Genomic DNA, 72,089 nt, shown 5'->3' on the forward strand with positions numbered 1-72,089 from the left:
ATCCTAGGGCTGTGCAATTGATTTTTACACTTTTGTGTGGTAGATGGATCCACAGTGCAGCTTAACCAATACAGCTGGATCAGACTGATGGCCACCTGAGCCTTTGCAAGTAATTTGTCTTTACCACAGCATCAAACCTTTGACTCTTTAACAACCAGGAACATAGTTCCTTGTTAAGGCTTTAAGCTTTGGTGACTGAATAAAACCCCAATGAATTTTTGCTGGAAAAAGTGATAATTTGTCCTCCAGCTTCCCCGAGTTCTCTGGTAAAATTAAGTTTCTCTACAGAGGCATGTTAGGATTTATCTCACCTTAGGTGTTTCTAGGATAGACAGCTACTGCTGGGCTAGTCTAGACAGACCTTGCACTGGTCATTAATAGAGAGAAATGAACACTTCTGGGGCATGATTCATCTGACCCTGCCTTTGACATCCAGATGAGATCTATCTCTTTACAGAGCTCATTCCTCTTCTGTCATAACTGACATCAGGTGCTGAATTTACTTTATTGACTTTGCAAATGCAGTCAAGCATAGAAAAGAATGAAAACCTACCACAAAGAAATTAATAGGTTCATTTCCTGACAAATTTGGCATTTAATAAGAAATAGTATTATCTCACATGCCCATAGATATGGCCATTTTTTCCACATATCAGTAGTTGGTATTCCAACATTTTGTATGTATTTGCTCTTGACAGGGCCGATAACTCTACAGATTTCATCTTGTAGGAATATCAACCTGGAAAACTTTGGTGGCAAGAATTTCCAGGGCCTGAATGCATCTGGCCAGTTACAAAGAAGCACAATGCCAGACTGTGGGTTGTCAGGACTTTGGGGAGCCAAGCAAGCCTCTTGTGGTTCCTCAGCCTCCTTGATGAGGAGTCCACTCCAAAAAAAAGCTGCTCTCTTTGAGGCGTTTGCTTCCCAAGGGAGTGTGGTCATACCTTGAGACGATGGGGCAGTAAAAAGAGGCTGGTTTGTTTTGCTTCTTTGGCCAGTAGTGTTGCAAATAGCTGCAATAAAAAATAATGTTTGGGACAGGACACCTTCACCTTCATGAGGTTTTTCTGTTTATTAAAATGGAAAAGAGATGGTGTCTGTGGCACTTGGCATTTGTGTAACAGAGGGAAGGTTGGGACATGGGGGAGCATTGTGAACCAGGGAGATGCTTAAGGGATTAGAGAGAGAAATATAGCAGAAAGCTGGGTGAAAGACTCCAGAGAGGTGAAGGAAACTTCTGAGTGACTTCTTCACACCCTCAGGAGCACTCCAAGAAGATTCTGGCAGTAGCTTGGTAGACATGTGAGAGCTTTCTGTCCAGCTGGCAGGTGGTGGTGGGATGGCGTCTAAAGGGGAACTACTGCTGGAGTAGAAATGCAGCCTGGAGCAGCAGGATGGGGTGTCCGGCCATGGGGCCCAAACACGTGTCCCACACTCACCACTTGCACTGCTACAAGTGCATCGTTACCCAAAGACACCCTTACCTGATAAACTCAGAATCACCCAAGCCTGAACTAAAAGAGACATGTCCATAAGGCACAAAAATCTTCCCTGCGGCTAAGTGAAGGCAGGTCCAGTTTGACTCCTGCTGAAGCCTAGATATGGAATGACCCCAACCCCTGCATCTGTGGGGACACAGGGAGGACTGGAGGAAAGCCAGAGGCCCCCAAATCTTGCCACAGCACCTTTTGCTTAGCCTATTTGATTGATAAAAGCCAGTCAGCAGCAAGCGGCTGTCCAGAATAGTGGGCTTGTGGTGGAGAGTGGTGGGAACTCTGTGGGGACTTACCAGCTCTGTCTCTTGGCAAAAGGTGGGATAAGCTGGATGGGTGGATGGACGAAGATAGATAGATGGATAGACAGGTAGACAGATGGAACATTTGTGGCTGCTTGGATGAGATAAAAGCAGTTTTGTGGGTTGGATGTGTTTGAATGTTAGACCTGGGCACCTCCCTCCTCGTTCCAGCCTCAGCCTCCTTCCATTCCTTGGGAGAGCACCAAGTTCCTGGGGGCAGGCCATGGTTATAGCAGCGGGGTGGGCTTGTGTTGCTGCTTTGCTTTGGCTTTTTAGTAGGCATTAAAGTGTATGTAGGTGGTGGGTGTACTGGGAAGTCTGCAACAAGGAAAGGGGTCACGAGGTCCTGTCTCGTTCACAGCAGGAGGCATGTGCCTGGGGACACTGGGCATGGAGGCAAAGTCCTTGTCCCCATGAATTCTAATTTTTTTTAAGTGAAGCAAGTCACCATGAAGGGTCAAAGATCAGAACAGAAATGTACGGCCTGTTAGTGGAGAGCTTGAGCCCAATTATCAGTTAATTAAGGTGCTTTAAGACACACAGAACACCCACATTACAGCTTCTAAACCAAACACAGCTTTTGTTGCCACTTTTCTTTCACTGAAGCAGCTTTAGGGTAGAGATGGTTTTGTTAGCTCTGGTATAAATTAAAGCTTGTGCACACGCATGAACTTACAGCTGTTTCCTCCCAGAACCCTCCCAAATCCCACAACACATTGCTATCAGTCCCGGAGGTGTATCACATGCTCCTCTGAGCGAGATACCACTATTGGTGTCTGCACATCTGGATACAGCAGGGAAGGGACAGGGGCCAGCTCCATATGGCAAAGGCATTAACCTTATGCTCCACATTACTCCCTGTCTGTCCAGCCAGATAACCCTGCATATCCCAAAGCCTCAACCCACACTCCTGGGAAGGTCATGGCCCCCAGGGCCCCTGCTGGGGGTGCTGCCTGGTGATCTCCAGAGCCAGGTTGCCAGTGGGGTCTTGCCTGGGTGCCCATGAGCTGCTGGTGGCAGGACACTCCTGCAGCATTTGTGTCTCCAGAAACTACTTTTCATGAACAGGCAGCTCCAGAGGCCATTTCAGCAGTAAACAGTTTATTCCAACTGTATCTAATTGGACTGAAGGCTGGAGCCCCATTTCCCCTCCCCAAACAGAAGGCCAGAGATTCCCTCCCTCACAGAGATGCTCCAGTTCGTCAGAAAGAGCCTCATGCAGGTCTCACACATGGTGGGGAACAGCCCATTTGTGCTGGTTTTTAACCTAAGTTATGCACAGGTGCAGGTAGGGAAATGGAAGGGGCTTGATGTGGCTCAGGGAACCCTCCCCACGTGCATCTCCACTACAAAGTATCCTCCTCAATAATGGTGTTTTTTTGAACTCTGCTTCAATGGGATGTTCCTCAGAGCTATCTCAGATCGCAGTGGGATTTTGGGTGATTGCTCAACCAGCACATGGAGGCCTATGCCTGGTGCCAGGGCCAGGCAGGGTCCCAAGGCAGGGCAGTGCCAGCACCCAGGGCTGGCTCCACAGTTACTGTATGGAGCTCCAAGAACATTTACACTTCTGGATGTGATAGTAGCTGGAATAGCAAGGAAATACAATCCAAGGACATGCATGAAACAAACAAAGATATCCCTATTTATCAATGGAAGCAGGAATGAGGGGTGTTATGCTGGAGGGAGAGCCGAAAAAGATGCAGGCACCATCTGCACTGCAGTGTCAGTAACTTGACAACAATACAGTTTAGGAAAAAACTGACATAAGTTTTAGATTTTATTCATTCGTACATTATTTACAGCAGTTGCTTTCATATTACAATTCTCTTTCATCTTTTCAGTTTTCACTTATAAAAAATTAACCAAATAAACCTTATATAACCAAATTTATCACAGCAGGTCTGGTTAATTTTCACAGTTACAGCGGCCATCAGAAACAGAACTTAAGTACCTACAAGTCATTTGTCCAGAGCACCTCGCCTGCCCCTGCCTGAGGACACCCTGCTGTCCCTCGAGAGCTGGCTGGCTCCCAGGGCTCTGCCACTGCCGATGGAGACACCACACCCCGCCAGGGGAAAGCTTTGTAAGCTGGAGCTCAAATGCCTAAAGCACATCAAGGGATAACGTGGACACATCTTAATGTGTCCTGCCACACCAGAGGAACAGGTTTGTATCGATACCTTGACAGTATGCAAACAGCTTTCCAACAGAGCTGACTTCTGCTTCCCTCCATAGAAAAAAACCTAATTTATTCTATTTTCTGCCATTGTTGAGCCCCAGTTGTGCAGTAGCAAAGTACACTGGGGTAAAAGACTGCAGCAATGAGCATTTACCTTCCTCTGTGTGACTGACAGCTCTTCCTTGTGTCTGTCTCTCCCACCAGGAACAGTATTTGCAATAACCCACCCTTAAAACTTTGGTGAAAAACCTGTGCTGCATCAGGACTCAAAGTGACTCAGGTGGAGGGACCCCACATGGGCAAGTTTGTGGCCAAGGTGACATCCCATCCCAGGATGGCCTTCCCTAGTACTTAATCCTGCTCCCCAGGTGCAATAGCAGCACTGATGCCAGTGCGTCCCAATGGTTTCACCTTCATTAACTGTCTCCCTGGGCTCTCCCCCACGTGCTCATTTGCTTTACAATGGTAATTATTGCTGTTTTAGAATATGTTCATTTTTCTTTGAGGACTTGTAGCCACTTCCCATTACAAAGTACAGTACATACTATGCTGAACATAGAAAACACAAGACTCATTTCACATCAGTCTTGTACAATGGTGAAGAGATGCAGAGTAAGAGGCTGTTTGGGGGAATCCAAGTTTCTATTTAGGCGTGAGTGAATAAGCCACTGCCTTAAACATGAGCAGTTCTGGTAAGCAATTTAGCATGTTTTGTTTGGTTTGGTTTTTTTCAACTGACACTGGACATTTTCCAAATGCATACCACACATCTGCTTAACACTACCAAAAAATATTTTTTTTTCCTTTACCACTTTTGTCTCAAGAAGACTTTTGCTTTAATAAAATAACCCAAGCACACAAACTGCTTAAAGCTAACGGCCCAGCACAATCATAAGTACAACTTACAAAGCAACAGATGCTTTGTTAAACCTAATTACATTTAAAAAATCAAATATACATAATAAAAGGCAAAAGGATTAAGCTTTGGAGGAAAACAAAAACAATGTTAGCTATAAATATAGCAGTAGCTGCTTCTGCATTCAAATGTGTTACTCGTAAATAAATTTACAGTTGCATCATGTATTTGTTATGCTCTTGGTCTCACTAAGTCTGTCTTCTACTATTTAGATGTTAAAAGCATATTCTCTCCCACAGGTGACCATTGTGCAATACAAAGACAGCACTGAACAGGAATTTTTAACAGTGATCAAACTCCAAATGCTGACTTAGAGCTTTTTATTTTAAACAACACTGTGTTTTGACTAAACTTTCTCTTGTTCAAATTAACCTCTTGTTTTATTTTCAATGAAAGGTACTCCCAATCACCACTCAGGTAGCAGATTTTGGAGGGAAATAAGCATAAGCTCTGTTGCATAGTCTCTAGGACTGAGGGATGCAAGAGCATACAATTTTTTTTCCTCCTCAAGACTCTATGTTGATGTATTTTGAGGGAGAAAAAAAAAGAAAATTATCCTTTTGCATTTTAAAGCTTATTTAACACTCAGCATTCCTTTGTTTTCTTTACGTGGTACAGTATATTCCACTGCAAGACTCCAGTTATTGTGGAATTAAAATGCCTTTATTAAGCTTTAAATAGAGTGCATACCAACAGTATTATACTAGGACTAATGAAACACAGGCCCCAGCAAACCGAAAATGAGACTGTTAATTGAGAGGTAACTGGAGCTCGTTCCTGACTTTGTGTGTTTGGCAATTCAGAATTCCCTGCAGTCAGTCTCTATCCATTTGCACCTCAGCCAGCAAATCTGGCAAATTAGAAGGCAGCAGACCTGCATCACGGATGGGCATGGATCACTGAGCAACAGCAGCAGCAAGGATCGTGACAAGGTTTTGCAAAGCCACAGTTCCCTTGGGAATTCTGACCGTGAGACTTTCTGTTCTTGCAGCTGGCCACAGCAAGGACAGGGCCTGAGCCCCGCCCAGGCACCAAACACCTTCTGCTTCCACTGCAGGTGTGCAGCACCAGGACCACACCAGGCATATCCAGACCTCAACAGTCACCTGCTGACCCTTAGTCCTGCCTCTCCTACACAGCGACCATTAAATTCCAACAAAGCATCATCATAACCCAAAGCATCATCCTCATTTCCCATGGGGATAAACTAAACACTGGGTGGGAGGGGAGGTGACTCTTCAGATCCCAGTTCAAGGGACAGATGTTCCCAGGGTCATTTGCCCCCTGCATTTGCTGAAAGGCAATGCTGAAACAAGTCAAGATGCAGAGCTGGCCCTTGGGATTTTAAAAATTGAGATGCATCCATCTTGAATGCAGCAGCAGAACGGCTTGTGCCCTGTGAGCTGTGACACAGGTTTTGAGAGTGCAACTGCCTGTACAGCAAATGCCAGTCCTGGCTCTGTGCCCTACACCACCCTCACTGCACACAACCAGCTCAGCCCTGCAGTTGCACCTCTGACCTGAAGGGCAGAGCATCCACACCGTCTCCTTTTTAACACTTAAACTCATCCTGCTTCTGACAAACTGCTTATAAAACAAGCATCTTTCTCCCTAACAGGGTCACTGCTGGCTGTTTTCTTTCCCCCTGAAAATCCCTGCAGTCAAGGCACCCCTCTCTCCTCCTCGAGCAGACAGTGCCCTGCAGCAGCCCCCACTTCCTTGCCTGTTCCCCAAACCACAGGGACAGGAGCAGATGGACTGTGCAGGGAAGAGCCCAGATCCTGCCACTGGGTCCTGTGCATGGGTAGAGCCTGCAGCACATCTGCAGAGGTAAAGGCTTGCTCAGAAACACTGTCCCACATCACACATGGGGACAGAGAGGTGAGGGGAAAGAGCGGCTTTCAACTGATGGCAATGACCCAACAGCAACGCCCTGAACTTCTCTGCAACTCCCAGCAGAGACACATTACAGTTGCCATTCCCAAACATCTTGCAGGTGCTGTCTGATTCACAGAGGGAAAACACTGCGTGAATTTATAACAAATATGAATTTCTGGTTTTCAAGGTAGATTAGAAACCATGTTGTTGTTTTGATTGCTTAGCATTATTGGCCTGGATCTGCTCGGGGCCAAACTTCCTGGAGAGCTTATTGCCAAATATAATATGTACTGGAGATGCCAGTTTGCTCAGGATGTGTAGGTAGTTCCTACTCACTCCACAGGGAATGGGCCAGGCTGTGCCAGAGGGCTGGGGCAGCCCTGAGACCATGGACCTCTGCCATGGGAATGCAGTTTTCCCATTTCTTCTCTTTTTTTTTTTTTTAACTTTTGGACATTACACTGGGTTCTTTCCTCAGGGAGCAAAGGCTTCATCCCAGGCTTCTCCAAAGAGTGCACTTGAGCAGTGTCTACTGCCCAAGGATTAGCAGAAAGTGCCCCATGCTAAGGAGGGAGAAGCCAGGTGAGGAAACTGCAGGCACTGTGCCACCACCTGGCACACAGCACAGGGCAGGGGGCTGTGACAGCCCACCTGCACTGCAAAGTAAGCGCAGGCACCTGGCACAGCGGGGGGAAAATGCCTTCACAGCTCCAACACATCCTCCACTTAAATCTGAAGTGGTCTTACTATCCACCACATTTACCAACTGAGGCTCAGACCCAAGAGACACTCCACTCTTTCTCACAGTTCACAGAATTGTCCTTGGACAGACAAATCTCCAAAATAAATCAGGAATGTCCTCTCCCATCTCACCTTGATGTGAGTCCCTGTGGGAATCAAGTCTGAAGAACTGGTAATCGGATCACAAAGGGTTTTCTGGCAATAAAACCAAATGCAAACTGGGCTCTGCACACACTCAGCCACTGCTCAAGTCCAGAGAAAGCCACAGTACGCACAGCCCTATCTGGGGCAGGAGAAGCAAGAAAAATTCCCAAGAGGGGCTGCAAAGCCAGGACTGGGGGCACAAATGATGAGCTGTGGGATCCTTTCCATGCAGCCTTGTTTCAGCCAGTGCACCCTGAAAGAGGCAGAGCAGATGGATGGATCTGCCAAAGGCAGCCCAGCCTCAACACATTGCCCTGCAAGGTGCACCACGGCCCTACCGGCAGTTGCCCAGCCAGTGTGGCAAGGCAGGCTGGGCCCTACTGGGGGCAGTAGGAGAGCCTGGCATGGTCCAAAGCCCAAGGGCCATGCAGACCAGCAACTCTGTGGCTCCAGAGTTGAGTCTGAGCTATCACATTTAGGGCAACTTGCCTTGAATGCTGACAAAACAACAGTATCACCTGATGCTTTTAAAGTCCAACTTTGTACAATCCTGTTCAGAGCAGCTCTGGGTCGAAGACCAGCAACATCAAAGGTCATGTACTCCTGTCCCACTGCTGCTACAAGGGATGCAGCCCTGGCAACCCTCTCTGTCTTCTGAGAAGAGCAAATCCCAGCCTATTTGGCAGCCAGCCCTTTCCTTCAGAAACAAGCTGTCCCGGCTGGAGAGCTGGGAGCAACCTGCTGGATTTCTTCCAAAAAGCCTGGTCACACAGCAACTGGCAGAAGCATTAAGGGAATACATTTGCTTGGCAAGGACTCAATTCTTACCAGTGCATCTCCAGCTGGGGGAGGAATGCAGACAGCACCCTGAAAGCCACACCTTCCCAGACCACCTCTTCCCCAGGAAACTCAACAGCAAATACGATCAGATACTGTTACTATCCTCAGCTAAGGTGTTCACGTTTTAAAAGAAAATACTGGTAACCTGATGGTACTTTGGCGTCTGTGGGATCTGGTGGGATTTATTCCAGGTCTGGATATTCTGGCAGGATGTGGAGTTTTATTACGAAGGCACAGGTATCAAATGAAACCAGCAACATTATTTTAATTAAATATCCTAATAAAAAATTAAGACTCAATTTAGGCTTTACATATTCCTCCCTTATTAAAAGACTAGTTTTTGTTTTGTGGGTTTTTTTGTTGGTTTTTTTGGTTGTTTTTTTTTTTTTTTTTTTTTTTTTTTTACCTCTGGAAAGGTTTTAGTGCAGTGATTATATAGCAACAGAAAAATAAACTAAAAAAGGCACAAACTGTTTTGTTTTTCTTTCAGCTTTTGCTAACACTATATTTGTCTGTTTTACTTCGGTTAATAAATCACTGAATGCAGCAAGAAAATATTCTGCCATTTCTGTACACTATACATGAACCCCCACCAACAGTACATTATTTCAGTTTCAGGAGAAATGTACAGCATAGAAAGACTTTTAAAAATATAGTGCCCCATACAGAAATTTTGTTAATTAAACTCATGGTCTCTTGCTACAGTGCCCTTCAGCACCCTCATTTCTCCCCTCTTATTGCTGGGACACACACTGGGACTCTGCCCCTCCAACTCCTTACAGGCTGGACTGAGCCCAAGCCCAGCATTGAAAGCGCTACCAGTGTTGTGCCAAACGGCTCCTCCACCCCCAGCATCAGTGCCCGGTCCATGGCTCAGCAGGGATGGGTGAATCCCCTCCCCTCTGCTCTCCTTCAGCATCACTGGCCATGTCTCAGTGCTGGGAAAGCTTTCAACCAGAGAGCAAAGGGCAGCTCCCGGTAGGAGTGAGACAGACAGCACCTCATGTCCAAGGTCCATGCTGTCTGCCCCCTCTTCCTCCCCTCGGCTCCTTCCTTCTGGGGCTCTCCCACTGATGCTTCCATTGTATGTGGAAGTGCAAGCATAGTTAACACATGCTCTACCCTCTCACCAAGTTCATGATCAAGTGGTGGGGTTTCTTCCCCTACACATATATAATACTTCATAAAATAGCAATTGTTTTTTTCCCCAGGAACTGAAGGGCTTTTCCCCTTTAAATGTATTAGCTGAGCCAAACTTTCTTCTACCCACCCCAAATTAAGTGCAGCCAGATATGGTTTTCTGTCATACCTCTTAATACCACGCTTTAAAAATGAAAACCTACCGATCTTCTTTTTCCCCAAGACATAATTCATGCAAAGTTGCTATTTGTTTAAATAAGTTATAAAAGTTGATATCTCAGGCTAGAAGAAGCTGTAGTCTTGGTTATTCTTTAGTTGGCAGGCACTGTACATACATACTGGGTACAGACACATGCCAAATCTGCTTTGCATTGCTTTTTGCATTGTACAATTCACAAATCTGACATCATTAAAGCAGTTAATTACCTTTGATGGAAGGCTGCAGTGAGGCCATCTACATTTATCAAACAAGCAGCTGGTTAAGATAATAAGTACGCTCCCCCCACCCCGGCACTCCCCAAAATGCTATTATCTGTCACACGTTGCTTCTCTGAACTGGTGAGATTTGGTGTGCACATTAATGTGCAAATGTGTTGCCATAGGAACTGCAGCCTCCATTACGCCTCAACGACACCATTCAGCAAAAGCCAAAACTAAGAATAACAATAACAACAACAAAATAACCCTTAAAAATAAAATAAAAACAAACAAACAAACAAAAAACCAAACCAAAAGGCAGCAAAAGAGAAAGTCCAACGCACATGCGGAGTCTGGCCCAGGACTGCAGGTTACACGTGGCTACGGAACAGCGCAGGAGATATTTAGGTTTGATCTTAACTTCACACTATGGTACAATGGGGCTCAGTTCAGCCGGTCGGAGTCTGTGCTGGCTTAGGAAGGAGGGGGAGGTGGAGTGGAGTTGTGGTTACCGGATGCACCCAGGGTCTCTCAGGCATTTGGCAGAATGAGGCACATCCAAAAAAAGTGCAATACCAGTGCCGTGGTGGCAGTGCGATGTGTTTGAGTGCGTGCACGCGCTTTCCTCTTCATGCATTGTAGCAAGCGGGTTGGGGCCGGGGGCAGGTTTGCCCCCACCTTTTCTTTGAAAAACTATTAACCAGTAAATAACGGTAGGACGAATGCATGTTCTACTTACTGGTGTGTGAAATACTGAAAACTGCATTCAAGTAATATTTCTGCGCTATTATGAATGCATCACTATGTTATTATCTTACATTTGGAAAAGGAGAAGACTATGTACACCAGAGCAAGTGGTACTATTTTGCATTAAGTTTCTGTGCTTTACGGAGGTACCTGGGAAGGAGAGGCCGCCGCTCCGCCCCGCCGGGTTACAGCACTCCCAGCACCACCACCTACAGCATGCGAGGAAGGGCCCATCCAGCTGAAGGAGCAAACCCAAAGGTGACATGAGGGAACAATAACTCAACCCCAAATTGGCAAATCAATGGTGACAAGAAATAGAAGGGTAATTTATTATTTTTGAAGGGGGGAAGAGGAGGAAAAAAATACTTTTTTTTTTGTTTGTTTGGTTGGTTGGGTTTTTATTCTTCCCGCAGCTGCAGGCGGTAGCGGTGGTAGCGGACCTGGAAAAACATTCTCTCCAGTAAAGAGCGTGTCATCCCTGGCAGGGCATAATGTTCAACAACACCCACGTGCTTGAACCCCAAGGACTCGTAGAGCTTGTGGGCTGCCATCTTCACAGCTGTGGTTCCCAGCACGACGGAGGAGTAGTTGTTGAGCATGGCAAACTCCAGCACTTTGCGGCCCAGGGCCTTGGCGATCCCTTTGCCACGGTAATTGGAGTCAACGGACATGCGGCGAAGCTCCACTGTGTTGTCTTCCTCGTTGCCCCGCGCTGCCACGATTCCCACCACGTTGCCGTCCAAGACGGCAACCCAGAAGCAGGAGCCTGTGGGAGATAAAGCAGCACATGAAGTCAGTGGCCACTCCGGATGGGCAAGTGCCCATTGCCAAACACACATCTGGGAGCAGGGCTTGGGGTCCAAAAGCAGCTGTCACGCATGGGGACTAATGACCTAGCTAAATAAGGGCCAAACTCTTTCCCTTGTCACTCTGAAGGGAATGCTGTTTTCCCAAGGAAAATGCACAGGGAAGTCCGTACAAACCTAAGCAAGACTCCCAGTGACCAGGTGTCACAAAGTGCATTTGGCTGCCATCACAAACAGGAAAGAGTCAAACAGTTCTCAGCCCATGGTGGTACATGATGGGAAACTTCTGACCCACACACAGTCCCACTCTCCTGTCCTACCATGTAACTTCACTGCAGTGAGTCCCAGATCCCTTCCAGCACAGCAACCCCCACCTTGGCTGCTTGTTTCATCACACCCTGTGACCTGGGGTTGGCACAGGCAGCCTATTTTGTGTTTTGTCACCACAATTCTCCTTTACTGGAGGTTGCACTTTCCAGAGGTTCTCATCTGCAGGCAACAGCTCACCTGAAGCATGGGCAGGACATCAGTGGACTGGACTCATCAGCTGAGAGTCACTGATGTGCTATGGGCAGACCTGCATTCTCTGAAGTGAACAGGGGCAGCACTTGCAGGCAGGAGCTTGTGGGGGAGAAGCACAAGGGGGTGCACAAAGCATCTTTGGAGATTTGAGAGGGCAGGATTCAACTGAATGACATGAGGAGGGGGAAAGGCTGAGCTTCCTTCTCTAATGCTGCAGTGAACCCGCTCAGAACAGAATGGGAGCCTCTGTGGTGAGGGATTGCAGGCAGAGCTGGGGCATGAGGAGCTGGTGGGGCCTCCTCAGGTCTGGGAAAGCTGTACCTGCTGTGGGACTGACACTGACCCATGGTCTTAACCTCACATAGGGATTCATAAGGATGTTGCTTTTCAGGTATGATGCAAGAACTGTCCTGATGGCTCATGACTCCCAGGGGCTACTCCTGCCACCTGCTTCTCCATCCACAAGGACCTGATAGGAAAACCTAAATAAGTGACTGACTGGCTTGTTTCTGACCTCTCTTCATGCACATTGGATACATAAGTGCATTCTCCTTTTGGAGACTTCAGGAACTCAAAGCAGGACTTGCCCAAGACAGTTTCCAACAGAAAATCCAAACTGGGCAGCAAGATGCTGGTGGTGAGGACCATTAATGGCAGCATAGCACCAACAGAGGAGAACATCATAACATCACCTAGAAAGATTATCTCCTGCACACAGCGAAGACCAGGCTCACCCACTCCTTCTTCCCTGCTGGTTGGGGTGCTTGTGGCCAGCTCACCCTTGCTTTGGAGCTACTGCTGTTCCTTGTCTGCTAGCCTGGTGAGAGCATGTTCCAAATGGAAACACTGCACTCAAGCAACTCAGGCCAAAGCCACATAGTTTCAGGAATCAAACCCAGCCCATCCTCAGTCACACCGGTGCTGGTGAGCAGGTACACTGCTCCAGGAATGAGGATGCAGCTTAAAGAATAGGCTGTCCTTTTGTGGGTACAGGGGTGTCAGCACAGTCACTCTGCTGTGAGGTGTCTTGCCCAGAAGAAAAGCACTGACTTTCAGTGCTCTGGAGCAACATGGCTTCATCCAGAGGAAGAGTATCCCACCACAGGAGGAATCTCTGGTGCAGGCAGTGGCCTTCTTCCCCAGAGCTAAGCAGAAAAGAACCTGACTTGGGCAGCAGCTCCATCTTTAGCACCAACCTTGCCAACCGCCCCAACCTGAATGCATGGCACATCTCTGGAAGACCAGAGTTAAACAGCCCAGGTGGGTGCTCTGGGGTGCACAGCACCACTTACCCTGCAAAACGGGGGGCAAAAACTCATTAAAGCAACTCAGAGTACTTTGTCATTGGAGGAAAGCAATGCATAGGGTGGTGGGAGGTGCCTTCCCACCTGCTGCCTGCAGGACAAATGCACCTTGTGGCTACACAAAGCCATGAGAAAGAGATGGGACAGGGTCTTCCATGCTTCCCTGCAGCACAGTCCAGCTGCCAAGGAAAAGCTGGGTACAAATGAAGCATGGGGAGCCAGTCCAAGTTCACCCCAGCACTCAAGGCTCATCCCCACCACCTTCAGAGCAACATGCAGCTCCAGTGACACTCCCTTTCGTTCCCACTGCAAGCAAGTCATTTTGCTGCTGCTATCTAGGTCAACTGATAATTTTTGAAACACCAGGGCCCATTTTGACCCATTTATCATGATCAGTTAAGATGTCTCTGCTCTGCTGCCACATTGACAGTGTGGCTTGTTCCCCCTGCGCTCCCTTGGATGTCAAAACGTAATTTATGCAGACACAACCCCAGATGAACACCTACAAGCACTGAAACCCAGCAGCCACACTCCTGCCAAATACAAATGCAGTGTAGAGAGCTCCCCACTGGTTTTAAACTGTTCATCACATGGTGTTGGCCCAAGGCACTCCCCAGCCCACCCATCACACCTCTGGCCACACGGCAAGCACACCACAATATTAGGGCAGCAGTGACCCTCACCCCTACATGCACAGTGTCCCAAAAGAAGGTTTGTGAGTGCCCCCATGTTTGGGGAACAGGGATGGCATACTTCCCTGGGGGCATGTGGCGCCATCCCCAGCACCCAATCCACTCCTGGGGCAGCCCTCAAAGGTGCCACAAAGCAGCCATCAGCTGGTATCCCCTGAGCTGCAGCCGGTGACACAGCTGTCACATCCCTCTCATCCAGCCCAACATGCAGCAGCTCCTGCTGGAGCTGCTTCTTCAGCAAGTTTGTCTCGTTTTCCTCAAACCAGAGATACAGCCTAGGCTCCTCTCAACCCAAGGTTATACAATCATTTCCGTGATTGCTTCCCACTTTTATTCCTTATTTTCCCTTCTTAGCAAGCACCTCTTCTCTGTCTCTGCCCACCAAACCTCAGAGGCTGCTAAAGCTCGTTCAGCAACACTTCCCACATTTGTAAAATGGCACGTTTCTAGCACTTTAGGGTATTCTGCCTATTTAAAACTTAATCTGGACACATCCACCACAACAGAGTCCACAAAGCCCTCACGTTCCCAGTCCTTCTGACCAACTGCTCCATAACCCCACACCTGTCCATCCCAGCGGGAACTGGCCCCAGTTGCAAGCAGCATGACAGCAAACCCGTGCTCCTTGTTAGTTTTTACTTACAACTTTAAAGCTTAATTATAATGATTTTGAGTTCAACATGAAAAGAAATAGTATCTGGCACATCTCCCAGTGTGTGCTGTGCACAAAATGTGTATAAATAGCCACAGACAGGACACATCTGCTTGAATAATGCGAGTTGTATTCAGCTCTTTGCTTATACCAGTGCTATCAGTCCCCAAGACCTCTACCCTACTGCTCACCTCTTGTCTGTGTCTGCTCCGAGGATCACCAGTGGCCAGATCCTTGTGCCTGCTGAAGATACCTCAAGTTCCCAAAGGTGGCTACAAAGCCCAGGAACAGCTTTCCCCTACTGGGTTGTCAAATCCCTCCTCTAGGCAGCTGCATCCCATTTGGATGGGGATTTGCTACTAAAAGCTGTTTTGGGATTACATCACATGCTGCTGACCTTGGACTGAGACCTTTGTTCCTCTGGGAGAACCCTCCAGTTTCAGAGCAGGAATACTGAAGGTCTTCAGATTGCTTATTACATAAACTCAATTAGATGACCTTTAAAAGTCCTTTTCAAGCCAAATTATCCTATGATTCTGTGTTTTCCACAATTTTAACCAGCCACAGCTCCTCACCATATCCACTCTTCCAGCAGCACTTACCTTGGAGCAGCATGGAAGCACCCTGGAAAAGTCACCCTGCACTGCCACACCCCAGGGCTGAGGAGGGGGTCTTGTCTTCACCATTTCTGGACCAAAGGGTTTCACTCAGAGCATGGCTTGGTTTTTAATTTTTCCTACCTAGGATGAAATAAACTAACACATCTCACCTGTCAGGAATGAGCAACAGCCTTGTTTGCAGCACTATTAATAGCAGAAGCTGACGTTTTACTCTCACATGCTATCTGAAAATAATCACTGCTGCAAAGATAAACACAGACCCTGACAGCTACAACTCTCCCTACCCTTTCAGATACTAATCCTGTGGCAGCATCTGTCTCTGCCTGCACCCTTATTTGCCTCCATCTTCTGCAGTCAACCTGCCACTTCATCACTATGGTCATCCAGAGACCGTCCAGCTCACTCCAAGATCTGTTCTTCACAGATGTCTTGCATTTAATTACAGCTGCCCTGTGAACACCACTCTGAAGCACTGGAGGTACCTTGCAGAGGCACGAGCTGTTTTCAGCCAAACACCAAGCCTCTGCAGCACTGTTCCTGCTTCCTCCAGGGCTGTGAACAGCAAAAGTGAGGAGACAAAGCAATGGAAAACACACCACCACCTTCCTTAGGTCTCACCACTCCCTCAGCTTGCTGCCTCACCACACAGTCTTAACATCAGTACCTCACAGGCAAAAGACATAATAAGGGAAGAAATTTTTTTACAAAGATGGTGGTGAGTCTCTGGAACAGGATGCCCAGAGAAGCTGTGGATGCCCCAGTCCTGGCAAGTGCTCAAGGCCAGGTTGGATGGGGGTTTGAGCAAACTGGTCTAGTGAAGGTGTCCCTGCCCACAGCAGGGTGTTGGAACTAGATGGTCTTTAAAGGTCTCTTCCAACCCAAACCATTCTATAAAAACCCAAGAACAACACCTTGCAATGCACACACCTGTGAGAAAGGCACAAAATGGCTGTGATGTGCATAACAAGGAACATGATTTTAGGTTGCTCATGCTTCCTGACAAGGTCAGACACAGTTCCTCAGCTGATGGCACCCAGGGCCTGAAAGCACACGAGAAGGCAGTGTCTTTCTGCTCTAAAGGTAAGGATGATTCCCAGCTCTTGAAGCCCCAGAAAGTGTTCTTTTAATCCACCCACCCTTCTCCCACAGCATAGGCTGCCCTCAGGCTCCACACACTGCTGCTGGCACCACACCTCGAGGACTTCCCTGGAGCGGTGGCACCTCACTGGCCACTTATTCCCCACTCCTTCCTGCCAAGGAGGACATGCCATACAATCCCCCTGGCTGTGCCTGCAAGCCTCCTCTGCCACCCTCCTCTGCCATCATGAGCTGCACAGCTCTCCCCCACACAGCCGACGAGGATGGATGGTGGGTGAAAATAAATTCATTTATTTTTGCTGCAAATTCTTCTACACCTTTTGATGAATAAAAAGCCAGTGGGTGGATGGATGGAAAGACTGGAGCCAAAAGCAATTACAGAGAGAGTACTGCTAGAAGAGAGGAGGACAGAGACATCAGCCCGAGTCCTACATGACTGATGATAGCAGGTTCCCACAGCTTTCCTGAGGCACTCATCACTCAAGGCCCACTACTCCAAACTCCAAAATTTAACAGCAGTGTGTCGCTCTGAAAAAGCAAAGCTCTGTCTTCCAGGTAGGTCCTTTTCAAATCCATTGTTTTCTAGAAAAATCTAGTTTTCTAGAAAAATCTAGAACAAGCAAAGCTCTGCTGCCCCAAAACATCCTGAACTCACACTTTGATGCTCCCTAGTGCCAGCACCTGCACACTGAGGGGTGAGCTTTCTCAGGGCTGGAGAGAGGACAGACCAGCCCCTGCAACCACCACTGACTGTTGGTATTAATTTTGCAATGGTGCATCCAAAGGAAGGAGTTTTCCTAAGAAGTATGTATGAAAGGCAAGTATAGAAATCTTTCCCAGAGGCAGGCCAGTCTTCTCCCTCTTTCTTCAAGAGTGGTACTACCATCTCCTCCAGCCAAGCTCTCATTAATTCTCAGAGGCTTATTCGTGGAACATAATTTCCAGGCAGACATGCAACTTCTCACAGCAATATCCCTTCAAGCACTGACTTTGACTTTCAGTTCTGCTTTAGCATGTCACAGCAACACAAATGTGAACAATTCCCCTCTGGGCTCAAAGCTGTCCCAGGTGATGTCCTTAGAGCACCCTCCAGATGAGTGGACTAGCAGAGATGCTCAGCAGTTACCACCACCACTGCTGGGAACCCACCAGGTAAGCACCAGCTCCTTTGCATGCTTATGGCAGAGCTGGGAGAGCATCCAAGGACTGGACACCATGAGAAAAGGAAGCTGATTAAGAGAAACTCTGGCCAGGCCTTCCAAAATTAAAAATAGGAACCTACATCCCTGGCAGAGATGTGATATGCAGGTGCAAGCTCTGGGTTGGAGATGGAGGATGCCCACAGGGTCAGTGTGTGTTTTCAGGCCTTTGCTGGGAGAAGCAACATCCTGCACAAGGCAAACATTCCTCTCCTACATTTTTCCCCAGGCTGCTATGAAGGGGCAAAAGGGGAAAAAAACCCCAAAACCAAACACCAAAAAAGTCAAAACCATCTCCATGCTTCCTATAGGACAGGACCTGCAATTGTCCATGTCCCTCATTCTTAATATACCTACACAAAGGCTTGCCAAAAGTGACAGGCTTGCTAATCCCAGAGATCCGAATGGCCCTGACTCCTCCCTGTGACCTGCTGACGTAGTGTGGCACAGCCTGGTGTGACACCACTGCGTGGAAACAATGGGACAGAGGAAATGCAACACGCTGTCCCATCATGAAGCTTTAAATACTTGCCCTTGGTGTCACTTCTTCAGCCTCCTGTTCCATCTCTTAATGTGGTTTTGGCCAAAGCAGCAGCCCTTTGTGCCAAGCAGGGGTCGTTCAAGGAGGGCAGTACAGAAGGAACCAGGGGGTCCTGCACTCGACACAGTGTAGTGCCATTTATTACCTATTTACAGATAACTCATTAAAAAGCCCCAAAATTCAGTGTCTGGCCTCTCCTCCTGCCAGCACTATTTATATACATCACTGTCAGACTGTGTGGTAGCAAGTGGACAGTCCCCAACCCAAAGCTGGCTGTGCCATGGCTCTGTATTGCTGATGCTTGTTAAATCCCTGCCCTTTTATGCTGTCTGGGTTTTGAAGAGCCAGCAGAAAAACTATTGAGCACTTGAGGCAACTCTCTCTCCTCCTTCCCCTCCATCCTTGGTGAAATGCAGGGCAGACCAGCCACATTACATCAACATCAAGTGAGAAGAGGCTCTTCTGGGGACAGCTTGTCTGCCATGATGTGAATGCTGCCAGCAGGAGGAGTTTGGGGCACAGAGTGGCACATCGGCTGCCACCCAGCCAGACATGGGCAGGCTGAGCACAGGGACTAACCAAGGACAGGCAACAGCTGTCCCTGCCACTGACTGCAGCTGCTCAGCTAGCCAGGATGGGAAGGGATTTATGTCTGTGTTTAAGAGGTATGCCATTATCCCATTATCCCTCCTAACCTCCATCTTTCCTGTGTATTGAGTTTCTCTCCTTTCCACCTTTCTAGTTTCCCTTGGCTTCAAGCAGAGCTGGATGGCAGCTCCCACAAGTTCTGCTAATAACTCTACACTTCACTTCAGTTAAAAGGTATTCCTGGAGGGCTTCTACAAAATAATGGCATTTCAGTGTAGTTTATGGCTATGGAAACTGGGTGAGAAGGAAGATACCCTGATTCTGACACTCCTGACATCCACAAGCATCCCTGTGCACCACACAAGGCCCAGACATGGGGGAACAAAAATTGTCAGGGACACAGGAATTATTCATGCATGAAATTAGAAATGCTGTGAGACTCCTTCCTCCCCATAAATAACTCCACATAACCTACCACCACAGGACTTACTGCCCTGTTATAAACAATTCCATGCTGGAAGAGCACAGGGCAGTACATCTATATGCCAAGGGTGTGTGACATCCCTTGATTCATGGGGCATCTGGGCAGCAGGCGATGAGATCACCTACACAGCATGAAAAAGAGATGGATGATTTGGTTCTGAGCAACCAGTTCATCTCCTTCTCTACCTGCTGCCTTTTCCATCCTTGTTACCTTTTACCTGTGTTGCTACTGAGGGCTGGAGCTACTTGCAACAACCCCTAAGCTTAGGCAAAGCCTCCAGAGCTGCAAGCAGCAGGGAATCAGTGGGATGACAGTGACATCCAGCATCTGACCTGCCACACAGCCACACTGTGGACATTCACTACCAGAAACACTGTGACCACATTCCACCACAATGAAGGGTCTCAAACTGCCCCAGGAGACAAGAATTCAGAGGTGGCCTCTGCAGCAGACAAACCCAAGCATAAAGTGAGACAGACAGGGAGATGGGGTTTTGGACTGCAGGCAACAGCTGGCCTGAACATGTGTGCAAACTCAAAATCCTATTTGTATTCAGACTGTTATATGCTGTAACGTGCCAGTGCTGATAAACCTGAGCAGCAGCACCTGCTGCACAGGTGATGGTCCCACTGGGAGGTTTTGCTGCAGCCCAGCTCCAGCTTCACCTGGGGATGGAAAGGGTTGTAGGGTTGCACTGTAAAGTAACAGTGTGAGAACTGACTTTCATCATGGCCTGCTCCATGCTTCCTGAAGGAGCTGGTCCATCCTCAAAAACACCCAACTACATTATCACAGGTATTCCCTTTTGAGGTGTCAAAGCCTCCAGAAAACCCCTAAAATTTTGATGGCTAGCTTAGAGTTTACTTTTACTCTCAGTTTACTTTTATTCTAATATTTTGACAGAACTAAAAAACCACCACATTCTGCAGCAAAGAGACTTCAAGAAGTTGCCAGGTTTGGTCCTAAACAGCATCTCCTGCTGCCACTGCTGGGGACAAAACCCAGCAGGCACTTCTACTAATCTTCTTAAAACCTTTGCTTTAAACCTCACCCTGCTCCTGTGAAACACCTCTGTGACAGCTCCTGCCCACACACCTTACCCTGCAAAGCTTTGTGAGGACCTAGCCTGGACGTCTGGATCAATGTAAGCTGTTAGTAGCCATATCCCATGTCAGCACTTCACTGGTTGATTTTTCAAACAGGCTGCAGTCCCCTGGGGCCCAGTGTGTCACCCGGTGAGACAGCACCAGAGGGGGGTGCTCAGCAAAGCCTTGGGACATGCTCAGCACAGTGCAGGAACAGGCTTTTGATGAGACAGCAATGCCGCAGATGGGATAAAGACAGCCCTTCCAGCACATTGCAGAGGGTGCTATATTAAGACACGTAACAGCAGGACTTTAAAATCTTCTATCAGGCTCTTTTTACTGGCCGTGCTGCACCTTGAAAAGCAAAGGCTGTAATAAAGCCAACGTTATAACAACTGTTCAAGAAAAAACTGCAGAAGCAGTTGTGGGGGATTAGAAATTGCCTGGTTATCTGGACAGATTTAGCCTGGCCCATCTCTCTGCTGCTGAAAAGGACACAACACTGAGAAAGGAGATACAAAGCCACTGAGGTAGCGACCAGGCTCTACCTGCTGCTGGGCCATCAAGGGAAAGCACAGATTGAGAAATCGGGTAGCTGTGGGTTTGGCACGTGAGCAATTGTTATCAATAAGCAAAGAATTAAATAGCTTAAAGGAGTGCATAAAGACTAGAATATGTGATTTTGGCCTGGCATTGTCCTCAGGGCTGACTGGATGATGAATCCTGGTACAATGGAGCTGGCTCAGCAGAACGGACTGGACTGCACAAATGGGCAAATCCAGAAAAAAGTATTTAAACTACTTCTCAGAGTAGATGTTCCCTATGCATGCAAAATCCACACTAAGCCTATCAACTGCAGAGTCAGACCCTAAGTAAACCAATGCTTTAGAATTTACACTGGTTTTTAGTTAGAAGTTTAAAGGAAAAGAGAAATCAAGCCCTTCTGCCAGCTTTGATAGCCTGGGTCCTGCCAGCTCCAAAAGACTGATGTGACAATTAGCTCCTTGTTAGTGAAATTAGTTTGCAAGATGAAATGTGCTGCTGGTTGTGTTTTAAGCCAGGTCCTTAAAAGGACCTTGTTAAGGCTCAGTCTCTATCTTCTACATCAATCTTTCACTACATGGCTTTATGGCTTTCAAAAGGTACTGAATTCACCTTACAGCAATTTTCACTTCCAAACATTGAAAAAAACTGGAAAACCTACAATTACTGGATGTTCTAAAATTAATTCACTTTCACTTTATATGCAATACTGTAAAAAGGGACCAAAAAACCCCCCAAACCATTGAATGTATTCCTTTAGCTTAGCAGTTGGCCTAGCCATAAATCATCCAGGGAAAACGGACAGAATCGATCTGATTTTTGCCATCCATCATTACTTATCTGCTCTAAATTTAGTCAAGACTCTCTTTATTCAACAGAAGTGCCTGTATCTACACAGGTATTGCACCAAATGCTTCACAGCAAAGAGAGAAACTATGGCTCATTTAGTTAAGGTTAAATAATGAATGCAATTCTGATCTCTACAAAGACTTTCAAAGTTTTATGCTGCTCTGAGGTCAGCCTTTAAGGTGAGTCACCCTCCAGGAGAGCCCCTTTTCTGCAAAAGGCCACAGCAAAAGCCTCCAGAGCTCACTGCAAACAACTACCTTCAGTCAGGAACAAGGCAGGCAAGATGAATTGCACCCACAATGTAGGTTTAAACTTAAGATATGGCAAAATGGTGCATTAGGACAGAATAACCTCTGTGCATGCAAGCTCTTTAAATCAGTCAAAACTACAGCTGAGAGGTGCCTCCCCTTCCAACAGCAGGAGGTGAGATAAAGGGAGTGACTAAAAACACTTGCATTTTTAAAAAGCGACAGACAAACCCTAGAAGACAACATACCAAACTTGTCCCCTCAAAATCAAAACACAGCCCAAAACAGGACTACATTGTGTAGGTTACTTTTAGGGGCATCAAGACAGCAGAGCTGGGAATAGGTCACTGCTGGCAGGCAACTGAGAGCACTTTGCAGCGTGTGATCCCAAGGCACAGGATGGGGTTCCCCAAGTGCTGGGCAGATGCTGACAGATTGTGCAAACACAGCCAAATCTACATCTGTAAGGAAGAGAACTGACAGAAAATGCCAACAGCACGACACTCAGTTGTGAGTTGTGTAAAGCTGTGTGCATATGTTCAGCCAAACCGTGCCTGTACAGTGTATTTCAGTGGTTCTGAACGTGGTTTTTCCCCCTTTAGCACATTACTGTTGCCTTCATTAGTCTCTGAATGAGAACTTTCCTACAACAGCAGCCAATGAGTGAAAATGATGAAGAGCAGTGAGCAATATTTATGATGCAGAAACACTGAGCAGAAAAGTCTCAGACCTCAGGGCAGATCCTTCTCTTTCCTTCCTAAGGTGTGCTGGGATTGACAGACAGGGACTGCACTTCACCAACCCCTGCACGGTAAAGAGAAACTACCACAATACTCTCCTAACAACAAAGATAAATGCACCTCTGCTGCATTCAAAGACTTCTCCAGATTACATGAGTTTCACAAGAATCCTACCTTGTTACTAACAAAATGAATCAAACCTCCCTGACCTCTAACTTTCCATTGTATTAATAATCTACAGGAGGGAAATGGCAGTCATAAGGAGTAATATTTTCTCTGAAACCACAGTGAAGAATTTATTACTCAACACAGAGGAAGACATCAGAAAGAAAGAAAATGTTCAGGGCACAGATTTGGTATAACTACAGTCTGAAGTCAGGTGGTACATGGCTTGTCTCCTTGAGTCTATTGCAAAGAATAATTATTTTTCCTATTTCTAGCACAACAGCCTGAAATGGTACTGCAAACATACCCTTCCCAGAGCACAGGCATCCAACCAGGACACCAGGTATCAGCTGGGACCAACCCACACCATGATATCACAACATGTGATTAGTCACCAGCTGTCAGACCAGGATGAGCCTCCCAAATCCATCACAATGGACTGGAAAGAGCTCAAGAGTTGAGGAGTGAGGGTGGCACTGAAGCACAGCTCTTGAGCTCTGTCCTCCCCCACCGCTTGCCAAAGGTATTTATTTGGGTGCTTCTCACTGGGAATAATCCTGTCTGACCTGTCCTGGTGAAACCTATTCCCCTAACATCTGGGTAGGGGTAGATGGCTAAATAATAGGGAAACTGAAATGATAGTAAAGATGGGAAGGAAAATCAGGCTTAAGTCAAGCAAACAGCCTCTCTGCCCTGCTGCCATAGAGGTGGCACATTGTCTCTGCAGAGATGCTCATCCTGGCATGGAAGGTGCAATTTCCATCTGCAGCATGCCAAGAAACAAGGTCTGACAAGCATTTCTGACATTCAAGGCTAGAGGTAGCAACAGGATTAATGCAACTCCTGACCCACATAAATAAATGAATAAATAACTACCAGACCCCTCTGGAAGCAAACTTGCCAAGTATTCCTGAAGTGCTTTCGACACCATCATGCTTTAACACTGGAGGCTTTCCTAGAGCAATGACACCCTCCCTACAACACACCAACCAGTCCACCCTATTTGGAAAGAGCAGGGAAAGAGGTACTCTCCCCTCCACACCCTGAGATGTTCTCCAGTGCTGCTGTGGGGCTGAACCTGACCCACTGACAGCTGCAGGTGCCTCCTGGTATCTGCATCTTACCATATCTCCAACCCAACCCACAACCAGTTGGGTGGTGACTCCAGTGACCAGGCAGAATTGGCATACAGAGGTGGCACTGTGTTCTTATCCTGCTGTGCTTGTAAAGCCTGGTTGTGGGAGATGCTGAGCCCTCCTGAGATGGTGTCTGGTGATCCTGAGCCCTTCGGAGGTCACTGGTCTATTGGAACAGCCAGGACTTCCAGGGACGCTACTGCAGTGAGTGCTCACTCCTTGAAAATAAGCACAGGCTTTTTTCCAGCAGGAGAAGCCTGTGAAGGCAACCTACCAACCTTCAGGTACCACCTCCCCATGGGCACCCCACTGCAGCTCCCACTGTAAATGCACATCTTGCTTGCCTGCAGCTCTTACTTCTCCAGATTTACTGTGAGTATTTAATCCCTGGTGAGTTGTTATATATAACCCTAACTCAACCAAACAGAGCCCTGGTCTGAGGTTGCTCTGGTGCATCCCACCCATGTGTGCCTGGGTAAAGGGCTCCCCACTCTGCTGGAGCCCGACACAGCAAGGAGGGCAAACACTGTGTCAAGACTTCACCTCCTTCTGCCACAAGTCATAGTCTTTTAGAAAGTTTGGGTTGGAAGGGACCTTAAAAATCATCTAGTTCCAAACTCCTGCCATGAGAGGGAACATCTTTCAATAGGTCAGGGTGCAGACCCCAGCAAGGCCACCCAAGCAGCACGAGGCTCCATCACCACACACAGCTTCAACCTTTAACTCTCAGCAAACTGGTGAGAATGCCCCTAAAGCCAAAGCCCTGCTATAGAGCAGGAAAAACACACACCTGGATGCCCACTCTTGTTAAAATCAATGTGTTTCTACATCCCTCTCCCAGCACATCAAAACCAACATGTCTTGAGTATAATTCTGCTGAACTCCACTATTCCAGACTGAAACTAGCACATTTATTTGATGTGGCAGTGCAAGAGAATTCTACATCCATAAATACGTGAACATCTGTCAGGCTGGGCACAGACAATGGACCTGTTGTGGATGATGCATTAACAGAAAATGAAAATTGCATGTGTAAATCTCTACATCTCTAAAATTAAAGAAGGAAAAAAAAACCCTTTGCTACGTGTTCAGACTACCACGCCAGACCAAACAGGCCAAAACATCCCTACAAAAACCTAATGCAAGATCTCCTGTGATAACAATTTATCACCACCTTACACTCCACATCAGTGGGGTTCCTTTAAGCCGCAGCCTCAGCATCAGTCACTGCAACCAGTGATTTGAAAGACATCTGTAAAATTATTTAATGGAGTGAGTAGGCAACAGACCACATCTCATTCCATCAGGAAGACATATGGGAAATGAAGGGCAGGCTGCTCAGGACTAGTGAAAGCAGATACTTCAGTGCTGTGCACCATCAGACTGTGGCATGCTCATTCACCAAGGAACTGTGGAAAGGGGATCAGCTTACAAAGATGAACAGTACTACAGCAACCAGAGCAAGAAGAGATGCAAATCCACACAAATTTGGGTAGAAATGAAGTATTTTGAAGATCTGTTGGACTTTCTCAGCTACAAAGACAACACCAAATGCCTGTCCTCGGTGTTAAGACAAAGCAGAACGAATGCAACTAAGAAGAGGTTCACAGCTACAGGTCCTTCCAATGCACCAGTACTCCCTAAAACATCATAAATTCATCCTGCAGGCAGCTGATAGCACACAGAGAGCAAACTCAGGGTTTGCTCCACAACTGCACTTCCCATTTATGTCACAGGTCTCCTGTAAATATCCAAAAAGTACTTGGACCTATGCTGAAGGATTGCTCCTAAGTAATGTGCTAAACTCCCGGCAAGAGACAAGGGATTTAAGCCCATGATTAAGTTAAAGCAAATGCTCCACTGAATCTTTAAGCCAAACTGTCCCAAGAGTTTAGTCTCAGCGAATGTGGGGGGTTATGTGAGATTTTTTTAGAATTTCACTGAAATCCTCTTTAGCTATTTGAGATACCCATGAAAAATGTTCCCACTTCTCAAGAATCCTTGCAGATGCTTTGATGTTTTTCAGACTACTGATGGCTCAAAAAAGCCCTGTAAAACTTGATGATGGCTTATTCCCAAATGAAAATCGCTGTCCAAGAGGCACAGCTTGATGTTATCCTCTCAACCCCGGCAGGTTCTGAAACCATACCAGACGTGGATTTTCATAGCCATTAAGTGAATCTAATTGACTTCATAGGCAGCAAAAGCTTGAAAAGGTGTTTTACAAATATCCCTTTTAAACAGTGTGAATTTTTAAAAATCTCTCATCAGCATCCCTATTTTACAACAACTTATTCCCTGCTCACTTTCCCTCTTTTTTAACAAATCCCACCACTAACGATGTAATTCCAACAAGGAGGACTTTACCAGCTGGGTATCTGCCCTGTTTTCATTGCTTTCTCTAGCTAACAATCATCTGAATTGCTTTGCACTTGGAAATGGCAGGTGCTCCAAATCAGGCTGTTTTCAAAAGCTTCTCTTTGCAGTTCTACTATTTAACATTATTTTAAATTGAAAGACTACAGATTTAGGTCTTCCCTGGATTCCCACCAGAAGTGTTACACAGTGTTTCTGATGCTGTTATCTAGTTCCAGAGATGATGAACAGATTTGGCACCTCCAAAAAAAGAACAAAAAGCCCTGATCTCAGCAAATGAAGTGGTTGAGTTTGGGTTTTTTTTATTTTTTTGTACTCTGACTGCAATAATGATTTTATATATCCTGTTAAAATGGGAAGAATTAGGTTTACAGGAAAATTCATAGCGGAAAAGATCAATAGATACATCTGGAAGTGATGTGGGTCAGATACTCTAAAGAAGGTGTAAGAAATCCTGTTTTGACAGTTCGCTTGCCTTTAGACAAAATGTTTCCCCTACCACTGACATGTGGGTTTGTGCACTGACACACTGTTTTCAGCTTAGCAGACACAATATCCTTGCGCTGCTGACTTTTTTTTATTTTCTCATTTTTGCTATTCTGTGTATTTCTACCAAAACAAATAAATACTTGTACTCACCATGCAAAATATCTGAACAACAACTAGTATGAAAGTATGTATACAATGAAATTAGGCAAAGGACAAAGTTAAAAGTATTAAGAAAAGAAGGGGAAGATCAGAGATACAGAGGGATGCTGTGAATGGGACCACCACTCATGGAAAATGCCAGAATTGATGAATGAAGCAAGAACCAGACCAGACTGAAAAAAAATCACTGCAGAATTCAACACAGGGCTGGACAAGAGATCCAAGCAAAATTCAAAGGACACAAAATGCAAATATTGCAGTTTGACCCAAGACTGGAAATGTGGGATACAGAACTGCTGTGGTAGGGGACGGAATGGGGGGAACAAAATGGAAAAAAAATAATTCAAAGAGCTCCATTGGTTCCCCATAGTAGATGTTATTATGGGATAGCTGTCGAAATGAGTGTTGAATGCAAGGTGCACTGAGGAGCCACTCATGGCTGGACAGCTGGTCCATTGCCCCCCATTTCAATTAGCACAGAGACCAAGAGCTGCAACTGTAAAAAGCAAATAAAATTGCATGGCTGATGCTGGTTTCCAAGTTAGGATTTGAGCACACTGGCAAGAGGGAATGGGAGCAGCTTGTATAGCAATTACCGGTGATCGAGGATAAATCTAGGCATGCAGCTTACTTTAAAATGCAGTTTTTGTCAGTGCAAAACAATTCACACATTTGTCCTGGATTCACAAAAGCTGGAAAATGAAAGGCAGAGGAAAGCCAGGCTGGCACTCATCCTACACAGATCTCAGCCCCCAGTGCTGCTGGCCAGGACACCAGCACACAGCTCAGTCCTCCCCAGGACTACAGGGGTGTCCCAGCAGCCACAGCTTCAGAGATGGACCTCCCTAACATCCCTTCTTCAACTACTACACTGGTATAAAATACCTAAACACAGCCCAAGATCCAGGCAATCCTAGCATGCACTCAGTGTAGATTTATCAGTGTCATGCAAAGAACAACAGGGGGACCTGCCAGAGGGGTAACGAGCACTAACTCTATTGTAGCTCTACCATAATCAGTATTTTTTTAAGCAAGTGTTTGAGTATGACCTTTGCTTCTTAAGGAAGCCTGTGACAGAGCCAACAATTTCATTTTGGGCTGAAAAAATCATTACTCCCCACTAAACACAGATACTTGCTTCTTCATAGTGCAAAAACAGAGGGAGTAGTAAATCATCTTGATTTAGACCAAAAATATCCTCTTTTACTTTCCAGTTCCTGAACTGAAAAATAATTTTCTCATAAAACCTCTGGTTTTCAGCTTTGCCACTTGGATAAGTCCTAGAAACAGCACATGAATTTTAAGTGACAAATATTACTTGCAAGTCATCATTTCAAGCAGGACATCCTGACGTTCAGCTAATGCACTGCATTATTCTATTAGCATTTATGCTGTTGCAAATCCAGTTTTAAATGACATCTCATGCAGCCACTTAAAAATACAACTGCAATATATGTTTTCTGTTACCTATTTTGAAATGTCTCCTTTCACTCACAGAATCCCATTTTACAGCAGAAGCCCAGCTTGGCACCAAGCATGGAAGTCCCAAGTAAAAATTTTAGAATTATCCTGTAAGAAATGAATTTTTCAATTTTTGAAAGAAACATTCTTCAGTTATAGAAGACAATGAATGATACTGTATATGCTATCATAAATTGTTAATTGATAGCTGGGGTCCAAGAGGTCAATAGATGACTTAAAAGAATGGCTCAAAGCCACTTGTAACAGATACCACAGCTTGTACCTGGCTCTAACCAGACCACTATGAACTAATTTTTGATTCACTCTTAATAAAGGACATGAAGCTTTGTGGTGATTCTGCTTGGCTCTTAGCAAAAAACAAGACTGCCCAAACAAACAAATAAAAAACACACCAAAACCCCGAAATCCAGACCCTATTATTTGGTTACAAGGAATAGATTTATAAATAGAAACTGGGTAAGACATGCTGCTATCTTTGGATTCTCTTTAAGAGTCCTTTCCTTAGCCACCTGCCAGAACAATGAAATGATTCCTCAGCTTTCTATGGGAGGGAAAAATAAATAAATCTAAAAATACATTTTGAAGCTCCCTGTTCTGTGACAACAAAGGCTCGTGCATCCCTTGGCTCACTGTAGAACCAGGTACCAGCAAAGCACTCCAAGTCCCTCTTGTTGCTGTAGTCTGGAAGGGAGTAGCATCAAACATGTGATTATTTGTAACAGATTCCCAGCTCTGCATTACCAAAATAAAGGCATGTGCTTTGGGATGCACCAGTAAACAAGGCTGAGAGCTCCCAGAGCCCACGAGGGGCTCATGGCCACCCCAACAGTTGTTCACATACAGAGTAATTAAATACAACTTGCCCAAATCAAGATCTAACCCTACAAAAGGAATTTCAGAAATCCACTCTGAAGATTGTGAATGGTTTGTTTTCTTAAAAATCAGTCCATGCATTTAGACTTTAACACGATAATTTTTTTCAATATATTTAGAGGTATTTAGAGAGCAATGCCTAATGGCATTTTCTGAGGTATTCAGGCCATCCATGCATATTGGGAGGAACCAACATGACCACAGACACTCTTGGATAACCCTAAGAGGCTGAATATAATAAATAAATCTAATAATATGTTTGGGAATAAGATTTTTCAGTTCATTTTCCTACACCCAAAATTCAGTGCCAAGAGTGGCTCAAAGCTCTGTACCTTTAAACTCCCACCCCTAGTTAGATATCAGACACAAAAGCTAAATCTCAGTTATTATGAAAATCTTAACCTGAAACAGACTTTAGGGTAATTGTTTTAAATTTTGGTTATTCCTAAGAAAGCAAGAGAAAGAAGAGGTGCTGAAAATCCTTCATAAGAGTAATAAATTTGCATTTAGACTTGTGGAGAAAATTCTGGAGTCAGACTTGCTTGGGTTTTATCACTAAGACAGTTGTGAGGAATTGCATACAACTACGCCAAAAAACATCCAATGCTGGAGAAAACAAACAAAAAAAATTACTCAAAGCCAGGGGAAAAAAACCTCAAACAAGAAGAACCCCCAAAACAGAACACCTGATGTTACTGCTTCCATGTTCATAAGTCCCAATGTGGCCCTTGTTTGCTGGTCTTGGGAAGTTAACTGTGCCTAAAAAACTACTAATGTTCAATTTACACAACTGGTTACTTCTTCTATTGAAGATTAATAACCAGCACTGGCACATACTGGGGATTTTAAACATCTGCAGTCAGAGCTTGAGTTCAGGAGCATCATATCTACCCAGTCACGGGTACAGCTCAAACCCTACTGCATCAACTGATGGCTGTGTCAGTGAGGGACTCACTATTTTTAGAGATAATTTTTTAACCACGTGGGCAAAAGAAAAAAAAAGGTTATATTGCTCTGCGAAATTTACTATAAAAACCTATTTTCATCTAATTTTGACATGGGACTGTGCCAAAGCTCATGGATCTAAAGGAAGAGCTATTTTTGTCCTATAGATACACACATTGAGGAATGGGTTTGCGCATATGTTCATGCTCCAGTAATAAAGAAATAGGAAGGAGGGGCAGGCTGCAGCAGCTTGCCCATAAACATGCTTCTCCCCATTGGCATGGATGACACAGCCCTGAATGCACAGACTTTCCCCCCTCAATAGGCAACTCCAATCTTCCCATGTTGGCCCTTGGCTCACAGTGCCGTGCTTCTACTCTGTACTACCTGAACTCCCCAAGCTGCCCCACGTGTCTCAGCTCTGCAAGGCACCCTGGCTGTGTCACCTCCAGATCCATCCAGCACTTATCAGCAGGGCTGCAGGGTGGGGCTGGGACCCGGCAGAGCTGCCTGTGGCCGGGACAGCCCTTGGACAGCTCTGGGAATGTGGGATGGAGGTTAGGAGCTGGTGCCAGCAGTGCTGTACCTTGCTCACTGTGCCCTTGTTTCATGGGGCTGCCTCCAGATGGAACAGCCAAGGCTCCAGCTCAGCAAAGTGAGAGCCACACAGAGTGGAGTGTCAGTGTCAGGTGAGGTGGGTTTTGAGAGGCAACCCACCTTTAAAGACGTTTTACATTATTCAAATAAAACCAAAATATTTCAGTCCTCTAATGCTGGACAAAGCACATCCCTAACACTTGGAAACACAGGTTGTTTTTCCTGTTGATTCCTGAAAAACTTTGCACTGGAGATGAGAGATGGCAAACTGGGCAGTTCCTGTGCTGCTGAGGTGTAGAAGCCCAAAAGCAAGAGTGGGAATTGCTGAGCAGCAGCATCCCTGACTGTCCCCCTCACAGGAGGCCAGCTTTGAAAATACTGACAAAATACTGCTCACTATAAAATACATGAAAAGTCTGTAATCCTAATCTTGTAGGATCTGATATGGAGATCACATACCTTGAAGCAAGCTCACTGAATTGCAGAGGTGCCAGCAGTGAAATGCTCACAGGACAGACCCACCTCTGCTTGAGGAGACCTAACCTGAGTTCCCAGCAGGAGTGAGGAGCAGAACTGGGGAACACCCAGGAAGAGATAAGGACACGGCCTCTCCCACGGGTTTTCCAGGTCCCAGCCCCAGGCAGAACTCTTCACAGACCTATGCATTGTGTGGGAGAGGCACAACCAAAAATCCCAATACAGGACAGACAGCTCAGGGGTTTGGCAGATACATGAGGTCAGGGCACAGCATAAGCCAGCAAGAAATGCCGTGAAGATAGGCATGCTTCAGATTCCAGCTGCCTCTTGGGCACCTGGATTGGGGCAGGGCTCTCCAAAAACACATTCCTCCACTGGAAAGCCACAGCCCTGAGCCTTCTCTGGCTTCAGGTAACTAATCTCTTTCTTTGCAAAGCAAGGGCTGCTCTATTCTTTCCAAACAATGTTATCATTTGGCAGCTTTGCTCCTGCTTATCTGTCAGCTTGAGCATTACCCAGAACGTGGAAGAACTGGGCTCCACAGCCACCCCTCCACCCTGGGGCTCAGCGGTGGGGAGAAACACTCTCTCAGCCCCCTTCTCCCTGTGGCTTCCAAGAGGTTTTGAGCAACCACAGCTCTGGGGCTGAGGATCTCCTCCCAAGGCAGACGCTGTATTTTCTCTGCACCCCGAAACTCATTGGTGCTCATCCCACAGCCTCTCCAGGCTCAGGCCCCACACAGGAATCACATGATTCACCTTGTAAACATCTGGGTTCAATCCCTCTGGCCTGGTCCAAGAGCTTTTTTATTTGCTTGTTACCCAAACATCTTGCTGAAGGCAAGGGACAACTCAAAACATAGAAGCAACAAACAGGACCTCACCTCCTCACACCACAACTCTGGCTACACTTCAACTGGTGCCCTTCTGGCAGGACATGAACTCAAAAGCTCTGCCAAGAAGGGCAGGACATCCCTCCTTTGGGCTCAGCTGAGTACTGTGCCACCCAGGAGCAGCAGAAATTGAATCCTAACAAGCCATCGCCCAGCAGCTCCTCTTCCTTAGGGCCCTGTCCCCCAGGGAGGTGGGAATTTCTGTGCAGGCTTTTCAGCAGCACCCACATGTACCAGGGACAAAGGGCAGAAGGACAGGAAGGCTCTGCTTACCCCTGGATGGAGGCAGGAGAGCAGAGATGACCATCCCCTCCCAGCATGAGGCAACCAGAGGCACCCATCCACTCACAGAGCAAGAGCTGGAGATGTGCAGCCACTGCTGAAAACCACAGCTCTCAGCATGGCATGGTTAATGTGACCTGACACCTCCTGCAGCAGCTACTCCAGCTTCATCTGCTGCATTGTGCAAGCCAGATGCCCTCAAAATTCCACCAGGTCCTGCAGCCTCAGTTGTCCAGTTGTCCGTCTGTGCTGTCCTGTCCATCCTCCTCTGTGGCACAGGGCACTGCAATGCAGCCACCCAGCCTGTCACCATTCCCTAAAACCCTGACAAAGTCCTGCTCCCACCACCATGAGGTCTTTGCACCACGGGGACAGGTATGCACACCCCCAGCAGACCCTCCCAGGACAGCCAGCAGCATGAGGTAACTCTAAACAACCACAGAAAGACATGCAAGTTTGTCAGCCAAAGCCCCAGCTCCACTTGCTTTGGAGAGCATCAGTTTTGCTTCGAAGGCAAAGGAGCCCTGGTTTCAATCAGCACTCTGGCAGACACCTCAGCCTCACAAGAATCTCTTTAACACACCAACCACTGCAAAAAAAAATACAACACAACCAACTGGGACAGAAGCTTGAAGAGACACTGTAAAATTGATTAGTCATCAAAACCATCAGACCATAAAACATGCTCCAGCTGTGCTCCTCTTTTTTGTGCAGATAAATGCAAAAGGCAGGGCTCTATTTAAAAAAAAATTGTTTGTTTGTTTGTTTACTGGAGCCCAAGTTACTCTGGTTGACAATTAAGCCCATTATCCAACTGCTTTCTTTTCCACCACTCCAGTGTTTTTTTTCATAGCCTTTGAAGAAGTAAAAAAACCCCCGAATTCCAGTAAATGCTATTTTAAAATGAAAAATGCAAGTTTACAAAGAACTCAGGAAGATGTTTGAACCAATCAACCTTCTGTTTTAAGACCCCAGCACAGGGCACAAAACAATTTCTTTCACATTAAGAACAATTTCAAGTCACACCACTGTGTACAAGCTCCAAGTTAAGCAGTGGACCAAACATTCTGCCAGACCCTTGGTGTAAGTGTAGGAGGGCAAGAGAAAACAAAGATTTAAATTTTGGCTAGTGTACTTTTGCAGAATCGTTGTCAGTACATATTTTTCAGTTCATACAAAGCCTAGTGGAGGAAAATTCCAACAATAACTAATTTGAAGGTGAGTGGTTCAGAAAGACTGCAGAAGAAAAATCCTAATGCAAGTGTAACTCATGGAATTGCTCCACACTAATCATTAACCTGGATGCTTACAATATCCCACTGCAAACTGTGTCCTTTTGGTCTGGTTTTAAAACTGACTCACAGGTTTTGGGGATGCTTTCACAAAACCACCAAGAATGATGCATTTTAACAGTTAAAGTATCCTCTCACTATAGGCCCCTGCCTTACCAGAGGCTATTTGCTGTAGACACTATGCAACAGTCCCCCAACCCTGGGCACTACAGGGAGCCCACTGCAAACAACAGGTTTTTGTGCCTGGGTACCATGGATTCCAAGGGGAAAACCTCACCAAAGCCACAACCAGCATCATGATCCAAGACCTTAAGACCATGTCCCAGTTCTACCTTTGTGTTCATTACCCTAGGAAACACGAGTTCATAACCCCAACTCAGAAATGCTCCCTTCCTCTGTTTTCCATGCTGGAAAAAAATATTCAAGCAGGTAAACATGGATCTTCTGAAGAAGGAGCAGGAAGTTGCCTGGTCATACTCCCAGCCAAAGCCAGGCCAAGATGCAATTACATCAGATTGTGTTTAACTTGCCTAGTCACGCTCTGGCCATCTCCAGCCTCTCCGTGCCCCTGTTCCTGCACCCCATAACCCTCGTTGTGACCAGTTCTCTTAACACCTCATTGAGAAAGCTCTCACTGATATCTCAGCTGCAGAAATACAATGAGCCCTTCTTGTTCCCACTGCCATCGTTCCTGCCTAGGTGCTAATTTGTAAACTATGCAAATAAAACAAAAACTTGGGACTAGAATTTGTTTTATTGCCATTGTTCTGTCCTTTGGGTGGGATAGGCAATGCCAGTGTGGCACATCATTGCCCTTCTCTGGATTTTCAACCAGCCAGCCTTCAAAGCACACAGAACTCCAGGATTTTCCAAGATAACTGTATTTATACTGCTATCTTACAGGAAAAACATCCACCAACTGCATTTTCAGAGGAAACAGGAGCAAACCACTGGATTTATGCCTTGTGCACAGCTACACCAAATAGCACCAGATGGCTTCATGGCACACAGACAGCATCACTGATAGTGCTGGTCCCAGCATGCAGACACCCTTCTCCTCCACAGCCCTCAAAGCCTTTCTGGTCCTTATCAAATTATTACTGCAGCCAACTTGCTTAACACCACTATCATCAAGAACCTTTAATAAGCACCAACAATCCCATAAATCTGCTTTTTATGGCATAGCAGAAGCCTAATTACATGATTAAATTCTGTCAAAAATTACAGCCCACACACTTGCTCTAAAATTGCAATTAGCCCTTTCAGGTACTAAATAAAAGCAATGCTAAAGTTTCAAAGATGTGTTGGCAACACAGCTGAGCAGGATTACATTATTGACCCTAAACAAATTGAGGGCATTACTCTTCCTTTGAGTCCTTTTCCTTTATTTTCTGTATCTGTTAGTGTTATAAATACAGGCACTATGACCACTTTGACCACACAAATCCTGAGCATTAACAAGCAAAGCAGCTCAAACACCAGTGAGCTCCGTATTACATGTTCTTATTCTGCTGGAGTGTCCTGCTACTTTCTCCAGCATAATACCTTGCTGAACCTCACTACAGAGGTGCAGAGATGTTGTGCTATGAACTCTTTTATTTTTGTGACACCACCGCTAATGAAGATTGAGCTTTTTAAATACAAATCATACATCACCTAATTTTTATAAAAACAAGCCCTGTAAATGGAACACACCCTGAGTGTAAGACCGGACAAGATCTGCACTAGATACTCACTATAACGGGAAACAAAACTTAAAGCAAGAACATCTAAGCTATTTGGCGAGTTTCACATGAGGAAGAGCAACATTTTAGCAAAATGTAACACTGAACATTAGAAATGAGGGAAAGTTTGTGGCTATGGTACTGCCAAGGAGTCCTCTAAAAGTGCCCGGGAAGAGGTCTATCACACCTGAGCATCAACAATGATACAGCAAAAACACGGTCATGTAGGAAAACAACACAGTAGATATCCAAGAACATACCCTGAGAAGATGGAATTGAGGTGGGGTACGGCATTGCCTTGCTCTCCCAGTTCACCACTAGCACTATGTGACCACCAAAAGCAAACCTCAAACCCCAGGCGACTGCCCAGGCATCTCCCTGCTCTGGTCCTCAACATGGATGTGTGTCTACAAAAGGGAAATGGCGCCTGACGTTCTAGAGGGACTTTTTTTTTTTAAATGATGACATAAGATATCTTTTCCAGAATAACCAGCAAATATTATCATTAGATACTCTATGTTTAATGATATTCATATATGTAAAAACCAAACAAACTCATATTATGTTAAACTCATGTGGCAGCAGCCCTTTACATACCTGATCTGTGCCTCTTCCAAAACACCTGCATTAAAGAATGTTCTTGAACAACACGGGAAAATGGGCACAATAACTAAAATGGGCTCCTGTGTGCATTTGGGCTAAAAGACCTTTCATCTCCCTCTCTTCCTGCTGCCAGAGCTAATATCAAGTGCAGGGACCAAAGAAATAGCAGATTCAAGACATAAGGGCTGGGGTGGACCCAGCTTGCCATGAATAACACGCGTCCTCCAGCCTCAGTGTCCCCAAGCACCCACGTCCTTGGGCTGGCTGTGGCACCCAGCAGTGCCATGTTCAAGGGGGGACAGAGGGTGCCATGGATGACTAAGGCACCTTGTGGGGGTAGTTAAAAAAAAAAAATTAAAAAAAACTACCCACAAAAAAACCCAAGCCAAAACCAGAGGTGGCTTTGTGCCTGGTATGGCTGAAGAACTGCATTCTGGTGACTTTTGAGCTTGCTCAGTGCTGCTGACAGGAGGAAAAGGCACCAGCAGCAGGGAGCAGCCATGTTCCCCAGCAGGCTGGGAGAAGGAAGGCTCCCTCGGGGAATTTGTACTCACCTGGCGGTTTCATGTAATATTGCTCAATATCGGACATGTCCGTGTGCAGCGCACAATCGAGATAGTGCAGGATAACTTTTCTACTGAAGTAGTACCTCATGCCCATCAGAAAGATGGGCAAACAGCAGGTCAGCAGGAAGGACTTGGTCACAACAAAGCACATTACTATGGAGATAAGGAAGAGAAATAAACGACACCTGTCAGAAAAGAGAATTTAGTGTTGATTTCGGAATACAAACTCATTATAAAAATAAATAAATAAAACAAGCACAGTCAAAACATACATTTGCTGTACACACACAATTCACGCTCCCGAGATTATCACGTTAAGGGACGGTGTATCGCGACGCGATAACCCGGAGAAGTTTATAGGGTCTCGGAAGGAGCTGCTAGGGAGGATGCCGCCACGCCACGGCAGGTCCCACTGAACGCCCCCCGGAGCGGGGCCGTGGGGACCCCGAGAGCCCGGCACATCCCAGGCCCCCTTCGTTCTCCCCGCTGACGCCGGAACTCGGCCGGGCGGAGGAGCCGCGCTGCGGGCACCGCTCCGCAGCCATGTGTTCGCCACTGCGGCAGTGCTATTTCCATCGGCACCGACTCCCAGGGCAGCCACCCTGCCCGCCTCCAACCCGCCGGGCTGCCAAACACTTGGGGGGCTTCTGCGGGTGCCCCTCAGCCGGCGGTTCTCTCCGGCACTGCCCCTGCGCCGCAGAGCCGCCGACTGAGCCCTCACGCCTGCTGGGGGGTCCCCATCAAGCGCGGGGCCGCGTCCTCCCCCATGTGTAGGACATGGGCTACGACCCGCCTGCAGCCAGCGACAGCAGGAGACCACCCCAAAGCCCGCCCTGGGCGGGGGCACACATTATTAATAATTATTGGCACAGGGACGGGACACCTTGCAAGCGCTATTTTGGGCATTGAACTCTGGGAGGTGACCCCCCTCTCCCTGCTGCATGGGACACCCCCTCCCCACGAGGGGGGAGGGTTTAAGGGGGTCTTTCACTGGTGGGCTCGGCCGTCTCTAGGCAACGCCGGAACGCGGCGCGTCCCCCCTTTCCGGGCTACGCGGGGGCGGCCAGTACGGGGTGCGAGGCGCGCACCGCCGAGCCCTGCAATAACCACAAGGACGGACGGCTCTACGCTCCCCCCCGCGCAACTCCCGCGGCGGCCTCCCCTTTCGCAGCTCCCCACCCTTAAAACCCACGGCAGGGTCGCGCATCCCCCGGCGGCGCAAGGCTCGCATCCCGCCTGCCCCCGCCACAGCGCTGCGGATCCGCGGCCGCCCCGCACGGCCCCGCGCGATGCTGCGGCGCTCCCGCGGCCGCACCACCGCAGCGTGCCCGGGCCGGCGGGTCCCCGGCGCCTCCCGCCCCTCCGACCATTTTGAGAAGATTCACAGCCAGGAATAAAACCGGCGACTCTCTCCCCCAAAAGGGAGTGGATACTCACCCGCCAGCAACCCGTAGAGCAGCTGAGTGAGGGGCTGCTGCTTCAGCCCCCTGAACGCCGTGTTGGGGATTCGCTCCATGATCCCTTCGTAAAAGATGCGGCGCACCACCTCCTGCTCGGAGGGGTGGAATTCGCGGATATATACATTGTCGCGCCTGGGGTCTTCTTTTGGTGGGGTGAGGGGAGGTGGCGGGGAGGGAGTGGAGCCGGCCAAAGAGGGCCACATCTGGGAGGAGGAAACAATGATCGTGTCTTTTTTGGATCCCGGGATTGATTCATGATCTTCCGCCACAATCTTGGTCTCACAAACCATCTTGGGAGACAGACAATGCATGCAAACCGTCCGCGGGGAGGGGGCGAGGAGAAAAATGGGAGGGGGAATCAGAAAATTAAAAGAAAAAATAAATTAAAAATTAAAAAAAAAGGAAAAAGGGGAGGGGGAAGGAGCGGGGCGCGGAGCCGGCACGGAGACCCGCGGGCAGCGGGGCGCTGAGCAGCGCGGCCGGGCGGGACGGGAGGAAGGAGCCCCGCTGCATTTTGGAGAGGCATTTATAGGGCGGGGGGTGGCCGCGGGTCCCCGGGGTCCTAGAGCCCCCCGCATTGGCTGCGCGGGGTCGCCATGTGATCGGGAGGGCGGGACACCTCCCCCTTCCCCCCACCTTCCATCCCTGCACCGCCCCTTGCAAATTACTACGGCGCGGAGCTGCGCGGGCAGTCGGGGCCGCACATCTTTGCCCGCAGACACCGGTGCGCGTGGAGGAGGCGTCATTTATTTAATTTTTTAATGCATTTGGCTATTTATGTTCTGCGAAAGCACCGTGCGCCCGACAGCTTTCTGGAACAGTCACTGCGGGTGCGCGGCGCTGCGCGGGGCGCTGCGGGAGCCTGCGGGGCGCGGAGCCGCGGGGAGGGAGGGCCGGCTCCGCACCGCCCCTCATCGCGTCCCGGAGGGCTGCGGCGCCGTGAGTCGCTCCTCGAGACCCGGCGCGTCCCTGCGCAGCCTCAGCGCGGAGCTCCGCGGGACGCGGAGGGCGGCCCCACCCCAGTCACAGCCGTCCCGCGTGGAATGCTCTGCGGGTCAGAGGGGAGCGGGGGATGCAGCCGCGAGCCCTCCGGCCTCTCCCGGGCAAATCCCCGTCCCCATCCCTCCGTTGCGCCCCCGGTCAGTAACTTTTCCAGCCGTGCCCAAAACGCTGCGCGGTGCGGGAAGCGCGGCCGGCCCTGCCGCCTCCGCGCCCATCCGCGGGGCGGAGAGAAGGGATGGAGGTGGAGGGGGGATGCGCAAGGAGGAGGACGGGCTCCTCCTCGTCTCAGGACCCGAAAAGCTTCGGCCTCTCCCGGCTGGAACCGGCCAGCATTTGCCCAAGGCATGCGCCGTGCGCGGCCGGTGCAGGGACGGGGCTGGGCGGGGAGATGGGAGGCCCCGAACCCCCGAGTCTTGTGAGGTGCATCCCCCGAGAGCTTATCTGCGCCTGCCCCTGCCCGGTGACAGCCCCTCGCGGTAGCAGCTATGCTTCTCCTCAAACTTCACCTGTGCATCCCCCTGGGACTTGCATCCCCGTGCGAGACTCAGCTGTGCCTCCACCTGCAAGGTGCCCCCATTACACCCCATAAAAGTTTCACCCGTGTCTCTTCCTCTGGTCAGGTGCACCTGTGCACCCCCGTTGCACCCAGCTGGCTTGGAATTAACATCCTTGTATCCCCCTGCCAGCTGTACATATCTCTGTGATGTGCACCCATAGCCCTCTCTGCAAACTTTGTCCCTGCATCTCCCGGGGAGTGCACCCGCCTATCAGGGAGCGTGGCTGTGTCGCTGGCATTCTGCAGGATTTGGTGCTCTGGAGCTCGTGGGGTGCGCTTTGGTCCCCGGGAAGATGCAGTGACTGGATCTGGTTTCATTGCTTCACTTTTCTATTAAAAATTGTTCATGAGTATGAGAGGGAAAAGGAGGAAGGATTAGATAAGGACTTGGAAACGTTCCCACCCAGCAGAGCAGTGCCAGCACCCCACAGGCTTGTGCTGCATCGGGCGTCCGTGATGAGAAGCTGCTGCTCCAGTAGCTGTGGGACCTGCTCGTGGCCAGGCACTGCAGCGCTGCCACCCTGCTGGAGCACCCGCGAAGTTCCCGTTTCTAACAGGCATCGTCGGCAACTGCAGCCAGAGCAACCCCCAGCTCCCAAAGCCTGTGACTGACTGCGCTGGAAGTCAAAATGTAGGATTATAAAAGTCACGGTAGAGAGTGAATAAACGGGCCAAAAGAGCGTCTCCTCTTTGAGACTGTAGTCTCCCATGGGAAGAAGATCATCCCAGTGAAGAGAGGCGAGGGATATGGCATTCCTGCATCTCCCCATCACATCTCACCTCATCAAGGAAGGAGCAGTTGGATTCCTACACTTGGTGAATTTGGGGCTGCCAGGTATCTTCCAACACAAGGAGTGTGTGGATGGGGAAAAAAAAATTAAAATATCAGGGCAGTGTTTGCCTTTGAATTCTGAAAGCTTTTGGCCAAAGATAGGAGGTTGGTGTTTTGAAAATACAATGAAAATAATGCTTAGTTTCCATATGCCCGGGTTAATCAGGCATTTATTTTGGTGTCATCCTTTCTAGTCAGATGCATTCCTTATTTATGAAATTAGTACAGTAATAAAAACAACCAATTCCTTAAAAAAAACCCAATCTACTGCAGTTATGTAACAGCCAAGGGAGCTCCTCATTCCAATCCTAGGCTATGGACCTGAGTATTTGCAAATGAGTTATCTTTAGAAAGGCACTAAATACTTGTTTACTATTTATGCTGCCACATTTGAGCCTCTAATGAGCAGTAATTAATATCTCCTCTTCCCCCGAGATAAGGGGGTACCATCATTCTCATCCACAGTGAGGGAACTGAGGCACAGAGGGACGCACTAATTTATGCACCATCATGCAGTGACTCAAACAAGAAACAAAGTGCCAGACCAAATTTCCCGAGTTCTTCCTTGCTGTCTGAATGCCAAACCTTGCCTTTCTTATTGCAAAGCCAAGATTTCAGCTTTCTCTGTAAACGGGAGTGAAGGGGAGGTTCCGGGGGTGCTGTACAATGGGTAGCAGGAAAGGAGAAGGAGCTGGAAGCTGTGACTGACTGAAGCAAATGTCAGTGAAAATTAAGGGCCTCTCTGAAATCAATTGCAAAAGCCAGTCAGGTTCACAGGCAGCAGATTTGGGTCCCTGGAATGAAAAGGATATTGTTAACAGCAGCTTGCTGGCAAGGCAACTGCTCTGCCAGGAGCTTTTGGTCTTTAAGAACACAGTTGTCATCCCAAGTTACTGAGGACTTTACTCTTGGGTTTACTTCTGCTCCTTCAGGACCTGAGGGTAAATCTCCCACATGCCATGACCGACTGCTGAACCTCACGGATAGAACTAATTTAATTAAGATGGACAGTTTAAAGTTTGAATGTCGTGCCAGTGCTCTCAGCAGCTCTTGCTCCTCAGTGTAAAACAGGAGATAGTACAGATGTTTGATCCATTGGTACGTCTGTGAAAAAAAACCTGGGATAATGAGGGCAGGCTGTGCAGCTCTAAGGGCTGAGGATGTTTGAGTATTTCAGTAAAAAACATGCTTTGCCTTCAGCAGGTCTGCTTTAGGCTGACTTTGCTTTGGATTAGCACATCAAACCAGTAAGCCTTGGAAATGGCATTATTTATCCTTCCCCAAATGACAGCTCTCATCTTGGGTCAGGAGGAGTCACTCCCTTTCATGAGCTGTAGAAAGCACCCAGGAAAGGTACAACAGAATTACCACTTCCCCTGCTGACAAGCTCACACCCTGCTCTTGCTCTGAAATTTTAGGGTTTCTGTCCAACCCTGGGCTTGGAGATGTCTGTGATTGCAAATGAAGGAAACAATTCAAGATGAGTGAGCAGTTTTTCTTGCTGTGCATCTGTCCCTGAGGAGTGGGAAAACACCAAGGCAGGTCCTCTGCAAACCTCTGTGACCCACCACTCAGTGTCTGCTGGACAAGGAGTGAGGTTCTGCTGACTCTTTTTTTCTGCAACAGCTACAAGCAGCCACAATCCTTTGCTCATCAAGGGCTGTATCTATCAACCTCAGAAATTAACTGGTTGACAGTATGAACTGCCCCAGGTTACATTAATGCAGTGATTCTGGAACAGCTCATCCCAGGAGGTTGAGGCCATCAGGGGCAGCTCCCACCCTGTCCTTTGCAATGTCTCTATCAGTGAGCAAGGGAAGTAAGTATTCAGGATTAAAGATCTTCTCAACTTTCCTCCAGGTTCTCCTCCAACCTGGACCTTGGTAATTTCAATTGTTTTTTCCACGCTTGACCCATAGATGCCTGGAGCAGACTGGGCACCCTCAGCAGCATCGTCTGTTTGGTCTCGGCAACCTTCCACCCTCCAGCTTTGCTGGGCTAGGAAAAAAGTAAAAGCCTCTTTGTTGACTGCAGATGTGCATATGAATGTGAGGCATTTGCCTAATAAATATCTTCCCACAGGGGGATTGATTAGCATCCCAGGATTTGCTCTCACTGCACTCCCTCTGACTGCAGCAGCTCTGCAGCACCTTCTCTTAGGGACGCTGATTTCCCACTGAGAGTGTTGCTGGCCCCTTTCCTGGTGCACAGACCCCAAGGCTGAGGATTCACAAATCTGCTCAGGAACTGACACTGGCAGTGGCACCTGTGCCGTGTGAGCAGCTGGCAGTAACCAAACACACATCCTGGCTTCCCCAGTCCTGCCATAAGCTGTGACCCATCACAGCAGGAATGAAGGCTCCCTCCTTCCCTGCCTGTCTGGGGGTCAGGAATAAGTCACTATAAAACTTGACATCTCAAATTATTTCCAACTGGTAAAAATCCATGAATTGGTAACCAGGGCCTGAGGTGGGATCTGCTGATACACATAGATCTCTGCTGGTCTTGGAGCTGGCTGGCCTCTGCTTTGGGCACAGCAAAGGGAGAAAACAGGCCTTGGAGTTACAGAGCCTCACAACCCAATGTGGACCGCTAAATAGATCAAATGAATCATGTGCTAAATGCAGTTGGGTTTTTGTATATAAAGGGGGTTCAGGGTGTCTAGTTTGGCTGTGGAAGTCTCCCTGGGGGATATCTGAGGATTAATCTCTTCCTTCAACTTTTTGGGGTTGAAAGAATTTTGTGGGTTGTGAATTAGATACAAATGTTTCCCAAACAGTGTGCACGCCCACAGCTGGCTTTATTCGCTGCTGAATGGGGATTTGGGAACTTGCATGTATGTTTAACGTACAATAACATCTATGTTGAGGAAACTCCACTCTAGATCAAAGCAACAATAAAATCTGAGCTGTGTCGCAATTATTCAGAGGTTTATCCAGAGCATCCTGGTGCAGCCATAAGGAATACTTTCAAACAGGGAAGTGTTCAAGGCCAGGCTGGATGGGGCTCTAAGCAACCTGGTCTAGTGGAAGGTGTCCCTGCCCCCAGCAGAGGGATTGGAACTAGATGATCTTTAAGGCCCCTTCCAACCCAAACCATTCTATGATTCTGTAGAGATTCAACGCATCTTCAGTTAAAGAGTAGTATTTCCTGACACTGGGTATGATATCCTGGGGAGACAACAAGTCTTTCTTCCTGATAATATTTTTGTTGCAAGTTTAGATTAAAAAGAGGTTGAGTTTTCTTTCCAGATCTTACCAGATATTTTCACCTCAATTAGCTGCAGAAGAGAGAGCTGTGCAAGCAGAGCAAAGCTCTGTGATGTATGGGAGAGGCTGCCCAGGAACTGTGTTGGGAGCACGGTGCCATAAAGGAGGGACCAGGACTACACGTGTCCTGAGAAAAGCTGTCCATGAGAGCTCTTATGCACGTGGGATTAACACAGGTGGTGTAAGCCAGGAAATGCTCTTTTGTTGGGGTTTTCAGTGCAGGACTTTGCACCTTCTTCGTAAATTAGCAACACTGCTTTGGAAAATTACCTGCCTCCACAGTCGGTTCTTTCTTTTGCTGTGAGTAACCTCCAGCCACCTGAATTTTGGCTACCTGCTTGGGTCAGCAGGGTAACGCTATTACAAAATCTGCTGCATCAGGAACAACTCTGTCAATGTGTATCCATCTTTGCTAAGGAAGAAGAGGAGAACATGAGGTTAATGACTGTACTTTTGACCAACAGCTGTTTTGCTGGTGTTTTAAACAGTGATTGTTTTAACTAACAATCACCAAAGTACAGCTTTATGATCTTGCAAGGAGGCTGACAGGACTTGGATGAGCAGCATCTTATTTACTGTCCACACGGCAGGCTCTGCAGCTTGACAGCAGGCAAGGGGAAGGGAGTTTGAAAAGGACCAAGAGGAGGTTATAGGAGGAAAACAGAAAGAAAAATGAAGCAGAGAAGGGATGAGGATATTCTGTAGCAAGGAGAGGAAAATTAGGTGTCAAACCAAGCACAGGGAGCAAAACCTCAAAATGCGCTACTGAATGCTGCCCTGGCCAAAGATGAGGTCTGCAATGACAATGTAGGAAAAGATGTGACAAGGTTACTTGAAGTTTTTCTGGCTACTTTTGAGAGGCAGTTCTGCTGCTGAGCAAAGGAAAGTCACATTTTCAGCTTGGCCTACAAGGCTGCCCTGTAACTGCTTGCAAGGGCCAGCAAGTGGCCAGCAAGTAACTCCTCCGGCAGTGCATGTAGCCTTGGGGGAGGCAATATAGATCATCCTCTGTATGGGTTGGGCTTATGCTGGTTTTTCCAGCACTTGATCCAGGCTGGGATTTTCCTTTCCTTGCATAATGCCTTTCAGCAAGGAGCAGAGGCTAATTTTCAGGTATTTCCAGTTTTCCTGCTCATTGATGCCTCGGGCCCTGATGCTGCAAGGCACATGCTCCAGGTCCCCCTCCCTCTGTGCATGGAGTGGGGGAACATTAACTCTGGATGCCACAGAGACTTGGGCTCCTTCTGGAGAAGAAAAACCTATGGCAGAGAGAGCCATCTGACTGACACTTCCCCCTCCCTTCATTTTCTAGGAGGACTTAAGCTCTTAAAATTGCACTTCCCATGGCTGCCTGATGCTCTCTCTTCTTCTGCACTGAGATCCAAGAGCCCTCCTCAGGGACAGTATGAGCATGAGGAGAGGTGTTTGGCATCACCAGCTAGGGGCTGCAAAGGGGTTTTGGGGAAGTTGAGGGTAGACTACTCTGACTTGGCTATTGGCAGCAGTGCTTAGATGTGCTCCCTGTAAAGAGCCCTCTGGACATCTGCTTAAGGCAGATTTCACTCCCAAGGCTCACAGGTGGGGCAGGAGGACAGACCCACTGGAACAGGACACGGTCCAACATCACTGATTTCCAGCATCCGATGAAGACCTGCCTGTTTTCCTAGGGTAGACAAAGCTTCAGTCTGGAGTTTGCTGAGAAGCCCAGTTTGGTTTTTTCTGTGTGCTGCTGCTTTGATTTTGCTGGAAACATGGTAAGTGCAGTGTATTTCTGCTTCATAAGCCAAGAATGGTGGGGTCATCTTTTCAGGAAAGCCATCTGCATTTTCTATTCCTGCTGGTTGAAAAAGCCGATTGTTTCATATCATCTTGATCTTCCAAGCTGCAATGCTTGTGAAAAACAGCAATGCTCCTCCTTTGCTGGGCCTGGCCATCCTTTTTGCTATGCCATCCTTGTGTGTCCTCCCTCCTCAGCCCAGCCTTGCATCCTCACACATCAAGAAATCATCCTGTACCTCTGACCCCTCTCAGCTCCTGCAATGCCTTTGCTCATGCCTTTCCCTCCATCCAGAACATGTGGTCCACCATAGCCCAGCTGAATTTTAGTTATCTTCTGCCCAGACTTAGCTGAGAGCTATCTGGGGGATGTTTGGTGGATATGTAACATGGCAGCAAGTTTCTGCAGCTCAGTTAAAGAAAACCATATTAAGATTTTGCCTGACTTCTTGCAAAGCAGGCAGCAAGGCTCCAGTGACCACTGCTTACTTTAGCTCTGCTCTCTGCTCTCCCTTCATGGGAGGTCCACCACTGTTATCTGGAGCTCCTGATCAGAGCAGGGTGGTGTATGTGATGTGGTTACAGGCAAGGAGCATCACAGGTGTATGTCCAAAATGAGACCTATGTCCCTACAACATCTGAATGGAAAAGCTTGGGATCTGATCTGGGTCAGACATGAAAGTGTGGTGACAGTGCCCAGAAGCAACAGTCCTGGCAGTTTTCAAGCTCCAAAGGCAGCCTCAGAATGTCCAGGCTCTGAGGAGTGTGATTGGTCCTCTCAGTTTTCCTTCTGTTCTGAAACTGAAAGGGGAGGTTTGACTTTCCCGTCTGACCAGAGCCACCGTATGGTAGTGGAGGATGTTGTGATCCTCGTGTGCCATATTTCCTCTAAAACAGAAGTCCTAAAAACTTGAGAAGTTTGAAAGATCTGGTGGAATTTTCATAATGGTGAAGTTGAGTGCACTGGGCACATTCAGAAAATGCAGTGACATCCCATAGTGTCACAGCACAGAGCAGTGAGCACAGCCTGGCACCCTTCAGAAGCCAGAGCAGGGAAGATCAAACTGGGCTGAAACACAGCTGGTATGAGCTACCCTTGAGCTACCTGTGATCCTCCATCCTCGGTGTTGGTGCTGAACTGCTGCATCCGTGTCAGACAGCTTGTGTTGTGCCTGTTTGTCCAGCTGGGAAAGTGGGTGAGCACCTTCCCAGAATGAAACTGCTGTGCAAACACACTCATGCCATTATCTTGCAGCTCACAAATGAGTTTGAACTTCATTAAAAACAAAGTCGGGGAAACTGACACAGCAGGAGCCAGGGAAGCAATGATGGGGATACAGGCAAGAGGTGCAGGACTGGAGCTGCAGGGGCAGGATGACATGACAGCAGGTGTCTTCTGAAAGCAGGAACCTGCGACTCTGAAAAAAATGAGCCTTATAGTGAGAATCCCAACATCGCCTCATCAATGATCCCAGCCAGCCATGGAAAGGAAGGAGGTTTCACTTCCTGAAGGCACCTGGCTTCGTGCTGGGCTGTTCTGAGGATGAATTCACTCCAAACTTGGGATTGATGCAAGTTGCCCCTTCCTCCTTGTTCGACAGAGAGCCAGTGCGGCTTCAGCAGCAGGAGGTGCCTCCTGAGCAGACGAGCTAACCTCCCCATATTCGAGTTTTGCTCTTGGAATTTTGCCCCACAATGAGAGAAAGGTGGGTCAACCCCGAGGCTGCCCTGGGATGCTCAGCGAGGAGCCGACCTGCCCGATGGGTACATGGGCTGGCTCGGGGAGGTGGGTGCACTATCCTGCTCAGGCTAAGGGAGGACCCTGAGATTAGCTCAGTTGGTTTGAGCATGGGACTAATGACACCGGGGTTGTGGGTTTGATTCACTTAAGAGCTGGACTCGATCATCCTTGTGGGTCTCTTCCAACTCAGAATATTCTTTGATTCTGTGTCGAGTGGGGTTTATCCCGCACTGTGCAGCGCTATGCAATGAACAGGAGAAAGAAAATGCACACAGACCTCCAGTGGTCCTCGCGAGTACTACACGGAACTGTCACTGCCACTCCAGGGACGGGAACCTCGCCTGGGGCGCCTCTTCTTTCTCGGCCACTGCAAGTGGGTGAACAAGATCTCATGTTCAAAGTGAGAAGTCCTGTAGGAAAGCAGAGATATGGAAAAGGAACTCCCTGCTTCAGTGGCCGGTGCCTCAAGCCTGAGGTTGGCTGAGGCTGCAGGTCTGGGGGAGGAAGGCATCAGCACAATGCCCGAGCAGTGAAGCACTGTGTGCCACTGCCCTGTGGCACTGCTGTGCTGCCTTTCTCATGCTCGGCCTGACTTTTGGGCCCCAGAGCCTGCAGCTTCTGTAGGAAGGTGTTGTAGCCACAGATAAACCTACACTGCCCTAATGTGTCTGGGACCTGGTGTGGGCTTGGCTCAGCTGCTTACAGTCCACGCTGGGTTTCGGAAACACAGAGCTTGAGAGCAGGTGAGAAGCTCAGGGATTTCATTTCCCAAACTCAGCCATATACTCTCTGACAATGAGGGACCAACACTCAGGAATGCTCAATGGAAAACACACTGAAGGGCCAGAAAAGGTCTGTCCTAAGGATTCTTACAGTGCATCACCAGGACAAGCACTACAGATAACCTACTGCCCACAGGAAAGGTACAGTATGGAAGCTCTGTGCCTCCCTCCCTTTCCTCCATCCCTCTTTGAGAAACACAGAGGCTTTCCTTTGCCATCCTTCTCCTGGTGTTCTTATCCAGATAGACACAAGGCTTGAAATCATCTGCTTCGTGTGATCTCATCAAAACCCTTCTAACAACCAGCACTTCTTCATACACCTCTATTGTAAATACCTCCATAAGGAATGGTTACTCATTTACCAGGCAGTGCTCTACGTGCCAGTCTGCAGCTCCTGGGACAAAAAAAAATGTAGCAAAATAAAACTCTAAGGTTTTGTGGTGATTTCCCAGGTATAACAATGACCAGGGAATTAGGTTTGATGCTTTTTTGTTTTGTGACCCTTTTCCACCACATGAGAAAGCTGTTTTTAATTAGCATATTTTCTTAGCCCCAGTCTCCTCCATGGATTTTTCCGACTTCCCTGATGTCTATCACCTTCCTGCTATGCCCTCTGCAAGAGGCAGTCATCTTAAAATTCAGTACAAATGATTTAGATACAAAGAAGGTATCTTGTGTGGCTTCAACAAACAGGTTTTATAAGGGAAAAACCAAGAGAAGCGCTGAACAGAAAAGGGAAGATCAGAGGCTTAGTGTCTAATTTCAGCACATCCAAGTGAGGATTCAACCCTGGTAAGAAAAACCTCCTTCCTGCTGTCCCCCATCCACTCGCTGGTGCTCCCTGGGGACTTGCTGCTGACTGCTTCAAAATTCAATTTCTGCACTAGCAGCAGCACGTTGGGCCTGGCAGTAATTGCTTTGCCAGACAACCAGCTGCTCAGCACTGTCCACATGCTGGGGGGCCAGAGCAGCTGGGATGTGGTGCTGGGAGAGTGCCTTAAGTCACAGGGCTGCAAGAAGCCCCATGCTAGTGGGTCAGCGCCCCTCTGCACTTAGTTGTGCCTACATGAGTGGCACACCAAGGCTCAGGGCTTGGTGTCTTATTCAGAAACAGGGTGGTTTTGCTGAGAGTTGGAGTCTTGAATTGGCAGCACTGAGCCCACTGCCTTCCCTATCCCATCTCGTCCATCCCACCCCACATCTGCATGGTTTCTGCTATATCATCTCAGTGTACACTGGCATGCCCAACCTAGTGGAAAAGCTTTTGAGGGTCCACAGGGTCCCTTGATGATACTCACCCTCTGCTGCTCCCTGACTATCCTGAGCTATTTCCAGCACATCTCCAGAAAATAGCTCACTCCCCCTGACACAACTGGCTCTCTTCAGTGGGGAGCAAACTCAGCAGTTTACCAGAGGGATTCTGATTCTTATTTTAGTCTCCTATTTTAACCTTCTTTTTCTTTCTATATTTGTTAACTTAATCCTTTTTACAGCTGTGGGAGTGAGATGCTGCCAGTGCAGCATTGCAGTACTCATAGGAAGACTTCCTGGCTTCACAGCCCTACTCCCTGCAACCTGCTTTCCTCACTTTGCCATCATGAGCCTCCTTTAATTTGGGCAATAAAATGCAGCTGCTTTCTATTACTATTATTATTTTTAAAGCTACAAGCATGACCACCTCTTCAACTACAGCAGAGAAGGTAAAATGGCTAATGTGGGGTTTGGGCATGCCTGGTGCAGGCTTGTCTTGGTTTGATGGGGAAAAACCCCAAAATGTTTACCCACAAGCGGGGGAGGGGGCCTTCTCCACAATAATCACGCCACTCTTTATAAAATTTAAGAAAAAAGGAATTTAATACAAGAAGGATAACTGTTCTTAACTGCTATATATAAACAGACTAGTGCAAACCGCTTCCCCAACACCACAAGAGAAAGGAAAAAAAAACAACAACAAAACCCAGGAGGTTTTCCTCCGGGAGCAAAGTTATACTTAAGCAGTGTCAAATGTCACAGTCCGGCTGGCTGTGGAGTGAGTTCCCAGTAGTTCCCAGTCCCTCTCCAGCGAGACAGACGAGTGGTGAGCTCTCAGATGAACTCTGGGTCTCTTGTCCCAGATGAAGGAGAAAGCAAGCTGAAAGTGGGGAACCACCACGTGTCCTGCAAAAGCAGCTGCACACCTCTCTCTCTCCCGGGTCACTGCCCCAGCCGGGGCGGGCAGACCGTGACGGTGCAGGCGATGGTGAGGCTGGAACAGAGGCCGGGATCCCAGATGCAGGAACCAGGAGAAACAGCCGCGGCGAGGAGAAAAACAGCGTCTCAGCCAGAAGCCCCAGCAGTAGCCAGCAGAGCAGCTTCCCTCCTCGGCAGCCTCCGCTCCCCAGTTCCGCCGAGATAAGGAAAAATGTCCCCAAAACCAAAAGAGACAAACCTGCCCCCGCCCAAGTGATTAGCAGTTAACTACTTCTTTTTGTTAACTGCTGGCATGGGCAGTTAGTGGCAGGGGAGAGAATTTACATAATAATCCCAAACTACAACAAGGCTGGCAGCAGTGATGTTGTTTGGGACTGAAAACTGCAGAGTCCTAATGTAAACCAAAACTATGGGTTATATCCATTGCCTTACAAGTTGCTCCGTCTTCTTATCCCTCATTGCAAAAGGCCATGCTTTGCCATGAGATCTGCGTTGTATCTGCTGTGTATTGAAATCTGGTCACCAGAAAATCTGTGTATAACATCTGCGGATCATCTCAGTTTCAGTGGATGGGAAGAGGGTGATTGATACCCTGTGGTCATGCAAGTCTCTTTTCAGTTGTTTTAGCACATCAACATGCTGGTACAACCAAACCAGATGACATCTGCTATTCCTGCAATGCCAGCTATGTATCATCTTGACTCCTTTTCTATTAGATCCAGATGTTCTGGCTGATATGTTATTGACCTTTTCAGCTGGTTCAGCACTTGGCTACCAGGTCAGTGGATGCCACTTCGAAATAGGCTTACAGCTCTTCTGCTGGGGTGAGGAGGGATTTAATCCACCTGTTTCAAACACGAGCACCTTGAAAGATCAGCTGGCCCTTGCTACCAACATAAGGTCACTGCCATATCTCTGGGCTTCAGGAAGCATCAATAAATCAGCCTGGCCCTGAAGTTTCAGTAAACTGTGTAATCTGGAAAGCACAGCTCAGCAGCTCATGCCCCTCTTCTAGGGGACCACAGGTTCACATCACAGCAGGACTAGGTCCTGACTTCAGCTTTGTTAGGTAGGAGGAGAAGCGATAGCAATGAATGTACTAAAAATACCTATCACATATCACGTAGCAGTCTTGCTCCTTGGGAAAGCATGAGCAGGGCTTGGGAAAGAAAGGAAGACAAAGGGCAGGGTGAGGGACTTACCAATACACATGACTGCAATACAGGAGATGGGAACTAAGCAGAGCATAAAATATTGGGATGTGATATTTCACAGACTGAATTGCTCTTGTGGGCAGTGATTTCTAAAGTAACTTTTACTTTTGTCCATCTATTTGCCCATGTTCAGTCCCTAAAACAGCACTTCTGCCTGAGATAAAGCCAGACTTCCTTTGCCAAGTAAGGAACAAATATTTCCATACTATTCCTGGTCAAAGTCAGTCTCATCTGTCATTAAAAATCTTGAGAGATGGAGAGTCTGCAGCTTTACTCATAACTTAATCTCCAGTTTTATTGTCTGGTGTCTACATCTCCTTTTAGTTACTTGCCATATCTACCTTGAGTCACTTTTGCTGTATATTACTCCAATTACCTCTTATTTTCCTGTCAGAAGCTGAGGGACAACAACTGACCACCTCCAGCTTTACAGCAACGTTTTACATGTCGGAAGATTATTATCTTTTGGCATTTTATCCTCCTTTTCTAGACTAAACAAGGTGAATTCCTTCAACTTTAGTCACAAACCTTTTCATTTCGAGCAAAAGCCTTGGGTGATGTGCTTAGATTAAGATAGTGAGGAAAAAGCCCCTCTCCTCATCACTGCAATTTTGCTGGCAAAATCATCAAAGGGGATGCAGCTACATGCATGATGTGACCTTTTGGTGGTGCTTTTGTAGTCTCAGCACAGAGAAGCTGAATCAACAGAGCCCGTGTGCAGGAGTTTTCTAGCCAAGACTCACCTGAAACCTCAGCCTCTCTATTGAAACCACTGTGATTGCAGCATCTTTCTGCCTTGGTTCCCAGTGGCATTGCCATGGCCCAACTTCTCCAGGAGGCTTCGCAGGACAGGACACAACCTGTGTCTTTGGCTTTGAGCTTCCTTGTGGTTTTGGTGTCTTCTGGTGCTGTGGACAGGGAAGGAATTGGAGCAGAATCTGTCCTGCAAGGCTTTTGCTTTGTCTTTGCTCAGTGCAAAATACTGTGCAGCATTCCTGCAGCAAAGCAGCCTGGACTAGTAGTGTGTCTTTCTGGTGGAACATGCCTGTATACCCTTTTCTTCCCCTTTCTGTAGGGAGAAGATGGAAATCTGCTCTCCCTGGGTTTCCCCAAACATTTCCTTTCCTTCTCTTTAGGTGGGATCTTATGTGACTGGTGTGCTAGATGTCCTGCACCTTCTGGGAATGGGAGAGTTAGAAAAAGACAAAGGCAAGACAGACCCCAGACAGCACATCCACACCATGGTGAGGTTTGGTTTCCTTATGGTTATGTCTGCACTGAAGCCTCCCTGAGTCCACAGTGCTGAGGATAAGTTCTAAAAACTTCATTTCTGCTTTTGATAATCCCCTTCATGTCTCAGAGGCCCCAAGGGGAATTGGCATCCTGCTGCGGGACTTCCCTCCATGGCTTGTGGAAGGCATAAGGTTGTTTGTGGCTGGAGGGACACAGTGGAAACAGCACGTTGAGCTCATTTGCTATCTCAGTGGGACTGATTGTAGGGAACAGCTGGTCCGGCCAGGAGAGAAGTGTGATAGCAAGATGCCAGATGAGTAGGACTGAACAGAGCAAGTCCCAGCTTGCCTGTCCCTTCCAGCAGTTCAAACCAGAACTGACCCCAAGCAAGTCACTCAGATTAGAGACAAATGAAAATCAATGCCTTAATTTTCAAAAGGCACCTGACCCTACAGGAAAGGACCTGTTTGAAGTATCCACCACCCTGTCTTTCTCTTGTGCCCTGCCATGGATGCTCAGAGACTCACAGGGCTTTCTTTTTACTGTGTTGCTAATAATGCTCAGTTTTAATACCAGAGGCAATACCTGTTGTAAATCCTGATTGTAAATCCTTGTCAAAATCATGATGGGTACAGGTCTCACAGCTTCCTTCAGGGACATCCACCTCCTCACCCCAGAGGCAGGTGGCCATTGCAGGGAACACTCCAAGACAGCTGGTGCTTCTCACCCCAAGGCACTTTGCAAACCCCTGTCTCTCCTCCTAAGCCAGCCTTGGCTCACTGTGGGAGAGAGCAAGCTGTCAGCCACTGAAACCTCTTGCCTGAGTGTTGAGGCTGGGAATGGCAAATGCTGGGACCAGGTAAGAGCTTTGGTCTGAATTTAGAGGTTTTAACATTAAGTGTCCGGTTTGATCATGGTGCTTAACGTCAGGAGAATGATCATCCGCCCACCAGACCCAACTGCCTCAGCAGTGGGGAGAAGCTTTTCAGGAAGAGGTATGAACACAGCCATAATCTCACTCTCCCAGTAAAATTCAGATAAAGAAGGGTTTTCTCTTTAAGCAGATGAGGACAGTGTAGTGTTGTTGCCTAAAGAGAGAAAGGTGATGCCATTTCACAGCCTACCTGGTGTCCAGCTGCTCTGTATGGGCAGGATCTGCTCCAGGCCCCTGTCACAGGCACTAGACCCCTACAGATGGTCCAGTGCCTGCAGAGTGCCCTAAATGGTGCTCCGTGCCTCTGCCTGTGCAGCAGAATGGGGCCCATGCTGGCTCTGCTTTGCAAAACCAGCAGCAGCCCCAGACCTTGTGTAGGTGGGCAGTGCCTGGTGGGGACACTTGCATACAGACTCCAGAATGTCACTGCTGGGGACTGGAGCAGCTACAGTTGCTCTGATTATTGACTGATAATATGACGGTTTGGGTTAAACAGGCAGTTGCACTACGGGGCTTGGGGTAGCCCTTGTTTTAGCTGTACTCACTACAGCCTTCTCTGCAAAACAATGTCTGGCCCCCAAGTGTGTGTAGCCAGAGCTTGGCAGAGTGTGGTTTTCTCTCCCTGTGAAATTTGCTAGGGTATCAAAGAAAAGAATAGTAAATCTGTCATGAGTTGCCATGAAAAGGCACAATCACAGAAGCATTTTTCCAGCTGTAAACCTGAAGAAAGAGTCCAGTGAGCACAACTGAAATGTTTCACTTCCATTTCAAGAATGCAGTGATTGCCTGTCACCCTGCTCCAGCTGCAAAACAATTCATGTTCAGCGACCTCAAGTGTGGTTCAAAAAATACTTCTCCAACTTGGAAAATTAGTTGAAACCAACTTTTTTTTTTTTCCCACCAGAACACAATGTTTTTAGCTCATCTGATCAATTTTTAATTTTCCCATGAATCTTTATAGCCCGGCAGCAATTCAATAAACTCCAAAGGGTAGCTGGGCTCTGCCATTTCTATGAGTGCTGGAGGAATAAATACGACATGTGGAGTGATTTATGCAAGTTCACTTGTGTTTCCCAGTTGTTTCCCAGTTTCCCCTGCAGCTTTGACACTCTTCAGGAATATTCTTTCTTCTTGTCCTACTGCTGCGCTCCCGAGCGGGCTGTCTGGGTCTCCCTTCTGTGCTGCTGTTTCCCAGCCCACCCACACCAAATCAACCTGCCACTACTATGAGAGTGGAAAAACGAGACAGGAGTGGGACTCAAAAGTGTGTATGTCAGCCCACCTGCCTTCCTGGCCAACACCTCCACCAGGCTGCTCTGACTATGGCAGTGAAAGGAGACATCAGAGGAGGATGTCAAGGCTGGGAGAAGCAGTGGCACAGAGAGAATAGGAGCTAGTGGCACTTGGAAGTTTATTTCATTGAGATGTATCTTGGAGGGAGGATTTCACCTCTCTACATGGGGAAATATCTGGTCAGGGAAAAAGACAGAGGCAGTAATTTTGTTATTAGACATCTAAAAGGTTCATGGATTTCTGATGAGCTCTGAGACAAGCAAAGCTTCTACTGGGCCTGAGGTGTGAAGTCAAGCGTGGGATGACATCAGTTCCTCAAATCAGATAATATTTATTATTATTGAACAGGCAGAGGGAGAAAAGGCAGGGAAAGGAGGCTGTGCATGGCAGTCAGGCCTTGTGTCCTGTTGAGCCCAAGAGTTAAGGAGAGAGTCCCAGATGGAGACTGTCCCCTCAGTGTGGACAGGCACGGTGACTGATCCAAGGCAGCTGGAGAGCAAAGATCCCAACTAGATCCCTGCAAAGGTAATCCTGCTGCTCCTTCAGTCTCTAGTTGTTGAGGACATACCTAATGACTCAAGTTATGCTGCTTGTGGGGAGTCATCATCCATAAGAAAAAAAGCCAAGTGGAGCTGAGATCCCAGCAATACTTATAAATTCCTCCTGGATGCTGAACTCTGTGGGGATGAATAATTCCCTGGACTATTTGCATGTGCTTCATCTCCAAAGCACATAACACAGCACAGGCCTCCTTATCCTCTGGAGTCTCTCCGACTGCAGCAGGAATATGTAGCTCTGGTGTGGCCTCTTGGGACCTGTCATGTCTGTGGGCTCCACTCCAACACTTCAGGAGCTGTCAGCAATTCCCCAGAGCCTTCAGCCTGGGTGCAATTGCCCCAACAGGAGGGATGGCTTTGATTAAGGACATCTGCAAAGCTCCCCATCACTTTCTGTGTTTTCTGGGGGATCAGGTGGTGGCCTCAAGGGTTAACAGCCAGTGCCAGCTGTGGCTCTCCAGTAGGGCCAGAGAGGGGCCTGGGCACCCTGCCAAGTGGTAATGCTGTTTGAGCACTGCTGGCAAAATCTTCAAACCCCTCGGCTAATTTTGGATGTTCTGCTTGTGACACGGAAAGCTGCATTCCCATGTATGAAAGAGCTCTTCCCTGGGACTAGGAGGGGAAAGGACTATTTATTAATATAACATTGTAAAGAGTGGGTTTTAATTTCACATCTGTCTTTCTGAAAGCCCTGGTTGAGGTGGATTCCTTCATATGGCACTTTTCTTCTAAGGAGCCCCAAATATGCTGCAGAAGAGGCTATCCAAAGCCCTTGGCACACAATGCAGGATAAGCACTTCCTCTTCGTCCAAGAGTTTGAGAGAACAAAAATTGCAGAATATTAAAATCAGAGAGAAAAATTTGGGCAAAGCCATGCCCAATGTTTCCACATTGGTGGAGTTGCATATAGGTTTTTATCTACAATAAAAATGGCTGTATATGTATCTATAGTAAGCACAACCTTTTCTTTCAGCTAATTAAAAGAGGTTTTTCAGATGGGCCAGACCTGGACCCTATGTGTCAGCAGCAGAGCGTCTTGCCTGCCTGGCAGGTCCAGGTAAGAAAACAGGAATGTGTTCGTCTCCAACTAGAGATGCCATTTGTTAGCTCTCCCTGGTTTAGGAGTTGCTTGGGAGCTCCTCAACATGAGGAGAGCCATTCAGGCTCCCTTTGGTGTTCCCTTATGGAGGCACAGTCTCTTCTACTGCAGCAGAAGACCAAACATGGAAACCAATCTGTCTGAGGAGGCTGATTACCCCACGTCTGGCCTGGGAAGTACAAGCAGCACTGTCTCACTGATGGGAGAGAAGACCTTTTATCAGTGAGGGGTTTCCCAGCAGTATGGTGCTGACAGATGCCAGTGATGAGATCATAGAAGAGAGAGCAGCATCAGATGACCAGATCAGTCTCTGTCTGTCCTGGACGTGTGTCTACCACAGAGCCTGTACCTTGTAATGCACTGGGTCTGTGGCCTATTGACAGCATGAGATATATGTGGCCTGGTGACAAAACTTGGTGAGGCTGAAACAGTGTCCTCCAGCCCTTGCTGTGACCTGTCTCCCACCTTCTCCAGTGGCAGTTATTGTGATGATCAAGGTTGCTGGATTTAGGAAGTTTGGGGCGGTGATTGCTCCCTCTCTGGTGGCAGCTATATGGTGAAGTGTTATTCCTGGCTGCCTGGTTCCCCAGGGAAGGCGATATCTGGTGGTAAAAATGTCACCATCAACACCATGACTCTTCTGGGGAAACTACAGGCAGATGCATTCATTCCCCTGCTTTGCTCTCTGCATTAGGTAAATGTGTCACCATGCCTTACAGACAGACCTGCCTTAGATCCTGTAAATATGGTGTCAGTACCAGTCCTGGGATTTTTATACCCCAATTCCCCTATGTCTGAAAGCCCTGTGTTTTCAGTCAAAATTGAGAACATCCTTAGATGATGGGGTTGAGGACTCCTTGCTGACCCAAGACTCACTAGACCAAGGCCCTCTGGCTTTAGAGATGGGAGAGTGGTTCATGCAGTGACTGAGAGGGCAGCGAGGATCCTGTTGCAAGGGGCTGCCACTGCTGGGACACTGGAGAAGGAAGAATGAGTTCCACCAGCTCTGACAGCAAACCGGAGGGTTTGGCATCCTGTCCTCTCTGTTCAGTGTCAATTACTTGGTAGTTTAAAAAAAAAGTACTTAGGGCATGTACTTAGGGCATGTTTTTTTTCCTCCACAATGGTTAAAAAGGCCTCTGATCTCTATGGATAAACCTGCTTACTTTCAGTCCAGAAAAAATAAGGAATGTCATGTACTTCCATACTGTGCTTCATGTTTCCCTCGTGGCTCAGGGGATGTGCAGTTGGTGATCAGGTCTCCGGTGGGCCTAGGGGACACCAAGAAATTCTCAACATCACTGCTGATGAGCTGAGTGGAAAAGCAGAAAGGGAACACAATGTCCGTGCTGAGACAAGCAAATCCAGGCATCAGAAAGGCTGGGACATCCACAGCAACATAGCAAGCCTCTTTCACAGATAAAATCTCCTCAGTCCCCTCTTTTGCCCTGACACTGTCTGCTTATGGCTGCAAAAGCCTGCAGGAGCACAGGGATGTGACCCTCCATGCTCGGGTCATGCAGTAGCTGATGTTGCTGCTACAGCCAAGGGTCCCCCGTGGCTTCCCGGGAGTCTCTCTCTGACTGCTCTGACCCTACAGCGCAGATGTTCCCTTGCTCAGTGGATGTGTCAGGATTTCTGGACATCTGCTTTGCCCAGTAAGAGCGGCTGTCCCAGTCAGGCTGCCTGACATCTGTAAATTATAGACAAATGTGCTACAATCTACAAATCCCACCATGGTGGAGACAGAGAGCACGTCCCCAGAAACCTGGAATGCTGACTGCCCTTCCCTTGCTGGTGATGTTTCATGCACATGTAGCAAGTGTTTTCTGTCACTGTCTCTCATATATCTCCCTTACAAATCCACTTGGCTTAACAGACACACTGCAGAGAGGATGGAGTTTTTTCTTTTAGTTTGTAAGTGCAGTTGGGTTGTGAGCTGCATGGTTCACACATTTGGCATCGAGACCCAAGGCACAGCTGTGAAGGAAGGGAGAAGAGAAGATGGGAAAAGAAACCAGGAATGGGGAAAAAGAGGTGTTTGTTTTTAAAGAGGAGCAGAAAGCCAGAAAAAAAAAAAGAAATGGGGAAAAATTAATGAGGGAAGAGGAAAGCGCAGGGAATGAAAGAGGGAGTTTTAGAAAATCAGAGGATGCATTTATTGTGCTGCAGGTGCTTGGCCACACCAGTCAAACGTTCAGCTGGTTCTCTTAGTCCTCACAGAGAGAAAGTTGGCATTCCTCTATCTACAAACCACATATGTGCAAATAAAATCCTCAGCAGCTGAAAAGCCTTGGGATGAAACACAGGAGATTAAATTACAAGCTATTTGGGCTGAGATGCTTTCAGAGGAATGAGTTTCAGCAGGAGACAATTTTTCCAGAGATGATGGCCCAGTCAAACCCTTCTTTTCCCCTTCTCCATGAACCAGCCTCACCACTGCTCTGCTGAAAAGGTTGTGCAATTTTTTTCATCCTGTTGGAGGTTTCCATCCTGGGCAGGCCTCCAGAGGACTGTGAGACCTACTTCTGACCATGCATTAAACCAATATTTGCCTGCTGTATCATATGGGAACTCCATGCTTGGGCTTCTTTGGGTCCCCTACATCAAAATACATTTTTATTAGCATGGTCAGGGACCTCCTGCACTTCTAGGCTCATTTAATCTGGCAAAAGGGAGTTAAAGAAGAAATGGATCAGTTACCCACAACTTCTTGATGGACAATGAAAACATGATGGAACCAAACTTCTCAGGAGCACAGGGCAGTAAGAGAGGGCAACGACCAGTCTGTAGCTTGGAAAGGACAGCAGGAAAAACATCATTTCATGAGGAATGTAGCGCAGCACTGGGAGAGATTGTACAGAGGGAGCTCAGCCTCTGTCTTTAGAGGTTTTCAAAATTTGTTTAGTAAAGCCACATCTGATCTAATCTGGAGTTGTCTGGCAAGTGGCCTCCAGAACTCCCTCCCAACTACCATGTCTACTGTTCCAGGGTTATTTCTACTCAGTTTCAGCTGTTTATGCCTAAAAGTTGATTTGATTCAGTCTCGCTCAAAGTGATGCTGCTTAGCCCTCAGCAAACTGTAGCATTTTATTCTTTCAGCTTCTGAAACTCTATTGCCATAATTATTTTCCTTTTAAAAAGACATCCTTATATTGTAACAGGTGGGACTTCCAGCAGGTAATTGAATTTGATCTACCGTTAACATGTTACTAGAAAACTTTTTTGATTATCAAAACTACCCAGTTTGTGTGTTCCATGAGACAGCCAGGAGAACAAATTGGATTTGAAGTTGAGCACTATACAGCTGGGCTCTTGGGTGGAGTATTTTATTTTAATGTAGGAGTTGTTTTCCTTTTGTTAATAAAATATTCAGCCTTTAATGCCACCTAGTCAAACAACAGTTGGAGAACCAATTGATTGGTGGTTTCAACTCTGCAAGATCATTAGAAAACCCATAACATTTATCAGGTGCTGAAAGCTAACACATGATGTGTTAAATCTGTGATTTAAAATGAGCCTGATATATAATCCCTGAGACACCAGAGCATCAAGGTTGGGTAAAGTTTTTCTTTACTACATTTAAGAAAGCCAAATTAAAACAGTTGGGGTGAGTGAGCTTAATAACAATTATTTCATGCTATAGCAATTTACTTCTGACTTATACAATCTTCCCCTTTTGTCAGTCCAAAAAATAAATGTGTTTTTATGGAACAGAAGAGCTGCATAGTTTTTCTTTGGATGCTTTCAAGCTGAGCTGAGCAAAATCTGATTTACTCAGATTTAAGCCTAAGTCAGGCACTTCCTACAGGAATCCCACAGAAGTATTCTATTTTTTCAGGTGCAGAAAAGGTTTTTTTTCAATTTTGTTTTATGTGATAATTCACTCTGCTGACATTTAAGGAAATGATGGTCAGTGTCTCCATTGTGTATAAAACCTTTCCTCTTCCAGCAAATGCTGCCTACTTTTTTCCTAATCCTCCACTGGCCAGGGTAGTACTGCATTACAGAAGGTTTCATACCTTGTTGGCTGTTTCTTCCTTGGCTTCAACATGGTGTGGTATGCAAGTGAATTTCCAGTCTTTCAAATCTGTTCTTTCAGATTAACCCTTTTGATCCTGTTAGAAAAGGTCAAACAGAACATAATCAGAACAATTTGGTTTTATGACCATTAGAAAACTTCCTGGAAAAAAAGCGCTTCCAAAAATACATGTATTTTGCAAAATCATTCAACTGCTGTACCCCTGGCCAGCAGCAGTATTTCAGAAAAGCAAGGCATCTGGAACACTGACATAACTAAATGCCAGAATTTAATGAAAAGCTGTCAAACCTCAACAAAAGGTGAAGGAACGAGGAGGTCATGTTGTAGAGGGCACTTCCCTGTGCTCTGATAATAATAGATTTGCTCTTCTTCCGGGTCTCTTCCTGACATGAACAGTGACAGCACTGATTTGAACATCTCAACTCCTTTCAAACAGTTATATTTATTATATATATGATATGATATTCTGTTTCAGGTTGGCTGTTTTGGCAACTTTAAATGGTGTTTACAAAACATCACTGTTGCTTTGACTCCTAAACAAGAGCTTTGGGATAAAACCATTGCCCTCAGTAAGCCCCTGTCTCTCTCCCAGGTGTTTGCTTCCCAAGGAGGCAAAGTGGTTAACAAAAACATGTTCAAGAACTGGCTGGGTTTTCTGATCACTGCCTGAGGCCTGAAGGGTTACAGCTTTCTTAATGCCAATGCCTCAGGAGAGGTACCTGTGTTTGTAGGACTGTCATATATCCCTGTTGAAGGTGCTTGTTTATGAGCTGGGAATTGATTTCCTGATGACATTTTTATTTCAGACTCTTCACTATCTGTAGCAGATCCCTCCAGAGTATTTTGATGCCCCTAAGGATTACAGGTAGTGACTGAAATATGTTATTATCTTTCTCCTTATTTTTTTACTTTTTTGCTTCTGGGAATTCTGGGGTGCCTTGTGAAAGCCAGAGATTTCACTACACACTCTGCAGCTCCTGCTTTATTCATTGTATGGTAAGTGTACTACAGAAAGCAAAACTGTATATTTATTTATGCTCAAAAGTATTTGTATGTTTTTAATATAAGTATATATTACAGGCAGTGGTAGATAAATAAAATAAATAAATAGAGTAAAAAAATATGAAGGCGAAAGGCAAAATTCCCATTGTCTGTCCCAAGGACCCAGAAAGCTCCTGTCTAGATGTACTTAGAATTTCGGTATTTTCTTTACACAGTAAATGGTGCTGGAGCACATAGGACTGAGCCCCCAGGAACATGGATGCAGGAGGCAAAAGCAGCAGAATGGGGGCTGCAGGGGAAAAGGAAATGGTCAAGGTGGTCACAAGCAAAGGGAGATGTACCAAGATTCACTTACTGCCTGTATTCCTTTTGTCTGCTAGGTCTATGATGATATCAATATCCATGGAAAACTGAAGTCCAGTCATAATGACATTAATACAGACAAATGGCAGGTAAAGCCAGTCAGGTATGCCTTGAATGATACTGAATGCACCCAGCTTAGTGTGAACTGGAGGCATTGTAGATTTGAGGGGCTTCATCTTTTTTTAAGACACATCTTGCAAGGTGAAGCTTCAAAAGGCTCAGAGACAAACATGCAGGAAAGTGAAGCCCATTTGGGGCTAGCTGAAGACTGGACACTAATGTGACCAGGCTTAGTTCATGTGGTATTTGGAACCTTTCACCAAGGACCTGCTTCTGTGGAAGTGAAGAAATGACTACAGCAGCAACTGGGACATTATCAGTGGAAAACTGACATGGTGACAGCAAAGGAGACACACTGTGGTGGTGAAATAGGGTTCAGGAGGGGCTGGGTAAGATTATGCAAAACTGCAAAGGCTATTTACTGCAAACAGAAGCTTCTGAACAGAGCACAGGGCCTGGTTTCTGCCAGCCCTACTCAGTCACCTGCTGAGGCTGCACAATGAGAAGTGCCCTGCAGCTCCTGGGAGCTCGCTGCCCTCACTCTGCTGTGGGATTTGGAGGGAAGGCAAAATGCCAGTGAGTGTCAAGTGTTGCTAAGACTGTATCAGAGTATATGCAAGGCAAACAGAGTTGTAAGGGACCTCTGGAGGCCTCTTGCCCAACCTCATGCTCCAAGCTGTGTACTGCTGACTCTAGTTGTTGGAGACATGCCCACTTCCAGCTGTCCATCCAGCATGATCCAGATCCCTCATAGTGCCCATGTGGTACCTACCTATATAGCTCTGCCATAATGCACATAACCACATACTCATGACCATCTTAAATGGCACTGGGCTCACATTCAAGCAGCCAAATTGTGCTTTCAGACTGGATATGCAGTCGGCACGACAGGTTACATGCAAGTCTGTTTCCAAGGCTGGGGGTCTGGAACAGTCACTTCAGAGTTTGACATAAAGACCTAGACACCAAAATAAGACCATTACTTAAAGACTTGAGTGGCTTTTCCCTGCTTCCTCACAAACTGTGGTGAAGGAGCAAACAGCCAGACTACCCTCACGAAAAGCAGGTTAACATAAGCCACACATCACTTCTGCAACTGGAATCCATTTGGCCAAGAAAACACAAAAACTATGACAGATGTGCCAACAAGCAAATTGCCCATGAGCAAAAATCTTCCTCTCATGATGTTGTTTTACAGCTTGAATCCCTTGAAAGGGTTAACAAAACTGTGGAGCAGGGAGGACTCAGAGGGCTCTCAAAAGGCTTTTGATAAAGTCCGGCACAAGAGGCTATTGAGAAACTTGGCCGGGGTGAAAGGTAAAGTCCTGTCATGGATTAAAAACTGGAGAAGAGATAAGAAGCAAAGAGTAGGAACAAATGGCCAATTCTTAGCATGGAAAGAGATTAATCGTGGGTAGCTCCAAGGACAGTATTGCAGACTGGTGCTGTGTTTACTTACCACTGGTCTGCCAGAAGCTAAAATACACTTTTGGCTCAAAATGCTCAGGATAGCCAAGTCTAGGGAGATTTAATACAAACCCAAGGTAATATTAATTTAAGGCTCCAGTTCTGCCAGGAATTAGTATCACCCAGCATGTTTTAAAAGATATGAAGAGACTAAAAAGGCAAGTTTGCATGAGAGGCAAAGACTTGACAGAAACAAATACAGACCAATGCTGAGGACAGAATGGGCACTTATCAACCCATTGTCATGGGCAGCATAATTAGTGCACCAGAGTTAAAAAGCTAAAAAACGTGGGAAAAGGAAAGTCCTGAGGGCATCACATGGCTAGGCACTTGGATTAACTACAGTGCCGCCCCCATCACCTGATGGACACCAATGGAGAGCAGTAAGGCAGGACTGAGACCTTTGAGTGAATATGAGCAGCCTACACAGTTGAACATAAATTACAAGAGCTCTCCATCCTGCTGCTCCCTGTTTACACAAATAATCACTGTCTGGACTCAGAAGAGGTTCTAATGCAGTTGTAGTTTTCCTCTGGAAATCTCTTTAATTGGAGAAAAGTTTTGTAGAGATTGTTGCTTTTTTTTACAATGGGCAAAAATGACAAAAAATTCAATTTTTCTTCTTGCATTGGGATTTAAAAACACTTGACATGTATTAGCAGCTAAAATTTCATGGTAGCCTTCATATAATACCTAATGAACATTATGGTCTGCATTTACACACAGAACATCATTGCAGGACAGAGGCATTACTACAGTCAGTATTGACTTTGGAGGTGAGTAACTTAACTTAAACATGTTTATTTAGTGTGAAATGACACATCCACAAGTGTGTCTCTCTTCCACCTCTCAGCAGAGGACATCTCAGTGAACACTTGAATTTAACTTTGTTTTTAAAGGTCAGAGCCTTTTTGTTGAGTCCCTCCTCTAGTCTTTAGTGCCAGAGACAGAAACAGTGCTCGAAACTCCTGACTCCCAATGTTATATTCAACTGCAAATGTCCATAAGTGTTATTGAAGTTGCCAAGTGGAGTTTGTTCTTGAAATGTTTTGACCAGGCAAGAAAACATTATCTCAAGTACAGAACCACCCTTGGAAGGACAGAAAATGGATATGGAAATTAAGATGCCCTGGTTAAATCCATCAGATATAAAGGTAAACTAAATAGTCAAAAGTTGTTTGTTGCAATGAAAAATGAAAGAAGTTTCAAACTACATTTCATCTACCTATGATCTCTTTAGGATTCAGCATTACACAATGCTGTTTCAGGAGTACATGGCATTTCTTTTGCCCTTCCTTCAATTTTGTTACTTCTAACTTCTGATTCTTTAGAAGGAGTATACAGAAAGGGAATAGAGCAAAATGGACAGAGCAATTAAAAAGCAGATTGCATCTTTCCTACAGAGGAATCATCTTTGGCTGCCACTAAATTGTTTGGAAATATCATGGATTCCCTTGATGACAGCATTGCAAGTTAATTAGGTGCACAAAGTCAGGTAATTAGGTGAATGCAAATAGGCAAAAGTTGAGAGTTTCCCTGCTGTCAAAAATCTCAGACAAACTGCTTGCCCATGGGATCAGATGGATTTCCTCATGTATTAAAGTCTTCCAGCAATTTGCATTATGCAAGCTGCAGACTTTTGATAAATAGCAATGATCCCTATTCAGATAGCACCAATATGGGGCTCTGAAGTTTAATCCGGCGTGGTCAGAGGATCTGGGTTTGCTTTCTGATGTATATATCAGGAATCTTGCTATCATTTCTGTATCACAAGGGAATGGTGAAAATGTCCTCTGCAAAAGGCTGAGATTTGCCCTGAAGCGGGGAGATGAATTACTTGGGTTGGGTAAGAGGAATCACCAGAGGTTCCACTTTGTCATAAACATCAGCAGGAGGAGTTCTGTTAAGTGTGGTCTCTGTCCAGTCTCTTCAAGGTCAATCAGAAAACTATTGAATTAGTTGAAGTTAAACCAGAACCTAAGGCTGCTGATCATGAACTCTTCCTCCCCTGCTTTCACCCACTCTCTAATATGTTCACATAATAGAGCTGAACAATTACAGCCTGGGGTCTATGTGGACATCCCTATGAGTAGGATCAACATGCATAGAACAGGCTGGTGAGCTGGATCATCCAAAGGTGCAGCTGGAAAAGTTCAAACATGAGTTGAATATAAATGGGCTTCACCAGACACCAGCTGTCTTGTTCCTATAAGAAATTATTCAAGTAGCAGATTCAGTAACTCACTAACTAATGAGCTCATATGAGCAGCTAAAGCCTGAGCTCATCCCATCTAGCTCCAGACACTGAACTGTGGTCCCAAGTTTGGAGTCTTACTCCTTATTTCCCTTCATAGTCAAAAGAGAGGTAAACGCTGCCTCATCGTAACTGAATAATCAAAAGGAAACATGTCAGAAGGATCCATCCCCACATCCAAAGCCCGGACAAAACCAACCTAATACATTCCTGACAACTGACTGTCAAACTCACTCCTAGAACCCTTCAGAGATGGAGATTCATCCTCAGGTGGTCTGCTCCCATGGTAGATTAACATGATCACATCTTGCTGGAGCACTCACTCTCTTTCCCTTGCCTCTCCCAAAAACAAGCCCTCCAGGACTGTGGAGAATATGTACTTCCATGACTGCAGCCCCTGGGCTGGCATGATTTACCTGACCTTCTTGTAACTGGCGACAAGACATCCTGCTCCAGTTGATGCTTTGGGCCATGGCAGGCAGCTGCTGAAGGCAGCACCTTTGGCCATCCCAAGGATTCTCTGTGCAGGGATTACCTGACAGGAATCTCTGTAAGCTTGACATGTCATTTGCTCAGCATGGGACCAGTTGGGTTGGGTTCACTAGATATAAAGAGGTGATTTTTAAAAAATTACAGTTCCTGCACCTGAAAATCAGACTTTGTCATTTCAGATTATTTTAGGCAGAAGCAAGAGTGGGGCTGCCATGTGAGGGGCAGAGAGCAACCACAACCCAGGCAGGGACATCACTCGTCAGGACAAGGTTGGTGAGAGAGAGAGGTCCCATTGGCATTTCAGTGACCAGTGGACATGGCAAGGTGATGAACTAGATCTGAGGTTCTCCCAAGAATAATTATTGTTATAGTTACTATATGTCATTCATAGAATCATAGAATCACAGAATTGATTGGGTTGGAAAAGACCTCCGAGATCATCAAGTCCAACCCTTGGTCCAACTCCAGTCCCTTTGCCAGATCATGGCACTCAGTGCCATGTCCATTCTCAGGTTAAAAATCTCCAGGGGTAGTGAATCCACCCCCTCTCTGAGCAGCCTATTCCAATGCCTGATTACTCTCTCTGGAAAGAATTTTTTTCTGATATTCAACTTAAATTTCCCCTGGCAGAGCTTGAGCCCATGCCCCCTTGTCCTGTTGCTGAGTGCTTGGGAATTCAAGTAGGAAAAAATTTGAGTGCTTGGGAAAAGCACTTATTTACAATTCTAGAAGTCATATTTTGCTTCCAAACTACAGTCATAACAGTTTTTACATGTCAGTTTTGACTTTTGCATATGTCTGTATTTGACAAATATATCCAGATTTCTTGAAAATGCCTTTTTAGTTCAGTGTTTGCACCTTATGTACGAGTCTGGCAGACAGCACCTTATCATTCCTTAGCCCACAAAACAATTGATAGAAATGTGCAAACAGAAGTAGAAATACTGAATATCTTCCTTATGCATTACATTTACTTGTTATCTTTATTCTCTGCAGATATTCCAAAGACAGCTTTCCGCTAAACAACTACATCCATGCTTTCTGCCATGCATGTGAGGAAGACAAGATGCAGTAGGTACAAATTGACATGAGAGAGGTCCAGACCACATAAAGGAAAAAACCTTTTATCATGAGGACAGCCCAGGAACAGCTTGACCTCATAGCTGACCCTGCTTTGAGCAGAAGATTGGACTAGAGACCTCCTGAGGTCCCTTTCAGCCTGAATTATCTTCAATTCTGAGTGCATTCAACTCATCGCACAGAGACGATCCCTCCTCCACCAACTCTACTTGATGGGCTCACCCTGTGGAGGTAAACAGGGCTTTGTTCTTCTCCAGACTGTCCAGAACCTCCTCTAGAAATGATATCCAGAAGATGCAGCATCAGAAAATCTCCACAGCACATTGCTGTGAATCTGCAGCTCTGACCCACCCTGGTACATTCACAGAGGAGCACTCTCAAAGCTACTGATCTTCATGACACTCCTGCTGTGGGGAAGATGTGTATGTCTAATATATGTGGATTGAATTATATTCTGGAGGTGCCTAATTTCTTACTGAATAATTATAAAGAGGTAAAAGACTATTTTAGGGAGAACTTCCTGCCTCACCCCCCCCCTCCCCCTTTCAGCCCTCCCCCTTTCAGCCCTCCCCCTTTCAGCCCCCCCCCCCCCCTTCCGCCTTCAGCCCCTGCCAGGTTTTCTGAAATGCCAAACTCAAGTGATTGCAAAGGGAAATTCAATATTAGGTGGATTGGATTTACTCTCCCAGGCCAAGTGTCTAAAACCTCATTGAGGCTGTGCCTACATGAGGCAGTGATCGATTGCTGCCATTCTAGGCGAGAGGATAATGGGAGGGGCAGTGAAGTACACAAATACAGAGCTGATAGCCCTAGCAGTACCACTCTGGTGCATGGAACATCCAGGGAAATAGTTCCAACAAGAATAATGCAGAGCCCATTCTGAACCTCTCTACTAACACCACAAATAGCATTTATAGAAATCTGTTGCTGCAGAAACGAGGACAAAATGAGCCTCCTGTTCTTTCTCAATAAAGCCAGATCTCAGAAGGGCCATTTTGCATAGTGAAACAATTAATCAGCCCAAGCATTAGATCAGACAAGTGATTTCGCTCCTGTGAGGAGCTGTCAGCACACTACAATGATGAAACCAGCTAAGTATGTATGGAACTAACTGGGAAAGAAAGTGGTACCTGACCAGAATATATTTTCTGCTCAATAATGCCTGCCTGAATTTAGCCTCTTCAGTCATGCCAAACCTCAAGTCTGGAAAATACATTAGGAGGAAGAGTAAGCCTGTCTGGTGCAAATTGAAATGCGTGGCACCAAAACACATAATAGCTTGTGCAGTCTTAATTCATGCCACCCATCCCTCAGCCTTCAGAAACAATTTCTGAAAACCTCACCCATTATTGGGCCATCTCGATTTCTCATTCTTGGGCAGAATAAGAGGATGACACAGTCACCCGACTTGCAATACAAAACATCAGCCAACACTGGTGCAATTCTCAGAAAAGGTGTAGACTGGGACACATCAGAAGGATTCCTACGCTTGTACTGAATGACAGCCTCAGTACAAATGAACGGATGATGATTATCCATAATTTAATCACCCAAATAGCTCAAAAAGGCTGTCATTAGTTACTTGAACCCACGCTTTCTAAGGGGGAATTGCTCCTCTAGAATATTTTTAGAGAAAGGCATTTTGAGGTACTCATTTAGGATCTCTAAATCTTGTCTCAACATGACATTTGAACAATTTATAGGGATGAAAGCACCCATAATTGTCATTTTGCAAGATGAAGTTGTTTCTTTGATTTCCTGACATAATTCAGTTCTTTTTCACAGGCTCTATAGTATGACCCTCTGATTTATTACATTTTTTGTTCTTTGATTTAGTGATTCCAATTCTTAGGAGCTTATTAGAAGCTTCATAGAATTCAGTACTTATCTGAAAAATCTTGCTCACAGGGCAACTGATTACATAAGAAAGTCACATTTTATTCAAAAGAATAAGTTTCTAGTCCTCTGGGTTACAAAGCAATTTTAAAACACTGATCTGAAATATCCCAATGGCTTGGATATCCCAGAAGATAAATTGGAAGACTCCTTCTTTCTGTTACTCATTATTTTGAAGCTAGTTTTAAAATGGAAGACTCTTGTAAATCTTGTAAAATGGCAATTATAGGTGATTTTCTCTATAGAAATTTCCTGTGTGTCACACTGAGACAAGTTTTAGAGAAGCCTGATTCATGATTTCAGAATGTTTGAAATTGGCATTACTGTAATTTGAAATCTATAACCACGAACATTTTGCTGCTTGGGTCTCTCTATTCAGATACTGTACATTTTGTGTGAGAGTATGAAATCTGTGCTTATATTAGTGTTCCTCCCAGCCAGCTCCCTAAAGAGCACACACAGATATTGCATAGAAAATGTGATTCCACCAGAATAAAATAACAGCCATCATATCAATTACCTCTTTCACTCAAAAGTGACAGGCAAATGACACTGCTCTGAGCAGAGTTTGGGTTACCCCACTGAATGGCACAGGGCTGGGTATGCACCTCCTGAGGAAGCAGAACAATGCTGGTGAAGACTGCCCAGTTAATTCCACCTCAGTCGTCCCCTGAATATGATCCCAAACCCTAAACTTAGCTTTAGAAGGTGCAGAAGATGCCTAGTCCCATGCTGGGGGTCTCTGACTCTAACAGAGACCTTTGGCTGTTCCTGGAATAACAGACCAGATACAAAAGCAGAATTTCTACCATATAAGTGCCCTCCCTGTTCTTATTTGAAATTCATTTGTGGTTTGAAGTGTGCTGAACCCAAAACTGCCTGAAACTTCTCACAAACTGAAAAATTCTAAGAAAATGACACTTCAGAAACAATGTGATGTTATGCTTGAAAATAAAATGTAGTCCTTGGACCATGAGGCTGCCTAGCAGATCCACCAGCCTTATGTTTCCAAATGCTGATAAAGAGCCATTCTTAACATGCACACCTAGTCCCTTTTCACAAAAGCCTGCATACAATCACAATACCCTTTTTTATAAAGATCATACAGAGTAGACGCAATGGAGAGCAATATTTTTAATGTATACACTAATCTAAATTGAGACTTAAATATGCTATCACAAGAACCATAGACTGAAAAAGTGGTAAGTATTTTAAAATGAAAGTCCCAATTCATCAAGAGCACTCATCAGTGGGATTATTTCCATGCAGGAAGTTTGGCATTCACTTAAGTACCTTTTTGGACCTGGGCCAGAGAATAATATTGATTTTGCTGAGTTTTCCATTAATGACACTGAGAGATTAAACGCTTGGTTTTGGGGGTAATCACATAAGTAAACAAATTATTTTGATTTTCTTTAAAATATTGCATTGGTCCCAAAGGTCAGCTGGTTCAAATTTACTCTTGGAATAAATGCTTCGTTGCCATTAGATGTCTGTGAGACAGGAGATGGCATTCTATAAATATTGTATGACCATGACCATGGCAGGGTGATGCTCATTCCCAAATTGGATCAAGCAAACGCTGATATGTGAAGTATGTTCTCTGCTCTCCTTGCTGGCCCCTTCTCCCACTACCCCTGCACTGCTCCCTCTGATTATATCTTAACATGCCTTATACCCTCTAATGCCTGGTTAATTTTAGAGCCACCATCATACCAAAGGCATGGTGATAATCATATATGCACAGATGAAATATGTGAAGCCATGTAGGTTGATAGTGTGCCATCCTCTATGGACATTTATAACCTGCTTGGAAGGACTTGCTGAGGAAGTGACATATGTTACTAGTTAGTCTTGTTGCTAACAATAGCGATCTTTGGTTTACAGTGCTGTTTTTTTAATCTGGAGCAGGTGAGAATCACGCAGGGTCCATGACCTGCATGGGGTTCATGAAGTTTGAAATGTGTAATGAAAACATAAACTGTAACGTGAGTCACCCACACACCCAAATGAATGCACACTTTGGGTTGCTTTTCTGTGGGAGCAGTATGCACATAGTCATTGCTACCCCTTACTGTGGAACTTGGTGCATGCCTGGGAAGAGCTGGACAGCACTGTTGCTTCCAACGCACTTTATATACTGCTTGTGGGAATTATTCACCATGACACCGGAGTAACCTGGGTTAAAAACAGCAACTGTTCAACAACAACTGAAATAATGTGGGATTAGAGGCAAAAAAATAGTTATCCAGGTAAAATTACAAGTAATATTTTAAAGTATGTTCTCCCTTGAGTATGACTCCATTGATGTGAGCAGACACCTTATAAATGGGATCCTAGATGCTGTTCTCCATGGGGTAACCTAGTCCTACTTTGACATTGTCTTGGTAATACACATGAACATACAAAATACTCTGGACACAGGGTACCAGTTGCCAGTATTCCATGCTGTGATTTTGAGTCTGCCACTAACATAGTTTTCCTTCTAAAGCCTCTATGACTAGTCTTCAAAAAAAAAAAAAATTGCTGCTTTTTCTATTGGTTTCTGTTACTTATACAATACCTAAAAAAATGCCAATTCCTGGCATTTTACTTTCATTCCAGAGTCAAAGCCTTGTAACCATATAACTCAACATTATTAAATGACAGGTGACTTTAATTGTAGG

At 46.5% G+C, this 72,089-nt stretch overlaps 1 protein-coding gene across 1 annotated transcript; it reads right to left on the bottom strand.

Annotated features, from left to right (window-relative positions):
- Nucleotides 1–3,562: 3,562 nt before the first annotated feature.
- NAT8L (N-acetyltransferase 8 like) lies at nucleotides 3,563–38,812 on the bottom strand. Its single transcript, XM_071556955.1, has 3 exons — nucleotides 38,267–38,812; nucleotides 36,818–36,982; nucleotides 3,563–11,566 (listed from the first exon to the last, which is right to left on the bottom strand). Exons 1-3 carry the CDS (start codon nucleotides 38,598–38,600, stop codon nucleotides 11,199–11,201), a joined length of 867 nt encoding a protein of 288 aa, XP_071413056.1. The 5' UTR covers nucleotides 38,601–38,812; the 3' UTR covers nucleotides 3,563–11,198.
- Between the last annotated feature and the right edge of the window lie 33,277 nt (nucleotides 38,813–72,089).

The sequence above is a fragment of the Pithys albifrons genome, chromosome 5 (assembly GCF_047495875.1).
Source record: "Pithys albifrons albifrons isolate INPA30051 chromosome 5, PitAlb_v1, whole genome shotgun sequence".
NCBI classification, from domain to species: domain Eukaryota; kingdom Metazoa; phylum Chordata; class Aves; order Passeriformes; family Thamnophilidae; genus Pithys; species Pithys albifrons.

What these genes read in the sequence shown, in the direction of transcription:
- NAT8L (XM_071556955.1), bottom strand. Translation starts at nt 38,600, where the DNA reads ATGCATTGTCTGTCTCCCAAGATGGTTTGTGAGACCAAGATTGTGGCG. An exon ending in GCTCTACGGGTTGCTGGCGG is followed by an intron (nt 36,983 to 38,266) that starts GTGAGTATCCAC and finishes TTATCTCCATAG; the next exon opens with TAATGTGCTTTGTTGTGACC. An exon ending in ATATTACATGAAACCGCCAG is followed by an intron (nt 11,567 to 36,817) that starts GTGAGTACAAAT and finishes TATCTCCCACAG; the next exon opens with GCTCCTGCTTCTGGGTTGCC.